The 72,089-nt window shown below is 38.5% G+C and overlaps 1 protein-coding gene across 1 annotated transcript; it reads right to left on the bottom strand.

Annotated features, from left to right (window-relative positions):
- Window positions 1–37,766: 37,766 nt before the first annotated feature.
- On the bottom strand, window positions 37,767–47,612 carry LOC149287550 (double-stranded RNA-specific editase 1-like). The gene is made up of 9 exons (XM_089492689.1): window positions 47,585–47,612; window positions 44,017–44,948; window positions 42,599–42,713; window positions 42,268–42,436; window positions 40,327–40,475; window positions 39,510–39,678; window positions 39,093–39,274; window positions 38,486–38,664; window positions 37,767–37,943 (listed from the first exon to the last, which is right to left on the bottom strand). The coding sequence occupies exons 1-9, from the start codon at window positions 47,610–47,612 to the stop codon at window positions 37,767–37,769; spliced, it is 2,100 nt and encodes a 699-aa protein (XP_089348815.1).
- Between the last annotated feature and the right edge of the window lie 24,477 nt (window positions 47,613–72,089).

Raw genomic sequence — 72,089 nt, 5'->3', positions numbered from 1 at the left:
TCATGCATAGAAAGGGTTAAAATACTAGCATTTGAAATACCTTGGTGTGTCCAATTTTCAAAAATATATGGGTTGAAGGAGTAAATTGAACTAGTTGGCTTCAAAAATGGCCGTATTAGGACATTGGGGCAGTAGGACCAGATGTAAGAGTTCCATGTTAAAGAATGCGCACTTCCTAAATGTGGCTTTTACCTCCCAAGCAAGCAGACAAACCCATGCATGTGGGGTATTGCTGTACTTGGGAGATGTTGCCAAACACATATTGTTTGAAAGTGACATACACCAGGAGCTGTAAATCCATAGCTGAAGCGCATTTTTTGTGATTAAAAAAAAAAACCCACAAAGCTCACACATTAACAAATATGTCATGACCTAAACTTGCCTTCTAGATGACCCTAACCTATCAATTGTCCAGCAATGGACAATTACAGCACAGCTTATTCAGCCTACGCTTTTCAATTCAGTAGCTATTTAAGATCTGTTTTTGCCTTTTATATTGACACACTGGTTTACTTTTTATGGAAGCCTCATTGAAGCTATGCAATTCTTACACAAAAGACACATACAGTTTAGGCATGCATTACATTTATTAATGGCACAATTTTTTTTTTAAATGCTTAATGCTTCCCTACATTAAAGAAGCACAATAGCAAGCATTAATAGATTGAAACAAAGCTGGCAAATTCTATATGTTTCCATTTGTGCCTTAATATCTGGAAATGTGAGTATACATTTTATGCAGATGTACGATTTGTTTAAAGAGTTGCAGGAAAAAAAACACTATACAATGTATTAAATCAGGCAGAAGTATCTTAATTAGCCACATTAAGTATCCTCCACTGCTGAATTTCAATTGGAAGCATTGAGCGTGGTAATACATTTATTACTGCCAGAGCTTCTCCGCTAATTCCAAATGTGTTTCATAATTACTTAAATGAAAGCATGACAAACACACTTATTAATGGAAAAAGATAGGACATTTTGTCACAGCACTCTACATAAACACAATAAGATTGCCAGATTACAGAACCGAGCATCTTAATATATAAATCCTTTTAATCTTTTAATAGGGCTCCATGCACTTCTTTGCTGGTACCTGTAAGTATTTTATATATTTGTACTATGTCCCGTAGAATAGACCATAACTTAGTCAGGGGACCTAAAGCAGTTTTTTGGTGTTAATCTACCTACAATGCTACAGTGTCAGTTTAGAATAATTGGTTCAGTATTCCTCTTCAGTAACATGATGTGTGGATTGTATGTGCATTATATTTTGATTATTAACCATGTACACCTTGCAATCACAGTTTTTGTTAATATATTAGATGACGCAGTAAAAAAAATCCATAATAATTGATCCAGTAGTTTATAGCATGAGGCATCCTTTGCTAAACAGAATATTCTTTGCACAAAGAACAGATATAGAAAGCATTCCTTCAGGAAACTCATTGGGGACAAGGTTGAAAATTTAAATTAGGGTGGTAAGTCCCAAACATAAATCAAAAATCATACCTTCTTCTCAAACTCTAAAAAAAAAAATACGGGCTAGCTGTTAGTTTCACTTGATCGGGACAAGTGTTGCAGCAAATCCTGGACCCGGAGTGTAGATATGTTTGATGTTCCAAAGGTATATGAATATACCCACTTGTCAGGGGCACTATATCAGATTTGTCAGCATGATATAGCAAATAAAATCATTTGCACTCTTTATATCTAGAACTAGTAGAATTGCAAAAAAAGATAAATGAGAAAAATATAGGGAAAATATGGCCAAAATATGGAGACACTAAAATTGAAGTATTATTGTAAAAGGCAATGGGGCAGACATGTTGCTTACTAATAAACTAATTACAGCCAACTATAAAATCAACATTAACAAAACATTGTTGGATCTTAATTTAGGTTAAAAAAGTTAAGAATTTTGCTTGAGCTAAGGGTGATTTGGATTATTTAGGTATAAAATTAACTAAAAACATTGCCATAATAACGGAGGTAAATGTCCTCTCTCTCTTCTGCGGCAAACCAACAAATGGTAAAAGAATGGAGGAAGCTAGATATTTTGTGGATAGGAAGAATTAATACCATCAATCCCGATATTGTCCTAAAATGGCTATACTTACTTCAGATGATCCATATGAAGAAAAATAAGTCTAACCAGCTTTATATGGAAAGACAGAAAACCCAGAATTAAGCAAAACCTGCCAGCTCAAAGGACTAATGAGGGGGATAAGCTTCCCAGTTATAGGAAATACTTACCAGTCAAGCACCATTTTTCATCTATATTGTAGGCAATTGGACCTGGTAAAGACGAGGGGTGGTATAACACACAGAGGGATGTCGGTGGCGATAGGGATTTGAGTTTAATACAGTGGTATCCAGGGAACTCAATAAAAGTCAGACAAGCTAGAGATTCCAACTTAGTCTCTGGCCATTTATTAATAAATAAGCTGAAAAGTAAACTGGGAAAGAGCAATAAGATTCCTGAGTATCTCTATCTGAATGCATTGGAAACATTTGTACAAGATTTAAATTTCACTAATTGTAAAAATAGTGAGATTCTATATATTAAACAACTGATTCAACAGGATAAAATAAAGAGATTTCTTCAAATTGTAGAGGCATTGTCATATGAAAGCTGACCAGTTATTTAGCCAGATTGGATATAAATAAAATTAACTAACTCACTTTTATGAGAATGGATCTTTTCTTATTTATTTTCAGCGGAGAAGCATATGAAACAGGCATTAAATATAATACAGTCTCTCAGAGAACACAGGGTCAGATTAATATGGCAAATGGTAAAGTTAATTGAATTCGAAGAAGAAATGTTGAATTGATAATCTCCAATTGATCCGAAAAGGCAGGGTAAGTTCAGAATCTCATTAAAGAGAAAACAGCAGACATTCCATAGAGATTGTGATAGGTACAGGTTGGTATTCAGGGTAGCAAAAACAGGGGTTGATCCAAAGTGAGTAGTTAAATTCACAGTCCAAATCCAGAACAGGCAGGAGGTTCAGATAAAGGTGTTACTACCTCCCAGAGGTCTTGGAACAGATGATTTTATTTCAGGTTTCTCATTAGCAGATTCAGGCGTTTGTCAGTCTCTCAACAGGTGAAGCAAGCTTTTATAATGCTGTGAGGTCAGGTCAGAGATTCTTAAAGGAACAGTATTATACATATATTTTACTGTGGAGGCTTTTCTAGCCATCAGATCATGTTGGAATATGACAGGCATTTAATGGTCAAAATACAGAGCTATTTTCGTGACTGAAAAAAAAAAGAATAATAGAAAGATTAGACTTGATAAATAGAATTCTGCTTATATTTCAATATGGTGAAGTAAAGAGAGCAATGGCTAAAGGTTTATACATGCTGTAAGGTTTAGACAAAACAGATAGCTTCCTAGCGTGTTAACTATGGGAGAAAGTCCAAAATAGATGTGAGCGAGTAGTACAGGCCCTTTCTGAAGTAAGAACAGCAATAGGTTGTTGATTGAGACTCAATGCAAAATCACAAACAGATGGTATTTGGTTCCAACAAGGTTATCAAAAAGTATCCTGCAATCAACAGGAAGGTACATATGTACACATTTGGTGGGGCTGTTGAATGTTAGAAGGTATATGGAGATCTTATTATAGAGAAGATGACAGAAAGTAGCATACTGTTAGCAGCTGCCTTGCATCTACAAAGGCCAATGTTGAGCAAAGAAAGGAAATCCTTGACTATCCAAGGATTAACTGGCAGCAAAAATAGTTATAGCTCATTGGTGGAAATACGCTTACGCCCCTTCATGGCAGATGGTGGTAAACATATTGTTTTTCCAACTGAGAATGGAGAAAGCTTTAAGCAGATCTTTGGGTTTTAGGTCAAAAAGTTTCATTACTGCTGAAAAATGGCTGAGCAAAGTTGAAAGTTTGTTTGCATGATTCTGGATCATGCTTTGGAGATCGTCTCGCTACAGCCTCTCATGGCAACATTAGTGTCTATGTATATCTGTGGAAAAAGATGTATAATTATGTATATTTACTCTCTAACACTATGTATATTTTTATCCTTATGTCTTTTTCTACCTGTTTTTAATATATATATATATGAGAAAAAATGAAATAAAATTTAGGGAATAAAAAAAAAGGAAATGTATGTAATGTTTTCCAGTGGAGTTTATGCAAACTAAATGTTTTGGGTTGTTTGATGTTTGGTGTTTTTGGAATATTGTAAGCTTAAGCCCAGACTGGCAATGACACGGTGGCCCCTGGCACTTTAAGGTCATTGGCTGCCTGATGGTGTATGTGCACCCGAAGGCTGGTTATGTGCGGCCACGCGCTACATTTTTTTGATCACGTAGCATGCAGACTTGGATATCCATCTACAGCAGAAGAATAGGTGAGTGTGTAGCACTGTTAGCCAGATGGCCAATCCGGGCCTGTACAAGGTCCCTTTAATTAGAGGCCACCAGCAATCTTTATCCACCCTGTGCAGTTTTTGTTGGGTCTAGTAAATTAATGCCCCTTTTTATAAATATCACTCTACCTCTCATTACCATTTTCCCTCTAATTTTTGTTTATTATTTAAGTTTGTTACTTTTTTGCTTTCTCTATACAATGTCAAAAAACACATTATTTACTTTTTTCAGCACTTTTCCCTCTTTTCCTCCTCTGTGTTTAGATGATTTTGACATGAAGTGACAAGAAGCTTGCTGGGCAGAATTTATGTGACATATTTCTTGTCTGTCTGACGCAGTCCTAGTGGTACAGGGACATTGCATATACATTGGTGTGATTTTTAGTGCTTTTAATGAGTAGGAAGACTCATTAAATAGTATGTATGTGTCACAGCTGGGGTGCTGGGTCAGGCTGGAATCTCTGTGCAGGTACCCTATGCTTTTTAGGATGTTGCACAGGACAACTGGACTCCTAAACTCCCAGCTCAGTCAGTCTCACGTTTTATTTATGGAGTACATATTGTACAAAAACATTTTCATCCCCCAGAGTAAACTGCTTATATTACTTTCACTTGCATGGTGCTACTTTGTGTGGCGAATATTGGTAGATTTTTATTGAGGAACATTGGCAACTATAAAGTAGTATTTTATGCCTGTAACATTTTATGCCATTAACCTGGAACCTCCAGATTTTTATATAACATCAATAGAAATCAAATGTATGCAGTCTGAAATTGTCATTCTGCCATCCACTTTTTGATTTTTTTAAATAATATTTATAGAAGGTCTGATACAAGATTGCACCTTCTGATCTCGGCCCTCACCTCACCCCACCCCACCCCACCCCATTTGCACACTTCCTCCAAAGCAACACATGCACACACATACTTCTACTAACACACTCAATCAAATATGTCCACTTCTCTTGTCTGGTGCCTGACTACGCATAAGGATACTAAGGTTACTGGTTTTCAAGGTTGCATACCATCACGTTAAGCTCCTGCCTCTTAGAGTGTGCTGGCCCAATTTTGGCCATCCCAGTTTGAAACATTGGGACCATCCCTGAGGGCAATTGCCCCCCTGAGGTATAGGCTAGAACACCTCTGTCTGTTAAAGGGTCAGTATAAGGCGCTTCAAAAGAAGAATGTCCCTTCCACTGTCCGCATTTGGCTTCAAGCAACCAATCATTAGCAACCAATTCATTCAAATGTATCCCTCTATGCATTTGCATGAAAAACAAAACGCTAACTAAACAATGACACTTAGCCTTAGTGCCTATTCAATGTTGTCAAACTCAATATTAAAGTACATATGATGATTGAAGGGTCTCTTTGATAAAAATGATGCATGATATCAATTTACCGTATAAAACAATTTTGCAATCCAAATGTTACCTGTGCTAATAAACAGTTTAGGAGAGATGACAGAAAAGTTGTTTTCATGTGCCTGCAAATGTTTCTCTGCAAACAGAATGGAATAATCACTGTGGGATTGAGTTTACAGATCACTGTTACATAAAAAAGAGTTTGTTCTCTATCTTTGTTACAACCCATAGAGCTGCGGTACTTTTTATCGGTTCAACAACCATTTTAGGACTGCCCAGTGTATTTCCATTCACCCCACACATCCTGGCCTCCTTCATTTCGAGCCGAGTGAGCAACTCTCCGTGAGACAATTGTTTACGGTAACAGCTGTGCGCCACACCTACATGTGAAGGGGCCAGATGGAAGTCCACATATGTGGCAATCCTTTAATGGGCCAATGGGCCTGCAAGAGCTGATAGTGTCCTCAATGGGTTTCATGCAAAAAATGCAAAAAAGCAACTCCTGCATATACACAGTTATACATAAGATGTGTTTTTGACAGCAATTTAGATGCAGCCTACAGCTTCCCTGCCCAGGATTAATGGGATCTCAAAAATCTCACTATAGGCCATCATTCCACCAAAAAGCATTCTAAAGTCTGATTCATATCAAATCAGAGCCAATAGGATGGATTAGATCAGGATTTTTATAGCACAGCAATCTATAATACAGTTATTTTGCTAATTTGGGATGATAACCCTTTGCCTACCAAATGACTGACTGGAGAAACCTACAGATTTTCTATTAAGTAAAAAATACAAGAATACAAAGGCAAAAACACACTAATGCCACCAATATGGACAAAAAAACCCAGAGCAAATGAAGACAAAAAGAAAAAAAAAATTTAGGTATTTGTCCTGCTTTTGGAAACACAACCAATATGCCCATTATCTACACACATTTTGGTAGTTACAAGGCTTAAATATATATAAGAAAAAACATGCATCACTGTTTCTCAATTTCTTTCTTTTTTTTTTTTTTTAAGTGTGTTTATATACTGGGAGTTGGGCCCCAATAACAACTAGAAAAATCCAAAAGTGCTGACCAAAAAGATATATTTATGAGAAATTGACCCAAAGTACTTTACTAGGGGTATTTTAACAATTTGTATTCAACGATTTTAGTGCCAATCTGTGCCAAACTTTGCAATACAATTTAGAGTTTTCTCCATTCTTAACACATTACAATATTTCAGTAGATTTTGTTTCCCAGGGTATGTGACTTGTATTCTGCCCCATAAAACTATATATTTGCAAAAACTAAGCACCAGGTATCATATATGTCCCTGGCTACCCCATAGCCCCCCTTGTGGGATGCAAGTAAGCGTTCCTGCTGATGTTGGTGGGCGGTCTGATGTCCCGCTAACCTCTTTTTTTGGAGGGGAAGTCGGCGGGGAGAGAGGAGTGCCACAACTCCACTCCTGTGACCCGGAGTTTCCCAGCAGTCACCCAGAGAAGCAACAGTTAACCCGGAGTCTCTGGATAAAGACGGAGTTCCCAGGTGTGGTGATGGTCCTATAGGAACATCTTCTCAAGATGTACCTGGTATGTTATTGGTCGCAAAGGGGTTAAATAAAAAAGTAAATACAATAGCAGCGTAACAAAAAAATTATTTGATTGCTTTATAGTTACAAATATCCTTGATTGTTGTTTTTCTTTTAAACTTATTACTTTACTGGACAATTTTCTAAATTGTCTAACTTTTTATCATATTGTGGTAAACAATGGCTCACCCAACTCAGCATTTCCATAAATATTCAGTGCGTGATGTCTGAGCAGGGAAAGTCACCTAAAATATCAGATGACTGACAATGGAAGCCTCCAGGTCTGCACATAAATGAAAAGATAAAACCAGGATTTTGTCAAGGCTATCCTATATTAGTGTATACTAATGAATAATATTTATTCTCATGGGGCTTCTCCTCTAACCCCTTCGTGACAGTGGGTGATTTTATTTTTTGTACCCTTCGTGCCAATGGTTCATTTTAGCTGTAATTTTCATCATCCTTTTTTACTGAACACAAGTCATTTGGTTTTTTTTTCAGGACAAGAAGGGCTTTCTTTAGATGTCATTATTTTTATTGTATGCTATAATTTTGTATAAAAAAGTATGCAATTTAGTGAAAATGTGAGAAAAAAATACTTTTTCTGACTTTTACTTGAAAAATCTTTTACCCATCTATAAAAGCTAATGAAAAACCTGCTAAATAGATTCTACTATTTGTCCTAAGACGTTTTTATTTATTTTTTTCTGCATGTTATAGGGTGTCATGTAGCTGGCTAGTCCGACTGACTACCTCCGCTGTCTTATGCTCCCTTAGCCCGGGACACACACACTTTCCCCGGTTTTACCCCATAAAACACTTCTTTGAACACCCCAGAGTATTTGAAATGTTAGTATTTTAGTCTTTCCATGCACTAATTCTACTATCAGTCTTTGTGGTAGTTATTTGCATTTTATTCACACACATTTTACTTCAGTTATAAATTTACAGCTCCAGTACAGTGATACCACCCATGCCTGGGTTTGTTGGTTTGTTTGGGGACTAAAAGGCCACATTTGGAAGTGTGCATTTACAATTTGGAATTTTGACAATTTTGCCCCATGTCCTATTCTGGACATCTTTGAAGCCGGCCAATTTAATATGTTTGAAAACTAGACACTCCAGGGTATTTCAAATACCGGTATTTCAATCCTTTTCGATACACTAATTCTGCTACCAGCCTTAGTCAAATTTTGTGGTAATCATTTTTTGTGTATTATTCTTTTGGTATGAATTTACCCCGTCAAACCATATATGTTTAAAATCTAGACACCCCAGGGTATCTCAAATGTCGGCATTTTAACCCTGCCCCTGTATTATTTTTGGGACTTCTTTGAACAAGGCCAATTCGATTTACCCCATCAAATCATACATTTTTTAAAGCTAGACACCCCATGGGCATCTCGATGTGAGATTTTTTTGTGAAGATATAACGCTAATTTTAGGACCTGCTCATAAAAATAAGTGTGTGTATATATATATATATATATATATATATATATATATATATAATATATATATATATATATATATATACACACGTATATATACATTTTTTTTTTTGGGTCCAGAATATTCATTTCGGTACATCCCTACTATATACTAAGCCCGACCCTGAAGTGGTAGGCCTACACCACATCAATGCTTGGCTTAGTATATAGTGATAGGGGTTATGCTGCATTATTTTCAATGTCTGGCATTGAGTATTGTGATAGGGATTACGCTGTACCACCGGCAATGTCTGCCTCAGTACATAATGATAACCGTTATGCTGTTCCACCATCAATGTTTGCCTCAGTATATAGTGATAGGGATTACGCTGTACCCCTGTCAATGTTTGGCTAACCATAGAAGTGTGGGGGGGGGGAGGTGCCACATACAGGATCCGCCCCAGGTGTCAAATACTCTAGGCATGCCCCTGAGTAGGATATATGCAAATCACAGATAAGTAGAATAAGTGGTTATGGCTGTGATTAGTGGGTCCAACAACCTGAGGGGGTTTTTTCTTTACTTTTTTCCCATTTACAAGTGTGCTGATGCCATTTTATCTTGTCAGCAATAGTTACAGACTAATGAGAGTTGGAGTGTGGGATAGTCATAGTCTGTTACGAGACGAGTGGTTAATTCTCATCGTTCATCTACCATACTGCACGTCAATTAACTAGTGCAGTGCAGAGAATGTCCTGGGGTAGGGTGGATTGGAGAAGCTGTAGTGTATGTATATTAGTTCATTATTGATATTTAGGATCTGCAGCACATATTATTTTACAGCTGGTTTTTTTTCAATTTAAAAATGAACAGGCAAAACATTTGTGGACAACACAAAACACTAAATCATTAAAATTATTGGTAATGAAATTAGGTCTTTTGTGGTTCAGTTGTTAAAATGCTGTTCCTGTGTAAAGTTTATTAATTCAGTTTTACACTACTAGCAAAACCTCTAGTTTGGGGGCAACACAAAATATTATATTATTTGATAAATAGTGGTAAAAAAATTATGCATTTGTCTGTGCTGAAATTAGTTTATTAAGACAGTTGCAGATTTATATTACCACCAAAGACAACTCAAAACAATTAAATTAATAAAAAAATACCAATGACAAATTTAGATATTGGACTGTGTGAAATTCCTGAGTATGGTTATACATTTTAATTGTTATTTCCATTTTTCCCAAGTAGGCTGGAGCCTTTTTGTCAGAGTCGGAACTCTAAGATTGCAACTGGTTCCCAGAGATGTGTGGGGCAGGGACATCCACTGCACAAGCCAACCCTAGAATGCTTTAAGGGTTTCCATTCAAGGGGCATGTCAAAGCCCAACTGCTTGGTCAGATTATCAGAAGTAGTTCCTTCTCCGTGGTTGAGAGGGAGCCCCTGGGGCAGGTGGTGTTGGTCCTAAAGCCAGAGCACTGCCACTTTGGGCCAGGTCATCCCTCTATTTACCTACCTTAAGACAAAAATATGCATGACATCCTGGAGCAAAATGAGATCTTCCTGGGCAACAGATTACATGTAGAGGTTGAAATTCTGATCAGAACACTGATAGAGGAGCTGACAGGTCACCACAGAGTACATACTGGACATCCTCTGTGACTCAAGAGCAGGTTGATCTTTAATTTAAGAACTTGGAGGGACATGCTTGTCCATAGGTGGGTGAGATGCAACACAAAAGGGGCATGCTAAGAAGAGGGATGCAGGAGATGGACATGGAAATTCCCAGCAACAGTGGCAGTAGCATGTACCCATGCAGAGCATCAGCCATTTGGGCAGAGACTTTGGTGGGTACCATCAGTCAATGTAGCTACCTGCTACGAGTGACCCTCTAGGTAATCGGGACCAGAAAAGATATCTGGCCAGGCCACTCATTATTGTCCCAGCAGCTGCTTTCATGCCCATCCACTAGTTTCTGAAATGAGAAGGTTTTCTCTGTGACAGGCAACATGCTCAAGCCCAACGAACACAGCCCCCCCCATACCATCTGAAGCAAATGTCTTTCTTAAAAGTCAATCTGCCCAAATTAGGTTACCCAGCACTCAATATTCAAAGTGAGTGAAGTTCAAGTACTTCTGATCTATCTCCTATTTTATGTATATTGTGCAAATTCAGGGGCTGCATGTGTCTATCTGCAAGTGCATGCCTAGGCCACATACCCTACTACTGCTGCTACTGCTCCTCAGTCTTCTTCCTTAAAATTAAGGACCTCATCCCTGTGCTCTAAATTTAATAGATTAAGTTGAATAATCTAGACTCTCTTCCTGAAACAAAGCCCATTTGAACCCAGCAGTTACCAGAGGAAGGAGTAGCTACAAATGAAGGGCCAAAATGTTTGCAAATAATGATATTATTGTTTAGGGGGAATGTTGCCCTGTATCTGCTACACAGAAGGGGATCGTTGACTGGCTTAGGTATGATCTTAATAGTGGCTTTTTTTTATAGTTGCTGGGGTAATCCATGGCCTTCCAATAGAAAGACCTGAAACAATAACTGTCTTGGGTCCAGTTCTCTTTAACTTATGTATTAATGATCTTGAAATAGATATTGGAAGTCAGGTGTCTGTGTTTGCTGATAACACAAAATTAGGTAAGGTTATAAAGTCTGATCAGGATGTAGCGTCTCTTCAGAGTGATTTGGATAAACTAGGGGACTGGGCAAATAAGTGGCAGATGAGATTCAATATAGATAAGTGTAAGGTAATGTATTTTGGTACCAAAAATAAGTATGAAACATACACTCTTAAAGGCATTGCATTGGGAAAAGCAGAAAATAAGAAGGACTTAGGTATAATTGTAGACCATAGACTTAGCAAAAAAGTGCAGTACCAGTCAGCAGTTGCAAAACCCAGTAAGGTATTGGCATGCATAAAGAGGAGTATTAAATCACGAGATGAAAATATAATTTTACCTCTTTATAAAGTAAAGGTGAGGCCTCACCTTGAATATGCAGTGCAATTTTGGGCACCAGTTTTAAAGAAGAATGTTATAGAGCTGGATAACAAAGTTAATTAGAAGAATGGATAATTTTAGTTATGAAGAAAGACTAGAAAAACTGAACTTGTTTTCACTTGAAAAGAGACGTCTAAGAAAAGAGACGTCTTAAGTACCTGGATGGGAGACCGCCTGGAAATACCAGGTGTTGTAAGTCTTGGTTTTTGTGCTGTATTTAATATTATTTAACTTGATTTTTGTTTATACTTTAATTACTTTATGCATTACTCCCTTATAAAACACTTGCAACAATTGTATTGATCTGTTTCATGACAATAGCATTTTGCTGTATAGCTGCTCTATAGTTTTTTGTCCTTTCAATGTTTCTCTTATCTTTGCATGGTTTAGGATATAAAGGGTGCCATTGTTTTGTGGGAGGAGATTTAAACTTAAATCTCTATATGCATTTTCAGTTTCCTCTACAAATGCACTTCTTGTTAATTAGGAGCTATCACTCCTGCCCCCATATCCAATTACACACCTGTTTTATCTTTACTACCCAAATGCTTTTATTTGTTTTTTGTATATAAAGGTTGTGTATTTGGTTATAGAGCAGGCTGCTTATGATTAAGCACTTCCTCTGGTGAAACACGTTAAGCGTCTAGCCTGTGTTTCTATCCGTGTGTCTGTCTATGTAGTTCTTCACAGGCAATTTTTGGATTAGAATCTTCAAAATAAACTCATTTAACAAGGAACATTTTGTTTTAATTTAAAATGTATCAACTTCAAATACAGAGCAATAATGTGTAACAGCCAAAACAACATATTTTGTGGCTTCAATTGGCTGACAAATTTGATAAAGATGCTCATATTAAAAATAAATATATCTAAATATTTCAGTACAAAATACCCACAAAGCTTTGTAAATCACATTGCAATGCAGGAGATGATGTATTGCATGGAACCCTTAGACGGGATGTTGTTAATAAATTGCAGAAAACCAAAAGAAAACTTGCACTCTTGTCATCTATCTATCTGTCTAAACCCAAACTTGCCACTCTGACTCCACAGATTAGAAGGAAACTGTCAGAGTCAATGTGGTCTTCCCTCCTTGTGACTGTAACCTGACATCCTCACCCCACACAAGCATGGCAGAGGAGGAGCGCAATACTATGCTCATCGTATAGCAAATGAATGATGCAGGTCCGACAAGCAGGGGTGGGCTGGCCAGGGGGGCAATTGCCTCCCAGGCCACCCAAAATATGAATAACGGCCGCCATGGTCATCTTTAAATGTGGGACAAAAGCCTGCATTAACCGTGATCACAGGGGTCAAAATCCCCGCGATCACTTCCACAGAGGCCCTGCCACTTACCTGTGCATTGCTCTCTGTGCAAGCAGTGTCTTGTGTTCCACCCAGGACAAGCAGGAAACCAGCAGTCACGTGACTTTACATCAAGTCACATGACTCCGCTCCGTTCCTGCTTTCCCAGGCAGTACAAGAGAAGAACACAGAGGGATGCAGCGGCTCCTGCAGAAGTCTGCGAGTGGCAAAGAGTGATCTCCAGTTCAGGTAAGAGGGTGGGGGAGGTTGTATGAATGAGTATGCATGATTGAGTGAATGAATGAGTATCTGTCAATGAGTGAATGAATGAGTATCTGTAAATGATTAGTATCTGTAAATGAGGAAATGAATATATGAATGAGTGAATGAATGTTTGTGAATAATAAATGAATTAATGAATACGTGTGTGATTGCATGGATGTATAAGTGGGGGGAAAGCATTGCACAGGGAGGCTGTTTGAGGACACCATAGGCAGGTTGTTTGGGGGCAAAGGTGGAAAGTCCTATGCTTCCATTCTGGGTGTTGGGCAGATCCTGTGAGTGAAATCTGGGTGCTAAGGGGGGGGCATTAATTCACGAGGGGGTGCTGGCTGGAGGCATCACATAAATCAGTACTAAAGGGGGGGCTGGGTGGTGGAATAAATATACAATGTGGGGCACAGCCTGTCCTGGTCTGTGTGTGTTTGGGTGCCGGTGTGGCAGAGCCTGTCCTGGTGTGTGTGTGTTTGGGTGTTGGTGTGGCAGAGCCTGTCCTGGTGTGTGTGTTTTTGGGTGTCACTGTGGCAGAGATATAGATATTTAATCTATTTCAATCTGCATATTTTATTAAAAAGGATTAGTCATGTTAAATTGTGGCTTCAGGCATCCCGTGTATGATGACCAATGAGGATGGCCCTTCATCAGGTATCTTGCAGCTCTTAATATGTTATATTCATATTGTAGTTGTTTGTAGCTATTGAGCTGTGTTTTGACAGGGGAAATATCTTCTGCCATTGCTAATTTGTAAAGGTTTAGGGAGTACGGTCTCCTGTTTTCCCATGTACCTAGTAGCAAAGAAGTTTAGATAATCAAGAGATACTATTAGAATGGCCTGTATGAGTTTAGTCACATAAAGGAGTGGGAAAGAAGGTACATATGGCTATCATTGCCAAGTTTTTGACCGAGAACATCTAATAGTCAATAGCAATGTAGAACTGTTAACTGGGTTGCAAGCAAGGCCCAAGCCTTCTCTTATGCTTTTTAAAAAAAATGTCTGGTGTTTCTGTGGTACCAGTTCATCTTTCGTCTTTAAGTTGACATCCCCAAGTGTCACATGCAGTGAATGGTTTCTTGTGCTCCAGTTTTATTACTATGGTAATTGCATTGCATGTAAGGTTCAATTACAAACCCGTAAGGGTAGTTCCATAACTGTTTTGGCCTCTTTGCCAAAATGGCTTATTGCATGAATATGCCTAAGCAAGTCAGTTGACAAGAAATGAATGGATTCTAATTATACACTTACAGACTACAGATTTTGCTGATACACGCAGAGACCTTACCAGTTGATTTCCTGAAGAAGCCTAAGGGCGAAACGCGTAGAAAAAGACTCAATTGGACTTTAACCTATGCCTGTATATGCATTTTATGCATGAAGAAATTGTGAGTGCATTTCTATTTGGTATATACTTTTTACCTAAGATACTGCACTATTTTAAATTTGTTTTTTAGATTTTCATTGAAGAATATTAAAGCCTTTTTACAGTCCATATTGAAGGGTTGGATTTGCCTCTTTTTCCTGTGAGTGCAATATATCACTTAATCATTAATATTGGAAGTACAATCTACACTATATTGTGTTGTTTTCCATTTTGTTTTTTCCTATATATGTTCCTGCGCCCCATACATTTTTTGGTTTGTTTGCATTTTACACTTTGAGGAGAGTGTTATTTGGGAGCTGCGGTCCAATTAGGGAAGTATTACTATTATTTAATTTTTTATTACACCCTACCTGAGTGACACGTGTTTTTTGTTTTTTTTCGGTTCACGATATTTTCTAATTATATACCACTGGTTACACATCAGTGAGCAAATGGTTTATCTGGTAAATTTAGTTTTATCAGTCTATAAGCTAGGAATTAGACCATTTGGTTAAAAATGATGCATATACATTTTAGGTACAGCACGTACTTTTATTCTGCCAAATGTCTGGCATACAAAATGCGGAAGCGAATATAAGTGTGAAAGTATGGTTTTGTCACCAATAACCTTTTCAATCAAAAGAGAACTGAGGTGTAAAAATTCCATTAGAATTGATAATTACTGCAAGAGATGTGAGGCTAGAAATCCCAGAGTAACCTATTTTAAGCTGGGTAGTGCAGCATGAAAAGAATATAAGGGAAACGGGATACATTTGGCAGATGATAAGTGTGTCTAGGCAAGTCTAGATATAGACAAAAGTCACATATACACGCATTTCCTAAAAAATAAAATATATAGTGGCATTACTTATTTATCTGCAAATATATTTATCACAGGCACACTGACCCTTCAAAATATTGCTTATAGTTTTAAACCCTTTGATTGCATTAAATGTGGGGATCTGAAGGGGGTCTAAGCATTTTTTTGCCCCTGCCTGGGTGACCTCCCAAGAATATGATTAAACTATGCATCACAAGAATGCTGAGAGCCACAGACTTTATTTCACAGAAGCTTTCCTCAGTAAAAAGTACATGCAAATTTACATGTATAAAATGATTGAAATTCTTTTTAAACCTTTTGGGGTTTTTGTTTAACATAGTAACATAGTAACATAGTTCATAAGGTTGAAAAAAGACCAAAGTCCATCAAGTTCAACCTATATACATATTGTGTCCCTACTGTGTTGATCCAGAGGAAGGCAAAAAACCCCTTATGAAGCAGATGCCAATTGCCCCATACCAGGGGGAAAATTCCTTCCCGACTCCAAATATGGCAATTAGAAGAAACACGTCCAGGCTCCTTTTGAACTCTTTTATTGAGTTTGCCATAACCACTTCCTCTGGCAGAGAGTTCCATAATCTCACCGCTCTTACTGTAAAGAACCCCCGTCTGTGCTGGTGTAGAAACCTTCTTTCCTCCAACCGTAGAGGATGTCCCCTTGTTATAGATACAGTCCTGGGTATAAATAGGTCCTGGGAGTGATCTCTGTACTGTCCCCTTATATATTTATACATAGTTATTAAATCCCCCCTAAGCCGTCTTTTTTCCAAACTAAATAACCCTAATTCTGATAATCTTTCTGGCAAGCAAGTCTTTTTATAAAATACAAGATAAACCATACTGGTTTATATTTTATTTTAGATATTTTTAATGAGATACCTAGAAAGAGGTATCTCCAAACCAATTTGATCAAAGTATTCAAATTATTTTTATTTGTATAAAACATATAAATATGTTAAATATAAATCAAGTGCATAATCATTTAATCATGTGTTTAAGATGATTTAACCTAAAACTTGCATTCACTGTTGTATTTCTTAGACTTAAGATTTTATTTCGTACCAATTATACCTTCTTTAACCCTTTCCTTACCAAAGGTTCCTTTTCTCTTATATCTGTTTTTACTCAGATTTCGGCATAACAGTAACAGTGCTAGATTAATGGCTTAAATGTATTTCAACAATGCACAAAGAAAAACAGAAGATTAACATAAATATCACAGGTAAGTGAACAGGTAATGCTGAGAGTCCATTTGGCACTGGTGAATCGAACATTTTAAGCATATGATTAAATAGTTGCAATGCTATCAGTGGTAAATCGTTAGGGTTCAATTAAAACTCAGAAATAGATGCTATGTCACCTTTAGTGGCATCAGATACTGTTTGGATCAATGGAGATATTTTCCACCAGCAAGTTCTCAAGAGAAGCATGGTAGATCTGCTTTTGAACTTCTCAACTTGCGGATCTAAAACTGGAAGGCACAGCAACTAATACTGTAGTAGAGAATCCAAGCAAGGGAGGGGGTATATCGACTAAGGCGCCCATACTGTACCTAAGTGTGACGTTTTTCACATCATAAGTCATGCGTTCCATAGCCTCAACAGAGATTAGAATCATGTCTAATATGGCCACCCTCAAGAACATTTGGATGGCTGTATCTGAAAGACAGAAAGTCAATACGGAGCTATAATAGAACATGGCCAACAACAAATTACTCAGAATCTACATCATTGTTGCACCTCCAGCAGATGTTAGAGCGAGTGTGGCCTATGTGCTAGTGCTAGTTTGGTAGGCACCAGGTACCACCGAAAAAGCACTTTGCGGTCCTTCTCAAAGTGATCACTACATCAGGAAACTCCAGTACAGTTTAAGCATGCTCTTTTTTTTTTTTTTTTTTTTTTTTTTTTTTTTTTTTAACTCTTGTTCCGAAAAGGAGAGGTTCCTTTTTCTCACTGGAGAATATATTGGAGCTCGGAAGGTAAATTATGGGTTAGCAAAGATTCATAGCAATAGGAAATGGCTTGTTTTGTGTTTGACCTACTCTTTAGAACATATTCAACTTTTCTAGTGGGTATAGTAGTGTCCAGAGAAAGGATTGTTAACTAAACTTTTTAGTCTGAGTTATAGTTAAAAATTCTTACTTGAAAGTTGATAATCACAAGTAATTAGGCCGTGGCAGTAGATTTGTAATACAGTATTACATACTATGACAAACCTTCTCGGTATCCAGGGAAAAAAAGTAAAGGTTGATGTTTTTCTATTGTTTGCGACTGAGGTAAGTTACTATTACTTTTCTAGTGTTGTCAGAGGCTTGTCTATTTAGAACAAACCCTACCTCTTACTAAAGTTTTCTGATGCCATAAGTAAGGTATGCTTTTTTTCTACCATATGTGGGATAAATCAAGATTCCCTTTTCCTGTGTTGTATGTACCCACACAACATATTTTTCTCCAAAAAAAGACATAGAACCCATAGAAACATATAACTCCTCCCTGATCTGTACCCAACCTGTTTAGAGAGTTCCTTGGTCTTGGTACCGCTTGCTTGGTGGTGCCCGATGTTCAGTGGTGTTGCAGACTCTGGGGCCTTGCAGTACAGGTGTATGTTTACTGAGATCATGTGACATACGGGTGGACTTTATTTAACTAATTATGTGACTTCTGAAGGTAATTGGTTGTACTAGATCTCATTTAGAGGCTCCATAGCAAAGTGGGCAAATGCATATGCAATCACCACTTGTCTGTTTTTAAAGTTATTTTCTTCATACTATTTTGTGTATGTCCCTTACATTAAATCCAGATAAAATGTTTAATACCAAGTTGTAATGCAATGAAATAAGAAAAATGCCAAGGGGGTGAATACTTTTGTAAGGCACTATATAAGGGAGTGTGTACTGTATAATATGCATGTTGTGACAGAATGACCTGCCATACAGGGCCCCAAGATAATCAGAGATGGCTCCAGCCTGGCTGTCAAACAAAGATAGCACAGGCAGGAACTCCATTGTTTAATTAATCTCATCAATAGGATTGCTTCCTGGGGATTTGTCAGGATTCCACCCTACTAGCCCGGACCATGGATGATTTATTTTGCTGTAGTCCTCCTGCTACCACTAGTGGCCACCTTCCCCCTCCCTCTGGAGTGCTCAGGATCAGATTACCAGGTCAGCTGAGTCTGATCACCTGAGTAGAACCTGCGTTTATTAACCTGCCCTGCCCTTTAGTCAGGGCCTTTGCATTGGAGTGTTTAGACTGCTCTGTTTTGGCCTGTGCCTGTGCCTGTGCCTGTGCCTGTGCCTGTGCCTGTGCCTGTGCCTGTGCCTGGGCCTGGGCCTGGGCCTGGGCCTGGACTACCTGCCTGTACCTGCATTCCTGCCGCCTGCCCTGCCAGTGCGCTACTTGCTGTCAGCCCTGTCAGTGGGCCTCCGTACCCGTCAGCCCTGCCAGTGGGCTTCCTGCCGTCAGCCCATCCCGTGGGCCTCCGTATCCGTCAGCCCTGCCAGTGGGCATCCTGCCTAGAGACTTACTGCCTTTACCTGCTGGTCCTATCACCTTCATCAACACAGTACCTTTCCAAGTATCCTGTTTGTGCTGTGTTTCATTGCGCCTGTCCGTACCATCCCACTTACCGTCATGCATCGTGGGGTACAAACTGAACCCCTTGTGTCCCCTGCTACTGGGCTCCTACCCGACCTGCTTACCTGGGTCCTGACAGGATTAAAGGTTGGGCAGATGTTATGAAAATGATTTTCCCATTTTATGATTTACGTCATAGACAGCAGAATGACAGCAGAATTAATTTAATTTAATATACTGGTCAATAGTTGTCCTAGGATCCCAACAACAACAACAACAACAACAAAGTTGCTATACAAGCTATCCTAGCCTGAGGCGATAACAGCCAGTTCTTGTGTGATTGGTGTTAACATAGTAACATAGTAACATAGTTCATAAGGTTGAAAAAAGACCAAAGTCCATCAAGTTCAACCTATATACATATTGTGTCCCTACTGTGTTGATCCAGAGGAAGGCAAAAAAAACCCTTATGAAGCAGATGCCAATTGCCCCATACCAGGGGGAAAATTCCTTCCCGACTCCTATCAGAATAAATCCCTGGATCAACGTTCTGTCCCTATTAATCTAATATCCATAACTTGTAATATTATTGCTTTCAAGAAACACGTCCAGGCTCCTTTTGAACTCTTTTATTGAGTTTACCATTACCACTTCCTCTGGCAGTTCCATAATCTCACCGTTCTTACTGTAAAGAACCCCCGTCTGTGCTGGTGTAGAAACCTTCTTTCCTCCAGCCGTAGAGGATGTCCCCTTGTTATAGATACAGTCCTGGGTATAAATAGGTCCTGGGAGTGATCTCTGTACTGTCCCCTTATATATTTATACATAGTTATTAAATCCCCCCTAAGCCTTCTTTTTTCCAAACTAAATAACCCTAATTCTGATAATCTTTCTGCGTACTGTAGTCCTCCCATTCCCCTTATTACTCTGGTTGCCCGTCTTTGAACCCTCTCCAGCTCCACTATATCTTTCTTGTACACTGGTGCCCAGTACTGTACACAGTATTCCATGTGTGGTCTGACTAGTGACTTGTACAGTGGTAGAATTATTTCCTTGTCGTGGGCATCTATGCCCCTTTTGATGCACCCCATGATTTTATTTGCCTTAGCAGCAGCTGCCTGACACTGGTCGCTACAGGTAAATTTACTGTTAACTAAAACTCCTAAGTCCTTTTCCATGTCAGTCGTCCCCAGTGTTTTCCCATTTAATACATATTCCCAGCCTGGATTTTTCTTCCCCATGTGCATAACCTTACATTTATCTGTGTTGAACCTCATCTGCCATATCCCAGCCCAAGCCTCCAACCTATGCAGATCCATTTGTAATCGTGCACTGTCCTCTATTGTGTTAACCACGTTACAGAGCTTAGTATCGTCTGCAAAGATTGATACTTTACTATACAATCCCTCTACAAGGTCATTAATAAATATATAAAAAAAAATAGGACCCAAAACTGACCCCTGTGGTACCCCACTAGCAACAGTAACCCACTCAGAGTATGTACCATTAATAACCACCCTCTGTTTCCTATCACTGAGCCAGTTACTTACCCACAAACACACATTCTCCCCCAGCCCAAGCATTCTCATTTTATGTACCAGCCTTTTATGTGGCACCGTATGAAATGCTTTGGAAAAATCAAGATATACGACATCCAGCGATTCACCCCGATCCAGTCTTGAGCTCACCTCCTCATAAAAGCTGATCAGGTTAGTTTGACAGGACCGATCCCTTGTAAACCCATGCTGATATGGAGTCATACACTTTTTTTCATTGAGATACTCCAAAATAGCATCTCTTAGGAAACCCTCAAACAGTTTACACACAACAGAAGTTAAACTAACAGGCCTATAATTCCCCGGGTCACTTTTTGTCCCCTTTTTGAATATTGGCACAACATTTGCTATGCGCCAGTCCTGGGGAACAGACCCTGTCACTATAGAGTCCTTGAATATTAGAAATAGGGGTCTGTCTATTACATTACTTAACTCCCTTAGAACGCGGGGGTGAATGCCATCTGGACCTGGTGATTTGTCTATTTTGATTTTTTTTAGGCGGCACTGCACTTCTTCCTGGGTTAGACAGGCGACATGTACTGGGGCAGTTATCTCATCCTGCTGTATATTACCTGGCATTTCATTTTATTACCTGGCATTTCATTTTGCTTAGTTACATATAGGCAGAGGCACATTTTGTTTTATTCGCATGTGTGTAGGTATAGGATGTGTTAGTGATTCCGGTGTGCATGGTTACAACCGAAATACTGTGCACCTTTCAACCGAAAAAAACTGTTACTAGTTTACAATTGATACGGTTGCTATTTACATATCAATACTATAGTAAAAAACACCTTAAAAAGAACCATACACCATGTGTTGGAGGAACTTCAATCCAGGGCTTGATGGTGCCTGGATTCAGCACAGTATTAAAGTATTTCTCACCATATGATCGACTGGAATACCTCATATTACTGTATTTGCTCGATTATAAGACGACCCCCCAAAATCTGAATATTAACGTAGGAAAAAAAAGAAAAAGCCTGAATATAAGACGACCCTAAAGGAAAAAAGTTTTAAATAAAAGCTATGATTGAGAAAAATATTTTTTTTGTTTTTATTTCCTTGTATTTTCCAACCTGTCCCCCAGTTACGCACATCTGCCCCCAGGCTTGCCACACCAATATGGCACTGTGGCCCATGATATGCCTTTTAACCCTCTATATGCCACTGTGCCCCATGGTATGCCTTTTGACCCCCTATGTACCACTCTGCCTCCAGAAATGCCTTATACCCCTATATCCCATTCTGGCATTTAGGGGGTTAAAATGCATATTATGGGGCAGAGTGGCATATAGGGAGGTATAAGGCATTCCAGGAGGCAGAGTGGCATTAAGGGTGTTAAAAGGCATTGTATAGAGCACTCTGCCTCCAGAAATACCTTATACCCCTATATGCCACTCTGGCATTTAGGGGGTTAAAAGGCATATTATGGGGCAGAGTGGCATATAGGGAGGTATAAGGCATTTCAGGAGGCAGAGTGGCGTTAAGGGGGCATTTAATAGAGCACTCTGCCTCCTGAAATGCCTTATACCTCCCTATATGCCACTCTGCCCCATAATATGCCTTTTAACCCCCTAAGTGCCAGAGTGGCATATAGGGGTATAAGGCATTCCAGAAATGCCCTATGCCCCCATTTAAAACACACACACACACACACACTTACTTACCGGTGCTTCCAATTTCCTGCTGTATTGCCGGGGCAGCGGGTTGACGTCTCCTTCCGCTGCAGCCGGAAGGAGGTGGAGTTGGCAGCGAGGGTCTGTCTGCGTCCGTCGCGCATACCTTCCCCGGCTGTCAGAGATCAGAGTTCCCCGCAGGGGTGCGGCACCGGTGCGGGGAACTCTGATCTCTGACAGTCGGGAAAGGTATGCGCGACGGACGCAGACAACCCCCGCTGCTAGCCACACCTCCTTCCGGCTGCAGCGGAGGTTTGCTCTGAAAAAAACCTCGTCTTATAATCGAGCAAATGCGGTATATACCATTTGTATATCAAGATACAGAGTGTATATAGATTAAATAAATTTTATTGTTGTTATTAAGGTTCCCTGATTACCTTAATTAAATAAATTAAAGTTAGAATCAGGCCACAACCACAACAATTGGCGTAGTCGGCAGGATTCACAACAGCAGAATACATGTATCTGTTAATTTATGTTAATGAAGTTCTGTGGCTATATGAGTCTATGTTTTACATCAATAAACTGTTCATTCCTGCTGTACTCAATTCAAGGTAGTTGTGTGTCTACTTATTGGGTACACATAGCAGGGTTCCAAGGTGCGCATGCTGGCTGGTGCTGGAAGTGATTCCAGGGACAACAGGAGGATACATGCGGGTGATCTCTGGGAGTTACTACAGCTCTCTTGGTGAACCCGTTACACATGTGTATAGCGTTGTGTGCCTGTGTACAGAGTGCATAACCAGAATAAGGAATCTGCACACTCCAAAGGTGCTTAACTGTGCCGGGAAGGGCCAGCTCCCCAGTAAATCAAAAAGATAAATAAGGGTCCAGGCACTCAAGGGTTCTAGCGTCAGGCAGGTTTATTAGAGGAAGAAAAAAAACAAAGTTTCAACCTCTCAATTAGGTCTTTTTCAAGTTGTGTACAGAGTGCGAGCAACACAGAGGGAAACATAAGCCCCTGCGGAAGTCTGCGAGCAGCAAAGACAGATCTGCAGTTCAGGTAAGGGGGTGGAGGAGGGTATGTGAATGAGAATGTGTGAATGAGATTTCTGTGGATGAGGGAATGACTGGGTATCTGTGTATGAGGGAATGAATATGTGTGTGATAGCATGGATGTGTAAGTGGGGGGAAAGCATGGCACAGGGAGGCTGTTTGAGGCAAAGATGCCACAGGGAGGCTGTTTGGGGGCAAAGATGGCAAGTCCTATGCGTCCAGTCTGGGTGCTAGGCATGTGGAGCTGGCTGGGGGCAATGGAGCATTAATTGACAAGGGGAGGGCTGGCTGGGGGCATCACATAAATCAATACTAAAGGGAGGGCTGTCGGGTGAGATAAATATAAATTTTGGGACTAATTTTAAAGTTGATTATTTTGTATGGCAAATTCTGTTATAAATATCCAAATGGCCCTTGGCAGAAAAAGGTTCCAAACCCTTGGTGTATAGGGTAGTAAGTATGTTTATACGTTAGGGTCACTGTGCATTGTGTAGTATGCTTGTGTCCAGGATAGTTTGACTGGCCTGTGTAGTAAACATGTGCATAGTGTAGGGTGATTGTATAGGGTGCAGGCATGTGGGGTTATGCAGTGAATGGTTTAATGTGCATTGAGAGGGAGAGAGAGAGATAGGGAGAGGCTATATTGGTGTGAATTTTGTGTGAACCAAAGTTTATTGGGCAAAAAGAAATGAAAAATTAGTGTGAATTGATTTCTCCCATGGAGGTCTGGATATGGAGTCACACTCAAAATCAAAATGGAAAACCACACTACAGGCTGATCCAACTTTGATGTAACACAAGTCACAATGAGGCTCAGTAGTGTGTGTGGCCTCCACGTGCCCGTATGACCTCCCTACAATGCCTGGGCATGCTCCTGATGAGGTTGCGGATGGTCTCCTGAGGGATGTCCTCCCAGACCTGGACTAAAGCATCTGCCAAATCCTGGAAAGTCTGTGGTGCAATGTGGCATTGGTGGATGGAGCGAGACATGATGTCCCAGATGTGCTCAATCGGATTCAGGTCTGGGGAACGGGCGGGCCAGTCCATAGCATCAATGCCTTCCTCTTGCAGGAACTGCTGACACACTCCAGCCGCATGAGGTCTAGCATTGTCTTGCATTAGGAGGAACCCAGGGCCAACCGCACCAGCATATGGTTTCACAAGGGGTCTGAGGATCTCATCTCGGTACCTAATGGCAGTCAGGCTACCTCTGGCAAGCACATGGAGGGCTGTGCGGCCCCCCAAAGAAATGCCACCCCACACCATGACCCACCGCCAAACCGGTCATGCTGAAGGATGTTGCAGGCAGCAGAACGTTCTCCACAACATTTCCAGACTCTGTCACGTCTGTCACATGTGCTCAGTGTGAACCTGCTTTTCATCTGTGAAGAGACTCACAATTTGAGAATATTATAAAACTATATCACATGTTAGTTCTGTATTGGGAGGATGGGTCCTCTTCCTGTTTGTCCTCTCGTTAGAAGCTCCAGTCCCCTTCCATTTCACATATTATTCCATCTTTCTGTCGGAAGATTTCCACTTTATCATGTTTCTGTCGCATATAGCTTTATTACTTCGCATCCGTTTCTCAATACCTCTAGAGAATCATCATCACCTCGTTATGTCTCTTCCCCTCTTCACCAGGGTACTACACGGGATCTCCTTACCTTTTTTTCACATGGTGATTCGTAAGAGATTTCTTTTTCTCTTCGTTTCCAAACGTCCTGCGGGATATGTTCACCATTTATACACATGGCATATCCTGATCTTAACATAATTATGGTGTCTAACAGTTCGGCTTCCCGTCTTTAATACTTTCTTTCGTCCTACACATTATATATCTACCTTGGAGTTCCGTGGTGAAGAAGAAGAGAACCGCGGACAATCGGGACAACGGACGACGACATCGGACACACTGACGTCAAACGCATGGACGTCGACGGATCAACAGAACCAAGATGGCGCCCTGCATAGATAAAAACATCACGAACAAGCACAGAAGACACTCCTGAAGAAGCCACTTTTTGGCGAAACACGTTGAGAAGATTTTTAAGAGCTCTTTTTATTTGTATGGACTTTTTTAATATACTTTTAGAATCCTTTATAGCGGAATAGTACTTCTGAACGAGGACTATTTATACACTTATTTTATTTAAACTTGTTTGGGCGTGTGCCCAGAATAAAGTTCTACTTTATCAATACACTACTTTGGTGTAATATTACTCACCCACTCACCTGTTATTTATCAACACCGGCTGAAGGCTGGGAAGGATCCAGAGAACCCGGAGGAAATAGAGGAGGAAGATCATTGAAAGGCAACCAGCATCTACAGGCATTATACATCTTCATTAACTGTAAGTGTACATCTATCCTGGCGTGCCCCAGCATATAACGGTACTATACCATCGTGTTTTTGTATGTTTATGCTTCCTCCCACATATGTCTCATTTACGGACCCTGAGGTGTTGACTTATACAGAGCAACATATACGCATTGTGAGTGCATAAGTAGACCTACTATAAGATCATTTGTGTTAACTATTACACTATCATATTTCTCTTTTGATTTATTTCATTCTGAACCGGTTTACACGAGCGCCCCCTAGTGGACTTTTTCATCTGCGAAGAGCACAGGGCGCCAGTGGCGAATATGCCAATCCTGGTGTTCTCTGGCTAATGCCAAACATCCTGCACGGTGTTGGGCTGTAAGCACAACCCCCACCTGTGGAGGTCGGGCCCTTATCCCACCCTCATGGAGTCTTTCTGACCGTTTGAGTGGACACATGCACATTTGTGGCCTGCTGGAGGTCATTTTGCAGGGCTCTGGCAGTGCTCCTCCTGCTCCTCCTTGCACAAAGGCGGAGGTAGCGGTCCTGCTGCTGGGTTGTTGCCCTCCTACGGCCTCCTCCACGTCTCCTGATGTACTGGCCTGTCTCCTGGTAGCGCCTCCATGCTCTGGACACTACGCTGACAGACACAGCAAACCTTCTTGCTACAGCTCGCATTGATGTGCCATCCTGGATGAGCTGCACTACCTGAGCCACTTGTGTGGGTTGTAGACTCCATCTCATGCTACCACTAGAGTGAAAGCACCGCCAGCATTCAAAAGTGACCAAAACATCAGCCAGGAAGCATAGGAACTGAGAAGTGGTCTGTGGTCACCACCTGCAGAAACACTCCTTTATTGGGGGTGGCTAATTGCCTATAATTTCCACCTGTTGTCTGTTCCATTTGCACAACAGCATGTGAAATTGATTGTCCATCAGTGTTGCTTCCTGAGTGGACAGTGTGATTTCACAGAAGTGTGATTGACTTCGAGTTACATTGTGTTGTTTAAGTGTTCCCTTTATTATTTTGAGCAGTGTATATACGGTATATACACGTTTCTATGCAGCCAGCAGCCATTTTATAATCCGCTGCCATCAAGAGTATATAAGATTATTTTTTTGCAGTCTGTTTGCGGGTCTCTGTTTTCTTGGAGTTCTTTTGGATGGCCCTTTTCCACGGGTAAAAGTAGATGGGCCCTTACAAGGTAAGAGAAGATATTTTATTGAGTTGAGAGGGTAGACAGTGATTTTTGCTGTCCATTCTCCTAGCTTCCAAAGGGTGCTTAGATGGACCTCATCCACCCTACCTGGAGAAGGAGGGTGTAAATAGTTATCTCTCTCTCTCTCTCTCTGTATAAATATACTGTGTGTTTGTGTGTGTGTGTATATATATATATATATATATATATATAATGTATGTGTATATATATATATATATACATATATATATATATATATATATATATATATATATATATATATATTAGTACTATCTAATGATAAATTATTCACCAATTTTAGATTTTTTCTGTAATGGAGAAGAAGAGTATTAAGCAACCTATAAGTCCATAAGCATTTTAGAGACTCTTTTACTGGACGAACAAAATGTCTTTACACAAAATGTACATTTTATACCATTTTCTAATTATGTTTCTTTTTTTTTTTTACTTCACTAAAGAAGCAGAGTACCATCTGTTTCAAGAGAGGCCAAACCATTGATTCTCACTGCTGCATTACCCAGCTAATGGAGGTTTGAATCCATAAGAAACTGTCTGTGACAAATTAAAGCCTCTGCTAAGAACCTATTTTGGGGCAACCAATGTCGATTTGCATAATGGCCCTCACGTGTGGAAGATATCCTAATGTTGTTCTGCTCTGTAAGCTTAGAGAGAGATTATCATGGGGAAAAAATAATATTAAAGGATTACACTATTTCCAATCACCACCATGTATAGTTTGCGACCTGATAGAGGTCATTTTCCATATCTAAAATAACATGAACTAAAGAGCCATACCATGGATCATTTCCCACAATAACCTGCAATATTAACAAATTTTCAACAAAATACTTTCCTAATACTGATACCCGTTATAATATATATTCTTTACACTCCACAACCTATATTCTGCAATGAGATTGATCATTTCCCCCCCAGCTCTGAGATCTCTAGGACACTTACTTTTCCACTTTGCTTTCTCTACAGTGAAATCAACCTTTTCCAAAAAGTCTTCTTAAATTCGGGTTGGTATCTCCTCAACTTCCTAACATGATTTAAAAAGCAGAGTCATGTTTTCTTTTCATATTTTCGTTTCACTGCAATTGTGTTAAGGGATTAACAGACAATGTAACAATATTAATTGTACACTGCATGCTTAGCAGTATGTTCTATTTGTAATATTCATATTGAAAAAAAAGTAATGCTGTAAAGACCAAATAAATGGTATTAAAAATAATCATTAGAAAAAAATGGGTTTGGGCTACAGATATATATATATATACACACACATATAGCAAAATCACTTTTGTTATGAAATCACATTTTATGCTGGCTATTATATTGCTTTTGGCTCCCTAGATAATAAGCATATGAACCACAGGCATAAGGGAAATACAGGCAGAGATTGCTTAACAATACTCTTTTAAACAATGCAATGAAAAATGGCCCCTGGAGAATCAGATGCCCCTCCAGTGGCCTCATAAAATGTAGTATAACCGCCCAGAGTGAGGTTTATACAAATAATTGGAGTGTGTCTGAATGTTCTTTTTAGGCCAGGACTCAGGGGTGTAGAGTTGCACAGTTTAGCACAATGACAGCTGGGTAAAAGGTAGAAGATGGGAGGCTAGGGATGCTTTCACTTCTAGTAAATCAAGATGTGGCAATTACTATGGTGGTGTTTTCTTCAAAGAAAATATACTACATTCATGAGGAAAGCAGCAAAATAAGGTCAGCAGTGAAAACAGACAATGTAGCAACTGATCATCATCGTGTATAATTATGTACTATTAACATTTCTTTTAGGTAATATATTGTATACGTTAATGTTTTTAACCCCCCCAAAATAGTTTGTAAGATATTCCTTGTAAGCTATCATATACCCTGTTGTCTGTAAATAATAAAAATAAATGAAAACCAATTAAAAGGTAGTTAAATGAGAAGACAATCAGAAATAGTCAATCCATTGTATGCTGGGATAAACATCTGCAGAGTCAGAATAGATATAATATTAAAATATTAAAAATCTCACGAAACGTTTAGAGAACATACAGGCAGTTTACATACTTTGTGGTGCTATGATATACATACACTGTATGACCAACAGTATGTGGAAATGCCTCCTAGCTATTGAGTTTAGGTGTTTTAGCATCACCCATTGTTTCAAACTTCCTCTGGAAGTAACATGGGTTTCCATAGCTGAGAAGCTGCACACAAGCTGAAGATCACTATGCACAATGCCAAGTGTCGGGTGGAGTGGTATAAAGCCCACTGACACTAGACTCAGGAGCAGTAAAAACATCTTCCCTGGAGTGATGAATCACGCTTCCCTATCTGTAAATCTGATAGATGTACCTAAGTTGGGTGGATGCCAGAAGAATACTACCTACTGTAAAGTTTGGTGGAGGCGGGATAGTGGTCTGTTGTTCATGGTTTGGGCTAGACACCTAGTTCCAACGAAGGGTAATGTTAATGGTACAGCATACAAAAACATTTTAGACTTTGTGGAATGAGTTTGAGAAGGCCCTTTCCTGTTCCAACATTACTGTGCCCTGGTGGAAAAAGTAAGGTTTATAAAGACACAAGTCTGGTGTGAAGGAGCTGGGGTGGCCTGCACAAAGCCCTGATCTTAACACCATTGAATAACTTTAGAATGAATTGGATGAGCAAGCTTGGCCTGCAATATGTGTTCCAACATCAGAGCCTGATCTCAAAAGTGCTCTTTTGGGTGAATGGACAACTAATTCCCATAGACAAATTCCAAAATCTTGCGCAAAGCCTTCCTAGAGGAGTCATGGATGTTGGAGCCACAAAGGGGTGGGGGGCAACTACATATTAATCCTATTTTGGAATAGGATGTCCAACAAGCTCATATAGGTGTGAAGAGTCAGGCGTCCAAATACTTCTGGTCATATAATGTATATCCTTCATATCATTAAGGTAACAACTCAGGTTTTTACTGTAATAAATAGAAAACAAATTAGCAAAATGTTAATTTTCAATATTTCTTTATATTGCATGTAAACCTACCTCTATCCTATCAATGACAGTCAAACCTATTTCTAATGCAGGGCAGTACTGAGTGACTGAATGTTGTAAGCGTTTAGGTGCAGACGTGGCACAGGCAGGCTCTTTTGGGGCAAACTTCACAGGCAGGGTGCTTCAGGGGCAGAGACCTACATTTAATGTCTGTCTCAGTATATAGTGATAGGAGTTATGCTGTACCATATCTGTTCTGTTAATGTTATTCATGCAAACGTATTTAATTTATTTATAAATTGTTTATTTTACCAGATTTCTAGTTTTTAGCAGATTAAACAGATGCAAGATTATGGAGTTCGGTGCCTTCAGAAAAGATTTCTTAAAATACGTTATATTACATTTTTTTGTACCAAGCATTTTTCCAATAAGCAGCACAGACAGGTAATCCAGAAGAGATTATTTTACTGCCTGCTTGACACAGCCCAGGTGCAAAGAGCTGATACCACAACATCACATTCCCTTCATATGCCAAGTGCAGAGCACACATGGATTGGATTGATAAGAATAAATAGCATGTCCAGACACACAACACTTCACAAAAAAGCTTCAAAACCACAATGTTCTGCCTGAAATCTTTACGGCTCATACCTGTAAACCTAACTATTGACACCAGAATATTTAGGCCACATTTATCTGGCATGTATCAGATCATTTAAATGCAAATTGTGTTTCAATATCTGATTATTCAGATGTTTTTACGCTATGAAACATTTAAATGTTTATAGTCAAACTAATATAAATAGGTTTATGAAAAACACTGCAGTGTTATTGCCTTTCTAGTTAGCTTTTCTTGGAGTAGGCTTTTTTTTAATGTCCAGAAAAGTGAAAATCAAGTAACCTGATTTCAATTGCTGTAGAAGCTATAAATTATATATATATATATATATATATATTTTTATATATATATATATTTTTTTTTTTCTTCTTCTAGACACGCGCACTGCAAAATCAATTTGGACACATTTTTGAGTGAATTTCATTTCGTAGCCTTTTAGCTTAGACGAAATTCAGAGACATTTTTTGAATTGGGAACAGGTGTTGCCAAAGGGGGACACCTGACACCTTCTGGACTTACCTTTCATCTAGAACAGAACCATCAAGGGTAAGGAAGAGATCCACAAGAGAAGCGCTGCACACATCCAGCAGCATGTACCAAAAATTGGACTGGTTTGACTAAATGTTCCCTCAGAGTAAGGATGATGATATTGCGGCAGCAGTAGTAGTAGTAGCAGGGCACTGTTAGCAGCATGACACTAGCATATATCCAGCCCCACCGTACAGGATACAGAATTTCCCCCAATATTAGAAAAATATTTATCCATCAGTGTGAGGAAATTGAGCTGCAGACTCAACAATCCCCTCATATTAAAACCGGAGTAAGGGCATTGAGGCACAGGACAGGAAAAATACTGGTAGACCCACCCACTGTCACATCACCCACAAGACCGACCCCCCCCTCCACATTACAAAAAAAAGTATTGATCCTCAGAGTTTGGAAGGGCATTGAGGGGCACGGCCCAGGCCAGGTACTGGCATATAGACACATTCAACTACAAGACTGACCCTCCACAGAAAAATAAGAATCGATTCCCCGGAGAAAGGAAGGGCAGGGCTGAATTGCCACAATGTTATATAATAACCCCCCCCCAAGTTAGAGGTTCAGCTAGTAGTGTACATAAGCAACTGACTTATGCATATAAACTCTACTCAGTAGCAGAACAGTATTCCCACAGGTTGTTGGACCCATCAATCGCAGCCATAACCATCAATGATACTGCCTCTTGTTTTCTTGGCTATGTCTATCAGTCATTGATACGTACCCTCCTATACACAGTCCATTCTCACCTTAATTCCCAGTTGTACAAAACTAGATAAGTAATGTAATTCTAAGCAAACAGTAGTTTACACTTTCCTGTTTGTAATTTGTGTTTCAAATTGGTGCATTGATTATTTCATGTCATGGTTGCACAATACGGTCACATCAGGTGGCCAACACATAGCAAGTCATGGTTGTAACTATAAAGCGATGGCGTGAGGACACACGTCGACGTCTCGGGAGGCGGAGAGACTGGAGCAAGAAACCTCAAACTTGTGAGGCAAAGCGATTAGGCTGAAAACGCTGAGGCGATGAAAGCATGTCCTGCTGCATCGTCCAGACAAACGCAGTAATATAAGAAAGCAAGAACGTAGACCTCTCCCTCCCATGAATACTCGGCCTGCCAGCTCTAAGGCCCACAAGACACTCAGAGTATGCATAATTCATGTATATCGTGGAATTGATGGTAGACCCAGGAACAACTAATAAACAGCATATAAACAGCAGTGAGAATCATAACGGGATTGCATCTTGGTGAAGAGTAAGTAGCCTAATAAGGCGATAGACTTTTACTCAAACATTTATGCTCAGATTGTATGTGCAATCCCTAAGGAGAAATTGGGGGGGGGGGCAATAAGTGACCGTGACTTGCAACTCAGGATAGTCTAATACTGAACGAAGGAGAGGAAGGAGGTGGAGGGGGGAAAAGGGGGAAAGAGGAAGGAATTTGACCAATAATCACTATAGATCTTGCTGTGGAACTAACAAGATAGTGCCAATAATGCGTTATTGGATGTTCATAAAAGATATACTTACCGCTATAAAGTGAATATCCCCTAGATTGTAACATGTCATACACTTTGACTATATGGTCGTGTGAAAAATAATGTGCATCCTCTTTGAATTATATGGTTTAACATTTCAGAACATAATTATCTGATCCTTATCATTTCTAAAAATTAGGTAAATACAACCTCAGATGAACAAAACATCACATATTACATTTATTAAACAAAAATAAAACCAAAATTGAAAAGCCCTTTGAGGAAAACTAAGTAAACTCACTGCTTCCATGGGAAATACGATGCTTAGTAGCAGACTGGTGCTGCTAATCAAATTCCCTTGAGCAATTGACCCTCCATCACCGGGGCCACCGGAGAGGCCTGACAGCCAGCCTCCTCCCTATTGACTATGGGCCCTGACTTTGGAAAGACTTCTGTGGCTACTCCCAGCAGTATATCATCCCATCACTCGCTGAGGGGATTATCTCTGGCAGACAGCCAGGATCCGCAACCAGGGAGTGACCACCATTGTCTTAGTTTAATGTTGTATAAGTCAGTCCCCCCCCCCCCCAGTTCCACCACTACAGACATTTACCCCGGCCAAACCTTGGAACCGATTTGGGCCAGTAATAGATAGTGGAGTGTTACAGGCCTCAGTAGAAGTTAAGGTTAAGGATTTAACTACGCAGAACTAGTAAGTTTTTTTATGTTTTAAGATTAGAATGTTTTTGCTATTCTGTAAAAATGATCAACAGCTTAGCCTTGGAAATTTTCCTCTCCTGATTCTCTCCTGATTTTTTGCTGACCGTTAGTACTATTTTTGAGGTAGCGAAACGCAGGTCTAGTTACAAAACCTTATATATATGTAGATCTTTGTTTATAATCTGGGGCAGGCTCATATCTCATATCAAGACTGACTGGTATGTTTATTTTTATTTTTGATGCATTTCAGCTTTAATAGGCATTCTGTGATATACTCTGTTTAATTTTGGATTTCTGTAATTTTTATTTTTTAATAAGCAATTACTATTTTGAATTCTTAGTCCTTTCTTATAATTGTGCTCACGAATTCATTTATTGAATGCGAGACCTATCCACATGTATAAAATTGAGATTTGGTAATTTATCACTTAGGGTGGAGAATAACCTCTTTTTAAGACATTACATGGAAGCCATGAAAGGAGGTTGGGACCCTATTGTACTGTTAATCCCTTTACTGCCCCTGTTGTCTCTGGGAGGCAGATTAAGAGGGTGGTTTGCTGGATATATCCAGCCCTGTGTGTGAAATAAGAAATAAATCATTCTGCGACTGAGTCTTGGCTAGTTACTGGGAGACCGGGGAAAGAGCGTGTTGTCCCAGGCTAAGGGAGCACAAGTCAGCGGAGGCAGTCGGTCGGACTATCCAGCTCTGTGACCATCTTTAGAAGAGTCGAAGTGTTAGCTGTTCATTGCTCTGGAGCATTCAGGTGGTGTTAATGCCAAGGAGGAAAATCATCAGCAATGATCTTAGAGAAGCAATTGTTGGTGATCATCAATTTGATAAGGGTTATAAGGCAATTTCCAAACAATTTAAAAGTCCATCGTACTAAAGTGAGAAAGATTATTCAGAAGTGGAAACATTCAAGACAGTTGCCAATCTTCCAGGGGTGGGCATCCCTGCAAATTCTCCCCATGGTGAACTTACCCTAGGAGAAATTTAAAAAAACCCAAGAGTTACATCTCAGACACTAAAGGCCTCAGTTAACATGTTAAATGTTACAGTTCATGACAGTACAATCAGAAAAAGACTAAACTAAGTATGGTTTGTTTGGAATGGTTGCCAGGAGAAGTTGAATCTGAACAAACCGCAAGACTTCTGAAACAATGTTTTTTGGACATACGAAACCAAAGTGAAGATGGTTGGCCATAATGTACAGTGTTATGTTTAGCAAAAACTAAACAGGACATGTCAGTACATATCTTTATCGTCTAGAACGGTGGTGGAGGGGTGAGGATTTGGTCTTTTTTTTCAGCCACAGGACCTTGGAACTTTGCAGTCATTGAGTCGACCATAAACCCCTTGTATACCAACGTATTCTAGAATCAAATGTGAGGCCATCTGTCCGACAGCTAAAGCTTGGCTGAAATTGGGTCATGCAACAAGACAATTATACCACGCACACCAAAAAATCTCGACCAGAATGGCTGAAAAAGAATCAAGGTGTTGCAATGGCCCAGTCTAATTCTGTGGTGCGGCACCGGTGCGGGGAACTCTGATCTCTGACAGTCGGGGAAGGTATCCGCGACGGACGCAGACAACCCCCGCTGCTAGCCACACCTCCTTCCGGCTGCAGCGGACGTTGTCTACGCGGATCACGTAGACGTCAACCTGCTGCCCCGGCAATACAGCAGGAAGCACCGGTAAGTAAGTGTGGGGGGGGGGGGGGACAGGAGGATCCAGGTCCCCTGCAGCGGTGCGGGGGATCTGGATCTCAGTCTCATAGTCAGACCTCTATTTGAGGTCTGATTAGAAGACGACCCCGATTAGAAGACGAGGGGTATTTTTCAGAGCATTTGCTCTGAAAAAAACCTCGTCTTATAATCGAGCAAATACGGTATATATATATATATATAAAAAATCTATATAGATATCTACCTATATATATATAGATATATATATATATATATACACACACACACATATATGCTACAAACAATGAACTGATACATTTGATAAAATGTATTTTAATAAGGAATACACTGAAAAGAATTTTGCATTACATAACGTTTACTTGGCATTATATTACTTACTGTCTAAATTTGTAAAATCAAGCTATTGAGTGTTGTAATGTTTTGTGCATGAGGAGTGTAAAGAACAGACATCAATGGCATTTATTCTCTATTAGTAGACTTCGGTCATTTCTGCCTTGTGTTAAGCAAAAAGGAACCAGCCATAGGTAGTTTCACTAAATATGTTTAGTTAATTCTAAAAGTTGTGACTGACGGGTTCCCTTTTTCATCATGCACCCTTTTGTCTATCATGCCACCCTAAATCATACCTAGACTGCTTATTGGAAAATTAAGCTCTAGTTATTGTCTCACATTATTATTCACGCTATTCTACTGATCAAAATAATTCCAAGGGGGAGTAGTCACTTCATAAATTAGAAATCGGATCTCCACTCCCTAACTGTTCAGACCTTCATTTCAATGTGGTAGAATTAAAGTACTGGTGCCACACGTGTCATGTTAAACAAAAGTCAGTGAACTGCTCTCAAGTGGTAACATGTACGGGCTCAAAATGCATTGTTTTCAAGGGGTTAAACACCTCTAACCTTTTTCTGGTTTTTGTTTTTTTTTTGTAAACCAAAATCTCTTTTCATGGAAATGATTTATAATCAGTAGTAGTGTAGAATCACATACAACCAATGTACTTTGAATAACATAAGACAAAATTCCAGTTTCTTTTACAATTCTCAAGTGTTTATTCTGCAATGTTTCAGGGACTCTGCTCAGCAGATGAGCACACATATTTCCAACATATACCTTTAAATTAATTTTATTGCATAATAAATGAAAATGACATGTAGCTATGACAATTTTGACCAGGAAAATTAAAACTATGTTTGCATAAAATTTTTAATGTGCCATCAGACAGACAGATACATAAGGGCTGTTGTTGCCCTTGGGTTGATAAGAGTTCAGACCATTATTGAAAAACACTTCTCTATTGCAGCAAAGAAATACCTAAAAGACCATAGAACCTCATTAGAACTAGGGAATTAAGTCTGACCTTCATATAGTGGTTAATTTTTGTGACACACCATTTCAGAGGCACTCAAGCCAACCGCTGTTTTGACTCAAGTAATTCGGCCGTTCAGATTTGCCAGTTCATAATGCCTTGGATTAAATGTTCTACCTGGAAGTGTGTAAATTGGTTGAGGGCTACTCATGTCTAAAATTAACTTGTCCATCAGTCAAAAGGCTGCAAGCCTCCCCTGAGTTTTACAAACAAAAACTTACATAAACACTCTAAAATTTCCCATCCTATGACTCATCATAATAGGACAGTTGAAACAATATTAGTCATTTATATCAACAAGTCTTAGGCTGTTCTGACAGGCTTACAGATTTATTTTATTTTCTTATTTCAAGGCCATGCTAATTAGTGCGACATTTCATTTCAACATTTATGCTTTTTACAGAATATACAATTTGTTAAAAGAATATTCCGCTGTAAGGACATTACCTCTTGAGAGGTTATCACAGAGAATGCTAACCTCTTGCCCTACAATCACAAATCACATTTTCATTTCTTGCATGTTATATTTAAATATCAAACCCGCACATCTTAAGCAAATACATAAGGGAGATTTTTCCCCTCCCAAAATAATATCCATAAAGCCCACTATACATATATTTGTACTTTCAGTTTGCAAGCTAAGATTAGTTTCTAATTCTAGAGATAACTGAGCATACAAATGCATTTTCCTCCAGTTTATCATGATAAAAATATGAATGCACTATTTGTATAAAGGAAAGGTAAATACAGAATAAAAGCTGTATATTAAAAACATATCCATTCATTAATAAATAGACAATGAAGACAATTGCTTAGCAGCTGGTTTGAAACATTTGCCCCGTAGGGGAATCCTACAGACACCCAAGGAAAACAGAAAACACAATAAAAAAAAGCTCCTTAGGGCAGGGCAGAAAACAACAATGCACCAATAAAACAGAGGTTTTGCTGGCTATGTTAGTGTCAAATGTAGGTTTCACAAACAAAGAGTAAAAAAATGTCAGCTCAAATACTTGCACTTCAAAAAATACAGTGTAAAACCAATAGTAAATATATACTTTCCATGTCTTCAACACAATTAAAATGAAAAATGGATTGCATTCCTGCTTCAACTCAGATGTTGGCTTACAGATAGTTTGTGTCAATATAATGTATCTACAATTTACAGTGGTGATTGATTCATTTTCACGTCAGTATAGATACAGGTCGGCACATAGTGCCTTTGGTCATTAAAATTGCAAAATTCCAGATCCAAGAAAATAATGTTGCTTGGCCAACAATAATCTAAAACATATTCATTAGCAGGGTTATGGTGCAAAAAGGCAGTGGCGGATGATTGGCACATAATGAGGAATATGTAACCCAGGTTTTTACCCAGTGTCCATATCCACCTGCCATTGAACACTTAGTGTAAAATATTATGTCACGTGGGTTAAATAGTGAGAGAAAACTGGTCCTGTTCTATAGGCTTTTGTACCCATGCTCCAAGGCCTGCCTTCTGAAATGCTTTGAAGATGCACTCCTTTGCTGTTTGATACTCTGTGGCTGACTGCTTGGTGTCATGGTATGAGTTAGGTTTCCCAATTTTGAACCTTAGGCTGGAAGAAAGCTGCACAAGGTAACAAAATTAAAAATAAATATTTGCATTTCTTCATAAGGAACTATATGTTCTTCAAATATACAAGATTGAAACAACATGCTTTGGGCTACCTGTATAATGTCACATAATGAATATAATATATACATATATATATAATGAATCCTAATATATACATAGCAGCAAGCAATAAACAACCCCTTAAACGACAACATTTTCATAACAAGCAACATCTTTGCTGTGATGGACAAGGAGTTGAGGAGTAGATGTTTTCATAAATTTAAGAAGGAAAAAGCTATTGGAATCTGGACAGTAAGTAGATCTGAAAACTGTGCAGTCGGTTGTAAGACAAGTATAAGAACACATGTAAGACACTTTTTACATTGATTTGTTTGAGACTATAGATACATTTCTATAAGTATCTTTTTGGTGGTGGTTTAATCTATGGTTTACTGATCTTTTTCTCATTTAAAAAAAGGAGTCTGTCCTAAGTCACCAATAATTAAGCACCCTTTCTCATGGAGTATATGAGGCCACTTAATAATTAAACATACCTTTGCATAAATACGCATCCATCGGCTGTACAATGCTTGCTTGCAAAGACGCGAGGCACGACCCATTTCATCTTTCCCAGTAGTGGCATTAATAACTTCAAGGCCTAAGTCTCCCATCGTCCAATTGACACTGAAACTTGGAGCCTTACCAGGCTGGCGTGCTTCTGCATTACTAATTCCTAAAAGAGTTAATATAAGAGACCAGTCATTTGGGGGCAATAATGGCACAGACTAGCTGTTGGGGGGGGGGGATTTTCACACCAGGGCCCTGTGGTTTCTAGTTCCATTAAAGGATATGGTAGCATATTCAATTTTTTTTTTATTTCCCCTTCTGCTCCCTATAGGCCTATTGAGAAAACCAGGACAAATAAGCTGCCACCAAAGACAGACACTTAATTACCAGAGTAATGAGGTACAATTATGCAAATACTAAGAAAAAAGAAGGCTACCCCAATGGTATACAGATAAAGTGGGTTTTCATAAACATATAATTTTCAAACATTGCAAATGTTTGATTACATTAGTGCCCTAATGTAATATCTGGAACAATGGCATATTAGTTTTAACACAAAGTGTACAAACTACTAACCAAAAAGACAAAACTCACCACTTAGAAGAGGCTTATTAAGGGAATACAGAGGTGGAAGGTCTTCTATATCTGCAATTCTCTGGTAGACTGCTCTCGAGAGGTGGTCACCATGGTACAGGCTGCCCAAGATAATACTTGAGAAGTAAACTGGTTCGATAAACAGACTAAAGAGAGATCCTTGAATGCCTACAATGTTCCACCTGTGTTGTTATAAGGGGGCATAGTCAGTAATATACAGTTGCACCTTTGAACTTTACCAGAACTTTAAAGACATTCTGTAGGCAAAACATGGAAAATCACCTTAAAGTTGCACCTTAAAACTTTACAAAGCTAGGCTAGGCCAGGATTATGAAAATTCAACACACTATATCGCCACCATCATCCAGAAGGGATTGTGGCAATACCATGCATTGTTACTCTCGTTTAATACATCACCTGGCAATCTTGTCACTGCAAGACATTGTAAGCAACCTTTCCCCTTGCAAAACACCATCCCATGTCTGAATAGTGACACTTGAACGGACTGGGATAGTTCCTTCTCCAGACTCAATCTTGGTCCGAAGCTGCCCTCTTGCCTTGCGGTTTGGGTGTCGATCCCCCTGGTCTGAGAAGAATAATGTTGAAAGGACAGCGTACGGTATTTTTTTCAATGTATTTAAAGCTTGTCGACAACAAAATAAAATTAAAAGGAAATTACAAATTTCAAGTTGATAATGTGCACACAAATCTTAAGAAACGTTCCAGATTAAGGTAGCAAATCCACACCACATATGTAAAATGTATTTGTTTGTCTAACTTTGCCTATGTGGCGCATACATAATAACAAGAATTAAATGAATAGGTTTTAAGGTGGGTTAGTGGGGAAGTAAGACTTATTGACTTGTCCTGTTTAGCATACTAAATAGATCAATGATTTAGTTTTGAGGATGGAAGGACTCTAGTATGTAAGAAATCTAAGGGCTCAACGAGCTGGGAGAAAAAAACATCTGATTTCTATCCTAAAACAGAGAGGGATGTACCCAAATTATTATTTTTTGCCCTCACATCACTTTCCTTTTTAACAATTCAGATATTTTAATTTATTTAGGTCTCTCTCAAACCAGAGTCATTTGTCTGCTACAGAACTACTACAGAAAAACTACAGAAATTTATACATTGTGCATGAATATTGGAGCAAAACCAGATTATAAATAAGTACATTGTAAAGGATCTGTGACAAATAAATGTATAAAACCCAAGCACATAAATATACCTTCCTGTGCAGCTTCATGTGGTGAGAAAATTCGAGCATCTCCGCATGGTGACGTACTAATGTACAGATGGAATTGCACATTCTCTTTTAATTTGAATCCACCCCTCTCTGACTTCATGAATATTGACTTTTGCTGATCTTCTTTAGTGCTGTGAAAAGAAATCAAGATCACTGGGTATTTGTAAAAAATATATATATATTTGAAGGAAGATAATTATCCCATAAATACATTTAAGTAACTGTCAACATACTACTACATAATAGTAAAACATAATAGTTTAACTGTCCTAGATCTGCATCCCACCGATTCTAAAACTCAAGGTGGCTGATATAGCATGGTAGCAATAATTTGCTCTATGGTCACAATCATATACAGTGGTATGGAGCCATAAATAGTGCATTGATGTATGTTTTCCTTTATGATTAGACATTGATTGGCTTTACTTGATATAGCATAAAGCCATAAAAAAACCCAAAAAAACAATATACCCCAGCAAGTGTAATCACACTTATTACCAATAGAGGGTAAAATACTGTCTCTTTCAGTACAAACATCAGGTACGTACACGTCGCACAACTTTGCATATGATAAACATTACATTACATTTGGATCTGTGGTAGACAATTCAATGATGTTCTATGGACCCTCATAAATCTTGCCACGGACACTGTTGTCCTTGTACGGACACTTTGCCTATCTCTAGTTTTATATCAGGAAGAAGCATCAACCTATTGCTCTTCCAACAACAACAACAACATAATGAGAGTTTATATAAATGCATTGAAATGCCAAAGGCTATTAGAGGGGGATCAGAAAAACAAAACTAAACCAAATCTTGACACGCATGCTTATGTTCTGTTGTCTATTCTCAAAACTGCCCTATTTATTTAGATTGATGGTAGCTTTATCATGCACGCGGCAGGAATAAGTTGTAAAAGACCTAAAAGAAAACTTGCGTAAAGCGCATTCAACAGTACATAAATATGTAATTATTATTATTTATTGTATTATATAGTGCCATCACATTCCTTAGCGCTGTACAATGGGTGGACAGGACACAACAAGTACTATGTAACATAATTTGACTAAGAGACAACAGGTGAGGAGGGCCCTGCTCAAACGAGTTTACAGTCTAACATCGCGCATCTGTTGGGTTTGCAAGGGCAAATCCTGTTATGAAATATACTTGTTGGATACTATATTAGGCTGTTCATACCTGGGAAAATGATTTTTAACTAGAGTCTTTAGGTAAAGCACTGCTTCGCTGGGGCTCCGGGTAGGCATCTTTAATCTCTGGTTAGGAGAGAGGCGTCTATGTCCACTCCCTGCTCCACCCACTCCCACCTCCTTTAAAGTCTGAATGTGGCTAGCTCCACCCCCTAATCATAGCCACAACGGAGGGCAGAGCTCTGGGCAGCAAACCCTGGGAAGCTCACAAGTATGCTGCTTGTTAACACTAATAGCCAAACACCAAATCATGTTGCCACAACTTAATATATAAAGAATGCACACATGGTCAAGAGGTTGACCATGTTGTTCAACCAAATGTCAGCGTGGGAAAGATCTGTTATCTAACAGACTTTGCATAGAGGTATTATTGCCACCACAGGTGATGATTATAGAGACTCAGAAAGAGCTGACCTCTAGAGGTTTTCATTTACTGTAGTTTCTAAAGTTTACAAAGAATGATGCAATAAACGATAAAAATCAAGGCAGTAGCATGTTTTGTGGACAAAGTCAGCGAGCAATGACTAGACTCTTTCAAAAATGTTCATAACAGTAGTGTGCAGAAGGGCATTGTTAAAATGCATAACACTTCAAAATTGTAAGTGGATGTGCTACAGAAGCAGAAGACCTTGGTACTAAAAAAGTGTGCCTGTATAAGTATATTTTTTTCTGAAACCTTAACAGGAAAAAATGTCAACGCATTTTCCTCTCACCTTAAAAATAACTCAAGTTGACTGTAGAGAAACCTAAGCAGGGACCTCCGGGCAACAATTTCTGCATGGCAGTCATTCAGAGCAAGACCACGGTCACTCATATATTCTCCATTGATGCATTTCGTACCAGTAGAAACACAAACAACCTGGGCATCTTTCACGTCCGTCCCTAGAATTTAAAAACAAACTGGCATCTTTTATCATGTCTTGCTTATAAAAAAAAAAATATATGACATAAATATAACATAAAAAAAGATATCCCACAAACATGTCCTGTTTGTAGTAATGAGAAAATGGAACCCTGCATACATTTCTTTTCATATACACATACCTGTTGTCATGACAATTCCTGCAAGAACTTTTCTCCTTGCATGAGGTGATGTGAAGTTGTCTGTCAATTCACTGAATTTATCTACAACCAAACGGGCTACAGCATCAGCTAGAACCTTCAAAAACAAAGCAGATTAGAGAATGTAACAAGCATAATTTATCAGTCTTCAGTATCTGCCACTTTGCATGAAGTAGGTTATTTAACACATTATACCATATTGGCCCGATTATAGGCCACACCCCCTACACTTTAAGTCTATAAAGTGGGGGGTAGCAGCCTGTAATCGGGGTTTAGCGCAGGGATGCGCAATTCTTACCACCCGACACATGCAGTTTCGGGGCTCCGAGCAGGTGTTTCTTTTCTTTTTAGCAACGCTGCAGGGGACTGGGATCCGCCTCTTTCGCAACCGGTGGACGTCTGCGCAATGCAGACAACCCCCACTGCTGCCGGCACTTCCGCTGGGGCTTCTATGGTGGAGCACTGGTAGGCATGTCATGCCGGCGCTCCACCAAAGAAGCCCCAACGGAAGTACCGGCCAGCAGCAGAGGAGGTTGTCTGAGCGCAAACAATTGGTATTATGTGAACAATGCGTCTGTGGCATTTTTAGTATTACTTTGTTTAGTAGACAACCAATTATTTGTGAGCTATGAACAGTTCATTTCACAGGAAAGAGACTAGTCTAGCTATAAACAGATGAAAGCTAAATACTGCTAGTGAAGATAAAATATCTACCATGCCTTTAATACAGATTTTACAGAATAACTGGAGTATTAAAAAATGATAGGTAAAATGTCAAAATAACGTAGAGACAAAAAAAAACAAAAAACCATACATTTTGGCATTATTCAAATCAAATCATTGCTGGTGAAGCCTTACCCTATAAAATAAAGAGCGGGGTTGCAAAAAGTCTGCAGTTTGCAAGCATCTACATTTTAGAGATACAGGTAGCTTATCGGGGGATAAAAAACAGATCCAACCGTATAAGGTTATATAATCTATGTTTTCTTCACATTCGAGTAAACAGGGCTTAATGCAAAAAGAAAAAAAACACCAATGTTTGAGATTTACCGTTTGTAGCATTAAACTACAATTATACTACTGGAAGATACCATGCAAAACAACAAAATCTCTATGTAGGCGATTAAAATTGTATACTTAATATACCTCAATGTTTGGTAAAGCTAATAAATGACTAAATATTTAGGGACAGGTTACAGCTATGTATGAACCACAATGACCATGAATACTGGCTGATGCTTCATGCAAAGTGGGCTAGTTTCTGTGGGCACATTTTAGGATGCATTTTTAAAACAGGGCCAGTTACATTGTCGTAAAAACTACAAAAACAAAGTCTATGGCAAGTGAACAAAAAAGGCCCGGAGTAAGTAAGAGTAATTAATGAGTATGTTTGCCCTTACCTGTGGTAAATGTAATTGTAGTCCTTCACTAGGAATAGGTTGTCGGGAGGGGGTCTGATCCAAATACATGTTGAAGAGAGAGGCAAGAGCCGACTGAGCTGCTCTTGCCTTTGCAAGCTTCTTATTCCTTCCAGATCCTTCAAACGTCTGATTGTCCACAGTTACTGACATTACAAAGTTCTTGGCGTGGCTTTCTCCACTCTCTGAGACAAAATCATATTTTAGGCCGGGGCGCAGCTCATTTAAAATCATTACAGGGTTCTTCCCACTTGTTGGTGGGAACAGAGAAGGAGTTGGAAGTGGAGACTGTATTAAGTTACTTGATCCTGACAGAGACATGCTGTAGTCACTAACAGAATTAAACGATTCATTACCATTGGATCCAAGAAAAAATGCATTTTCAGACTGTTCTTGCTTCTCAAAACCATTAAAAAGAGTTTCTGGAAAGTCTGCTTGGTCGGAGGTAAAATCAGTGTTTACAGAGAGGGTTCTACCCATTGCTAGGTGAGCTTCTGATGCATTTGGAAACTGGACAAACGACCTCAAGGCCTTTTCTGCAGCGTGAAGTTTGGCTTTCTTCTTTGTTGGTCCAGAACCTTCAAAAGCTTGACCATTGACTTCCACGGTCATAATGAATACTGGTGCATGTACTGGTCCAGTTTGAGAGAGAAGTTTATACTGTAAGCCAGGCTTAATTTCATTAAGCTGCATAAGAGCATTCTTTGGCAGCACAGGCCCTGGTGTTTTCTTCCTCTTCTTAGGGCGGAATTTGGAATGGCCATTATTGCCTTCTTCCAGTGGTCTTTTTCTACTTTTGCTTCCCTCACCCCCATTGGAAAGCTGAGTCCCCTCCCTTGTAGCTTGGCCATTGCCATCCTTTGGGGATACTCCTTCCATGTTACGGTTTTCTTTAACATCGGTGCTGCTCGAACCTGCGGTGCCCAGAAAGAGTAACTTACAATGCCTTCGTTGCAGGATCTTGTAAATGCAAAATTTATAGATTCCTTTATCTATCTTTGCTACTGGTTCAGTGATGTGTGGTCTCAGAGTACATTTACTGGTTTTAAGGCAACAAGAAATTTCTCGACTGATATTTCAAATATGACAAAGTAACCCAAATATCGACTTATTTTTTCCATTTCTTTAATATTTAGACTGGTATTTGAAAGCATTATATAACTATTTTTATGTTTACAGAAATTATATATTAAAAAAAAAAAAAAAGGCTTTCAACATATTCACCAACAGTAAATTAGCATAAAGACTCCTATATGTCTTAACTTAAACGGTACACAATAGGAGTTGGTGTTGGTATATATATTATTATTTTTGTTTTATTTGGTTTAAGATACATTAGAATTTTTGGACTAACTTGCAAAATGGATGTTAACAGCACATTGTTATAAATGTGAGAAAAATAATTTTAAAATTGATTTGTTGTTGGGCTAAGTGCCCTACGTCAGGAATTATTTTGGAGTCAAATGTGTTATTGCATTTGGTTTTTAATGAATACCGACAAAGCTTTATAATTTTCAAAGAAACCATTAAACACACACCACTTAACTCAGCTAACAAAGCTGATGGAACAGTTACTAAATTTTCATTTATAACATCCTCCAGCAAAAGCTCGATAGGTTACTCCTTTCGGCGCTCAACACATCAAACAAACTCAAGGTGGAGAATCTTTGATAGTTAATACTTGCAAAAAAACAAAATGAACATTAAAAAGCCACAATGATATATAGAAACACATTCATCATTAACTGAATTTTTTACAGTGGTAAAGAATGCTATATCGTCCTAATAGAGCAATGCACTTTTGGGGATCGGGATTGTACGGGTGAAGTAAAAGTCTTCTGATAAATGGATAAACGTATGCAGATTTTATGGGCCAGGAGAAAAATTAGACAGAATCTTTGTCCATAGGGACAATAAGGACGTGGAATTTTCCGTCTGCAGAGGTAGTTTTATCAGAGTCTGTACAGACGTTTAAACAGCAACTGGATGAATACTTACAAAAGCATAATGTTCAGGCACATATTTTTTTTTAATTGGGAAACAGCTTCTTAATCCAAGGAGAGATCTGTCTGCCATTCTGGAGTCAAGAAGGATTTTTCCCCTAGTTTTTTAGCAAAATTGGAAAGCTACAAACTGGATTTTTTTGCCTTCTTTTGGATCAACAGCAATTAACAGATATGGGAAAGGCTGAACTTGATGGACGCATGTCTTTTTTCAGCCTATGTAACTATAGGGATCAACGTAAAACACGCACAGAATTTCAAGCAAGCACAATATAGGCAGCTATTGCTATCTAAAGAGAAGTATTTCCTCCCACTGCTAGCTCACATTTTCACAAGACATCAAACCTTCAACAACACAATTAAAACATTTTTAAAGGTTGGTGTCTTCCTAACACCAACCTTTAAACCTAACACCAATTAAATGGGTTTCTAACCATTTAAGACATGACTTGGGTAACATGTTTTAAGTAGATGGAAAACCCTGTGAGTACTGTGAGCATTTCAGTTAAAATACATCGATCATGTTTGTTTCATTCGTTACATCCTTTAAGTAAATGCTGCATGAAATGCTGGCATGACACAGAAGAGAGCATTCAGGTGTAACTCCCACTGCATATTTTTAGTACATTTTTACAAATGTACTTTGTTTTCATTCTATTTTTCAAGTAAAAATATTTGTAAACATGTCTGTAAAAGGTCTTAAAAAGACCTGAAAGTCTATAGAGGAAATAATTATGTAATAGTATACATGTAAAATATGTGATATTATAAAAACAGAACCACTTTAGATACAGCTTAGTATGATTTTTTACCCAAAATATCAGGATAGCTTATGACAACCTACAGGTCTATAGATAGATCCCTAATAAAAAATAAGCTTTGCCTTAAAGCTGACCAGTGACCTAAAACTTTCTTTTGTGTTATAGGGACACTCCACCATGTCCAATATTAACTTTAATGCATATGATAGCTGCGTGCTTACTTTTTTTGTGGTTCAAAAGAATCAGACTATGGAGAAGGAGGGCAGCTTAAGCTTCTAGGTATAGATGTCCATTTTTAAAAATTGTGATAAAGGCCTGCATCTTCTACGTACCCTTTTTAACAGATGGAGAATAAAAGGAAATATAATGAGTACAGATAAAATCCATACTGCTATAAGCATTTTTGACTGAAATCCTTTAATGCCAGTATCTCAAAAATGCCCTTGTGGTATGTTAATGAAAAATTATGCACATTTTTGTTGCTTTTAACTGAGGAACGTCAAGGTAGTTTTTATATGACAGATATATTTTAATTAATAGCAACTGTTTTTTTTTTATAGAAATGAATAGCAGTCGGTATTCATTTTCGCCCAGGTTAACAGTAGCATTTTGACTTGATTGCGTGCTGATGCAGCAACCGTGCTAATCTTGCACTGTACTGGTAAAGCTGAGAAAAAAGGAAATGTTTCAATAGAAAAGTAAAGGATGCACACAGCACAATGATAGTTTAGTGTAATTCATAAAAGGGCAAAATAGAAAAAAATGCAACAATTGTCTACTTCTTACTCATATTCTCTTCATCATCCACATCCATTGTGAAATATTTTTGCATACTTCTCGATTGACGAAGACGGATTCGTTCTGGAAAGAGATAAAAAAAGTCAATAAATATCAAACAGGAAAGAATCTTCAATAATGGAGATTTCAGAAAGATTCATTTAAAAGATAAAATAAGTGTTTTACAAAGCCTAAGCACAAGTTAGAATAAAAGTTAAACATTCACTACAACTAGTTCTTACAATAACTATTTCTATATTAATGAGTTCCCAAATAAATGTATTCTTTTTACTGGTTCTTTTTCTATACTCATCGTATAGAATGTCTGCACAGGACCTACAGCACAGGTGTTAAGGGTATAAATCCATGACAGCCAATTGACTAGCACAAATGTGTAAAATGGACTTTTGTTTTATCCAAACAATATACTTTACCCACTGAGTAATTTTAAATGTGTTTTCTGAAATATGACATCACTTTACTAAAATATTTATATATATGTCCTGTAGCTGCCACGGCCTAACAAAACTTTTTTTTTAAATCATCGCCCTCCCATAAATTCATGTTAATTCCCATGGTGGCATATCTGGCTACAGCGAGAGCTGCAGAGACAAATGAACTACTAGACATGATGTCCACGGCTTAAAACAACCTGAAAGACCTTGACAAAACCCCAAAGTGTTAAATGCACAAAGCATCGTGGAAACGTAACCAAACCAAATCTTGCCCCAAATCTTTGTTTTGAAAACGATCAGGCAGTACTGAAGAAATGTGTATTAGCAAAATGCCACAAGAGGACAGACACTAGATACATAACATATGGTATAAAGCTGCCCAATTATTTCTTGCACAGATAAGAATAAACTGTAGGATTTAGAGAAAAAGCACAATGTATGGTGATGTGATCAAAACAATAGCCATAGAATGTGTCAGCCCCCCAAGACATGGGCAGTGAAAATTCTGCCCATGTATGGTGAACCAAATAAGAATCAATATCATGCTAATAAACATTTTCTGACAGACACCGACGTCAACAGAAATGTAATGTAACCAATTAAATAACTAAAAACGCTGATGTGGGTTCTCTCTCTCATTTTTCAACTTTTATCATCAAAAAGTAAATAGCTGAAACCGTCTCAACTAATGGTGGGTGACAGCAAATGTGTGTTGGTAATTAAAAATGTGAGAGGGATTAATCATGAAGAGTGTTTACTACTGAGTGGTTTTCAACCTGAAAAAAACGCAAGTTTAGATTATTTGTTATATAACCTATTAAGTTTGTGCCACTTCCTGTGTGAAGTCTGCTTATTAGTGAATATACCTTGTTTGTTGCAAAATATGTAGTATATAGCCAACAAGCTATAGCCCTGGAAAAGGTTGTATTGTCGAAGTATACCTCACTGGGCCCTTACAGTTTTCTTTCTGGACTGTTTGGTGATCATATCATCATTCTGTAATACAAGAGTTTATATGAAAAAAAAAAAGGTCCCTGGTCATAATTGTGGGGTCACCGCTGTTGCTGACCTCTTTATGACTTCTGTGCATGTGATCACTTCTACAGCCAATCACATGCACAGATACGGCCAGATGACAAATGCTGTGTTTGCAAGCACTGTCTTTATACTCTTTGCCTCTCTTCTTCAGATTGTGAGCTGTAGAGCTGACAGAAAGGACAGAACTGCCTAGTTTTAAAATACAAAAAAAAAATGTTATTCTCACCTCTGCAACAAGTTCATTCTTTGTGTTTTAATGTATATTATGTGTGGTGAGGAATTAGTAAACAGTGTTAGATTGGGATTGAAAAACCTAAATAAAATGTATATAGGAATATAGGGTGGGTTTTTTTCCCCCAAAGTAGTGCAACCTAACGAATATATTTTGGTATTTTTCCCCATTTATACTAGCTGTGGATAATTTGCACATTTTTAAAACTTTAAATAAACGTGGTTTTTTTTTTGTTTTGTTTTTTCTCCAAATCACACTTTTTACAATTTAATTCACAACAAATAATGACTTACAATATGGTTTAAAAAGGCCCTACTTGTCTAGAGATGGGAAGGTCTGGGGAAAAAATGTAAAAAATGGTGAAAAATGTAAACAAATTGGAGTGTGCAATATCTTCTTTTACAGCGATAAATAATATGTTTATGACATGACATTCAAACACCTTTATGAAAGATGCAGTGTGTCCACATCCGACTGGCACAAATAATGCCAGTTACTTAACTTTCATTTGCAATTGGTGCTAAGGTGCTTGGGCGACTGTGATTGCTCTCAGTCCAATTCATGTAGGAGTATTAGGGGAGATCTTTTGTTTTTTTGTGTTGATGGTTCCTTCATTTATTTTGTTGCATTAGAGGGAGATTACCTATTCTCGTGTATAGTTGAAATGTTCTTTACATATACAGACCTTTTTTTTCCAGTTGCAACAAAAAAGTTTTTAAAAGTACATTTAGTTTACTTTTATTTCAAGCATAATGCTATTATATACACTGCATTTTATGTTCCCAGTGTAACAAAATAATGAAAAAAAAATTCTGAAAATTTTCATTTTTTCCAGAAAAATACCGTTTTGTTCCATGGCTTAAACATTTCCAGACATTTTACATCTCTATACTTGTCCTGAAAAACCAACATATAATTTGCATAGCTAAAACCGAAAATCGCTCTGGTCCTGTAGTGTAAAAAGCCCTGGATTTAAAGGTGATACTACGCTATCATATGCATTAAATTGCATATGCTGGCTGGGTTGTTTCTTTAAGGTTTGAGGATTTACGCCAAACTGAAAAGTGGCCCAAAGAAATACTGCTCCGGGACGTGAGGTACCAAGGGGTTAAAATAATTCAAAGATCTTTCTTTTGCTGCCTCTTAATTTAGATGCAGTTTTATTTTTCAAAGAGAACGCATGGTTCCACAAACTGTGAAGCAGAAGTCTTTCTTGGCATAATTTCAGATACCTGCAGACATTTGAAAACAATAAGCGCATCCATCTGCTTATAGAATAAAATGTATGTGCCGAATTATTTCTAAGTTAGTTAATCACTGAACCAACAGCCTTCTTGTCAGTATACTACTTGTAAATGGACAAATAATGGGGTAACTGGCACAAATCTTAAATCAGAAGCGACATTTCCACATTAGAATTTATTATAGTTGTTAAAGGGACACTGCAGACGTCACATGCACTTTAATGAATATAGTTAATGTGTTCATATGGTAACTTTTAATTAATACACATGAAATATAGCGGCGTTGCAGAAGGCCCAGCATGAGCTTGATTTGGTGATAACTGTAGATATTAGACTTTTCATTGTGCAATAGCAATAGGTGGCTGCATGGTCAGTAACATATTATGCATACCAACTGAATTAATTCACAGAAAAAGTCATTTTGCAAGGACTCCAATGCATTTTACAGCATGCAAGAATAAGGCTATAAATGCAGGCAAGTATAGAGACTTTTTTCCTTGGAAAAATCAGAAGATTGGACGAACAGATGAAAACCAACTTTTTTAAAAAGATTTGCTCCCAGAGAAACGCGTTGAGGTTCTGAGGATTACCAACACTGGATGCTGGACTTTTAAACGTTCCTGATATTCTGGTGGTTTGCTTCTAATTTTGCGATTTGTAGATTAGTGTGCAATACAGTTTGTAAGTGTGTCTCTTCTTAACATTTATCATTTATACAGTAATGCTGTGCGCCATTGGCTTTTTATTATTTGTTTTAGAAGCTTGGAATTAAAGAAAGGTCTACTGATGAGCCTGTTTATCTTGGGAATTTTCCTAGTACTTGAATATCACTCCCACCTATACATTTCTTGCCGTTTCAGTCTCACACTATTGTTATTTGTTTTTCCCATATACCGTATTTGCCCGAATATAGGCCGCACTCCCCCGCCCACTTTAAGTCTTTAAATTGGGGGTGCAACCTATATTCGGGGTCTAGCGCAGGAATGCGCAATTCGTATCGCCCGACGCCCGGGACATGCAGTTCCAGGCGCCGGGCAAGCAACAGGGTTAGGATACAGATCCCCCGCAACGCTGTATCCCCCGCAACGTATACTACCTCCGCTGCCCGGCACGTCTGCACTTAGACAACCTTCCGTGCCGGGCAGCGGAGGTAGTATACGCTCGCATCGCCGCAGCCGGTGAACATCTGCACGATGCACTTTAACAGTCTCCTTTGCCTGTACTTTCCACGGCGGAAGTGCCGGCACCGGAAGTTGTCTACGCGTATTGCATAGATGTACCCTGCTGGCCCCGCAAGACGCCTGGGAGTCTGCTTTGGTAAGTCGGGGGGGGCACATCTTGGGGACAGAGTGGCAGCATTTATCGGGTGAGGGCAGAGTGGCAGTATATATCGGGGGAGGGCAGAGTGGCAGCATATCTATTCTATGTTTTTTTAACAAAAAAAAATAATTCTTTAGAAAAGCACATAACTTTTAGGGTGCGGCCTATATTCGGGTGCGGCCTATAAGCGAGCCAATACAGTATATTGACGTGCCAATATTTGAAGATTTATAAATGCAGACAACACAGATTGTTTGACATGTGCCTGGTACCCATCCAGTGCCAATCAAGCATGCAGTTGGCAAAGCAGATGCCAGCAATGTATCTCATATGTGATGGCACAGTAGGGTCACCTCTCACTTCTACAGCATAGCGGGAGTGCTGATCTACAGCCACGTCCCCTACCTGTCCCAATGCAAGACCCCTAACTCTTGCATGTTTAACTATTCACACTGGGTGAGGTAGAGAGAGGCATGCATTGGGTTTACTGTTAATACTTTCAGTGCCAAAAAAAAACAAAAAAATTGTTTCCAGTAAGTAATCCTCTCCCCTTCCTCTCTTAATTGGCATACCCCGCTGCTCAGTTCTAGGACCCCTGTTCTCACTTTATTCTGCCTCCCTTGACTAATTCATTTGTCACTTGTTTTCTTTTTTTTTCTCAGCAAGCTATAAACTAAAACAAAGCACACAAAACAAACAGGACGTACCTTCTGCCATATTTGTAAAGACAATGCCTAGAAGACAAAGAAAAATATATATTTAATAGACGACCTTCACATTTAATTGCAAACTATAAAATGAGACGCATACAAAAAATAGAACAAATACACTTCCCAAAGCTGTACATAAGCATGCCCCCCAACTGTCCCGATTTGGGACTCTGTCCAACTTATCCCTACCTCTGTCACATTTTTCCAGGGCTAGGAAGGGTAAAGCGAGAGAGGTACTGGCCTCGGGTGCAGCTGTGAGAGGGCGCAGAGCTGCCCAACCAGCAGCTGCAGCCTGCGGCACTGCTTGGGTGGATTACAATCCCCGTCACCGGCCCATCATTAGGAAGTGCGAGGTCTGTCACTTTAGACCTCGGCTTCTGTACACCCCAATCACTATGCACCGGCAATTGATGCCAAGCGCCGGGATATGATGTCGTACCCCCGCGCACAGCATCAATAGCCGGCGTATGGTGATGAGGGAACACTAAGGCAGAGATCTGAAGTGACAGACCTCACGCTCCCACGACAGGATGGAGGATGAGAAAGGTAAAATGGGGAGAAAGGGGTGTAAGAGCAGTGTATGTATGTATGTATGTGTGTGTATATGTATATATATATATATATATGTAATTGTGTGTGTGTGTAAGAGCAGTGTAGGTGTTTATAGGCAGGTGTGTGTAAATAGCTGCTCACACACCCGCTGCAAGTGGCAATGCTATTACTGATGGCAACGCCCTCTGTGTGCCCCCTCACACCTGGTTAAATGTACTGAGTACAGGTCAGAAAACCTGGAACCTACCCAGAGTTATAAGAAAGACTGGTCCATAACTGTAGCTGTTTTTCTCAGGTTCTGCATAACGCATTTACCAATTAAAAAAAAAAAAACATCCATCCAAAAATGCATTGTATTTCAATGCATAATGGATTTCTCCAAGAAACCCCGCTAAAATCAAAGTATTCACTGGTACCTTTCATCTGCATAGGCAAATACAGAATGTTTGCTATCTAGGAAAAGCTATGAAAAATGTATTGTAAGGTTGAAACTAAAAGGTCTGAAGAATAAAGGCTAATTAAAATACCTATGGAGAACCTAAAGATGTATGGATTAGACAGTTAAGATTAAACTCACGCCATGTGTATAGTGACAGTAAAATTATTAGTATAAGATACTTTTTTCAAAAAAGAAAAAAAAAAAAAGGCAAACAAGGAGACTACAGTGAAACGATGACCAAATAGGCCAGCTTAAAACAAATAAGGACTTTCCATAAAGTAGCAGCTTGATTGTCAGACAGTATTCATCATGTTATAATGTAGATGAGAATAATAGCTGTGCTTGATATCATGCCTGGCTGGGTCTTGCTGTAATGAATACATTTTTCAAGGTTCATTTTGGAATGTGTTCAAGGCTACTCTGCCCAGCAAAATGTGAAAGATTCATTATGCTTATCCTACAATACTGTCTACCTTTGCAAATTTTATTTCAGGCAGAAGCTGTGAGTATATATATATAAAAATCAAGAAAGTAGCATGTAGGCTGGATACACTATTACTCCCAACAACATCAAGCAAGATATGTAGATCAACACAGCCAACATAAAGAACATATTTTTTTTTTAAATTACCCCAAGAAAACCTGACATCTCCAAAATCTAGTACATGGTGAAGCCACTGAAGTGAATGAGTTAATTCAATAAATTGAATTTTCAGGTGAATGAAGAAGAGATAAATCACAGACAAAAGCAATGTGGTATAAAAAGGGGCAAATCTTTAATGGGTTTCAATTTACATTTTGTGTAAATCCAGACACATTTCTAGCATGGGTATATAACTACAAACTTTGAAAAGGACTCCTGAGTTTGTGAACAATCGTGAATAATGATTTTCACAAGCCCTGTCACACACTCTTGACTGAGTTACTGTCAATTTTGTGGCCCCGGATTCCCAATACCATAACTCCCTAATCAAATAAACACACGGACACAAACCGTACGGATAAAAATTTGCTCACAGAAAAAAAAATTATGTTAATAATTAGTGGTGCCATTGCCAGAATTGCCACCAAAAGTAATACAGTGCATGCATTCCCCCATTGTTTTCCAATCAATCACCCCCCCCTACATATAACACCACAATTAACGCCAACAACAAAACCGATCGGGAAAGAGCATCCCGAGCACACCTTTCCACACCAGGTTCTGAGCCACAGACCAGCTCGAAACCACCAACCAACCAAACCATAAACACACTATTTCCTATTAACCAACCATTATTCCAACCCCACCTTACACTGACCAGCCAGGTCACTGTGATATTGACGAGAAAAACCTTGGTCACCATACTAAAAACAGGGAGGAAGGGAGGTAAGATTCAGGTAAGAAAATCTGATTAGACGTGACAGCTACAAAGTGGAGGGACCTATTTATACAGGAGCTCCCAAAATCCTGTAACCCCATTATCCTACGCCCACCTCCCAGCCAGTCAAGGCCCCTTTAACTTAGCTGCGCTGTTCCATGGGCTACAGGTGTCTGCGTACGGAACTTTTACATGTCCTAGTCCATTCATTGTTTAATAAAATACTATTTTGTAAATGCATGTAGCTTGTGGTAAGACAATGCCTCTTATTTACAGTGTGATTACATTTGGCATTTACAAGTATCCAACAGTGAGGAAATATACCAAACGTACATGCAAGAGATATTTTAATCGCATGTACGATTTTTTCCCCCCTCAAAAAAGTGATACTTTTTTATTACATTGCCTGCATCATACTCACAAATAAATATACAAAAATGCTAATTTATCACTACCGGAATAGCGTTCATAGCCTGGGATATACTGGCATAGTGATTCAGTGAGATACCAATAATAAAATGAGGGAGGTACTTCTATGGTGCTGAGCGGGCTGCCCCATCTTATTTGCCGCAGCTTCAGTAAAATGTTTGTGACAGTTCTAATTTGTGACATGGTTCCCAAGTGCCTTTCTAACTACGTACCACATTATTTCAATTTCACTCACTAAATGGCAGAAAGAAATGGATCTAGGATTAGAAAATAGTGCCAAAACACATAGCTGCTGACAACATGGGAAATTACTTAACCCCTTTATCGCTCAGTTCGGCATTTTGTAAGAGAAAAAAATGGAACATAGCTGTAGTAAAACTATAATGATACTACCTGTGTTTATGTTTTGAAAAGTCTAATGCATCATAAGGTAAAAGGTTTTAAAAGTGTACATAAGGATTACATTTCTATGGCTCTAATAAAGGCATTGTCATGGATGAATTTGCACATCTAATTGTGCCTCAGTTACCCCTGTGAACGTCTCTCACTGGACCACAGCCTCTTCTCAGTGAACGTCTCTCACTGGACCTCAATACCTCCCCCACTCACTGGACCTCAATACCTCCCCCACTCACTGGACCTCAATACCTCCCCCACTCACTGGACCTCAATACCTCCCCCACTCACTGGACCTCACTCTCCCCCACTCACTGGACCTCACTCTCCCCAGTGCTTAACCATTCTATGCAAATATCTCTCAAGAACAGTGGATCAGAAATTGTATTCTTAGGGATCTTCAAAGATTCTTTGCACTAAGGCTTTAACAGACCAATGAGGTGTGTTACTGTAACAACTATTTCTAGCCGGTTGCCAATAGATCCCTTAAGCACATTCAGTAGACTTAGAGATTAGGTTGGGCAGAGCAAAAGTAGAACAAGTTACTGATTTAAAAAAGCATTCTATGCCTTCAGAATTACAGGAAAGAAAATGAGACAGGTGGGGTTTTTCCACCCATCATACGAGACAGTACAGTTATAAAGCCCTGTTAAACTGTGACATTGCTAAACTCACGGTAGGCCCTCCTGTTCAACTAGAAGGCATATGTCACATCTGTGCACAAACAATTTACTTACAGGAAAACCTTTGACGTTCATTATCATATAGAAATTGGGCAAGGAACAGTCTACTGTCAGAAACTCAGAACATGAAGCCCACTCTGCAAAAGCAAGTCTAGTGTGGCATGCATTCAATGCAATTAAACATGGTTCATGTTTCATAAACATCAGCAAAAATGTATGAATGATATCTCTTTTGTTCGTACTACTACAAAATTCCAAAAAGATTAGAACTTGCCTAAAAGAAAGTGTTTCAGTATTTATTTGCAATATCCCATATCCCATAAGTCGCCTGAAACCACACATATAGGCAAGCTGCCTCTAGCTACTGGATGTACACTACATCTACATAGAAACATGTTTTACCATTAAAAAGAAAAAAACACACACTTTACCGATAGTCAAAAGCATTTAAGCATTATCCTGATGTAATATGAAGAGGGTTCTGCATTATGATTTTAATATTATATTTTCCTTACAACAAGAACCTAAATATTGATACACATATCATTACACAAAGAATGAGACTAAATAAGGCCTACAGAGACTAATGGTGTCTTCTAACGCAAACAGTACAATACACACTATTACGACCAAAAGTATGTTGATACCCCCTTTGTTGTAGTTACAGCCTTCATTAGATTTTGAAGTGTGCTTGTGGAAATTTGCGCCCTTTCATCCAAAAGGGCCTTAAATTATGAAAAAGAATCCCTGGCTCACAATCGGCTTACCAATTCATCCCAAAAGTGTTCAGTGTGGTTGAGGTCTGGGCTCTGTGCAGGCCACTTGAGTTCCTCCACACCAAACACGTCAAACCATGTCTTTATCTTCCTTTACTGGCCTAGCCCAAGACTATTATCACTCCTCCACCAAACTATACAACAGGCACTATGCATTCCCGGTAAGCAGTATTCGCATGGAATTCATGCACATGGTTCCACTGTGACAAAACATTTAGTATGGTGTAATCCTGTCCAAAAACTCAGGTAGCCATGGTTCCTAAAATGCCTGGCTATAAAGAGCTTTCACTGCCGCAATTGACATGGTGACTGCTAGAAATCAAATTATAATAAACCGTTACAAATATTTTCTGAAAAAATTAAAGACAATGTTTTAAGAATTCAGAATTCATTGTACTGGGAGCCTGCCCATTGACAAAAGATCAATCATTGAACAATTGGTCAATGAATCAGTATTACCAGAATGCTGACATTTGGGGGTTCTGGTATGTTAGAGTTTCTAGGACTGTTTGCCAATGCACTGTGGAACCATTTCTACAGAAAACAAGTGAAGAGACAAATTAAATGCAGTGAAATGTGTCAGTTATGTGACGTCTGGGAACCCACTGATAAAAATCATAATACAAACTGAAGCAGCTTTAGGAAAGCTAGACTCAGAAGCGCTACCTGGATTTTATTTTCCCACAGGAGACTTCAGATTTGAGATAACTATTGGAATGACAGATAAGAAAGAGAGAAGCTCAATCCCTCAGCAAATCTGTTTGCTATAGCAGAAAGAGTCAATTGGAGATTTGCATTGGTTTTATCGTTCAAAATCTGTCATGCTAATGGTTCTTCAGAAGCCTTGAATTTTTAAATTAACTTGTCCACAGGCTGCTGTGATAATTTGATTGCTAAATCAACCATAGCTGCAATCCTATTAACTGATATTTAATAGAAAATATGCTTTTTATTCAAAAGACCATGTGTTAAAAGTACAAATGCTTGATCCTTTGTCCCTTGGGTCTAATTGACCAAAAGAGCAATAAATATACAATCAAACTTGGGCAGTCATCAAAATGTATTTAAAACATTTAAACTGTCTAAAGCAACAAGTGTGATTTCTTAATTACAAGGTGTGTGTATATATATATATATATACACACATATATACACACACACACACACATATGCATATACACACACACATAGACATACATATAAACACACACAAAAGTGACAAAAGTATTGGGACACCTGACCGTTGCATCAAATTTGATGACATTGCATTCTAAATACATTAATATGAAATAGGTCCCCCCTTTGCAGCTATAACAGCTTCCACTCTTCTGGGACCATAAAGGTTCATAAAGACATGGTTGGATGAGTTTGGTGTGGAAGAACTTGACCGGCCCACACAGAGCCCTGACCTCAACCTCATCGAACACCTTTGGGATAAACTGAAATGGAGACTGCAAACCAGCCCTTCTTGTCTAACACCAGTGCCTGGCCTCACAAATGCTCTTTTGGCTGAATAGAAAGCTGAAATCTCACAGAAACACTCCAAAATCCTGTGGAAAGCCTTCCCAAATGAGTTGAAGTTGTCGTAGCTGGAAAACAGGGAAGCAACTTAATATTAATGTCTATAAATTTAGAATATAAAATTCTGGTGTCCCAACACTTTTGTCCATATAGTGTGTGTGTGTGTATATAGAGTCGTATGAAAAAGTACACTCTTTAAATTCTATGGTTTTACATATCAGGACATAATAACAATCATCTGTTCCTTTGCAGGTCTAAAAATTAGGTGAATACAACCTCAGATGACATATTACACTGTGTCATGACTTACTCAACAAAAATAAATGGAGAAACCATGTGTGAAAAACTAAGTACACCCTTAGTGCTTTTATCAGAATGGAGATAGTAAGTAGCAGACTAGTGTGACCACCTCTACAGAAGCCAAAGTTTTAGCAGTTTGCTGGTCTGAGGCATTGCCAAGGAGCAAAAGACATTAGCAATGATTTTAGAGACACAATTGTTGCTGCCCATCAGTGGATGTCCCAGCAAATTCACTCCAAGGTCAGCCCGTAGAAATGGGTCTGATTGAAACACCTGAATGCAATACTTTTGTTCACAGTGTATACACACAATATTATATATATATATATATATATATATATATATATATATATATATATATATATATATATATATATATACACATATACATACACACACAATATTATATATATATATATATATATATATATATATATATATATATATATATATATATATATATATATATATATATACACACACACACAGTTTCAGTCACTACCAATAAAAATAACTAACGATTGTAATTCTCTGCCTAACCATAACTGACAAATGTATATGGGGGAAATGCAACTGCCGCAATTGCACGATGCTTATTGCCCCTCAATGAGTGCTTAGCATCCCGGAATTCGGAGCTTAAAGCCGTTAAAGTTGCAAAGGGAACTCACAATGAGAAATTAACGAAGAGGAAAGAGGGGCTATGGAAATTATGTTATTTAATGGAAAACAGCTGTCAGATAAGAGCTGTAATATAGTAGAAAATGTTTATTAGCAATTTTACAGTAACCAGACAACCAGCTTTTTATCTGCTGTTCCTATTTATTTGTTAAAATGATGTACAACAGGACAGGACACATCAATTATAATACAGCACATACTTCTTTATGGATACAGCTGTTACAAGGAGATGTTTAGTTTTTCTAGAAATAATATATAAGTATGGAACTTCATTATACACAAAGAACGTCGAGCTGAAAGTATTTACACAACGCAACAAATGCAATTCACATATTAAAAGGAATCCAAAACATCCATTGTGTCCATTGCTCCAGGTAAGGATATACTTACTTAATCAAAAATACTTTGTACAGTCTTAGTCAACGAAGCGAGATAGAGAAGGGAAATTTATCATGTAGTAGTTCACTGGTCATTGAAAATTTGAAATTCCTATAAATCCTTACAACAGAATTTTTCATGTGCACCTTGATCAACAACAGGTGGAGAAATATTCAAGGTCCACATCAATTGGGTTTAGCAGTTACAATATCACATTTTAATGGGTCTGAGCTTCAGCGTATATAGTACAATATATAGTATGATTTCAAGCTACTGTAGCGTTAACATGTATTCTTGAAACAGTATTCCATTAACTGCATTTTCAAAATACCACATTTTGACAAATAAAGGTGATTATTAATTAAAGTTGTAAAAACACACGCACCACAAATAAAAATCATATCGCAAAACTACAACCCATACCTCTTCTTTCAGAACGTTTCTTGCGTCTTCTTTTATAGCGACGTCGGACAAGACAAAAGAAGCTCCCAATATTAGAAGCACCTGCCAGCAGAGATGCCATGGTGGAGAGAAGCGAGTTATTTTGTGTATTACACGAGCATGCTGTGTTACACAGGATGTCAGTGTCTTAGCCTGCGCTCTTCATAATCAGCAGCAGTGCAGTGAAACCAGTTAACCCCATATTAACAAGAATCACATGACCTTCTCTGCAAGAGGTCTTACTCCTCCTCTTCAACTTACCTAACTGCAACATGCACGGGAAATATAAAGTAAATTCTAGCATGACCAGGCAGTTAACCCATCTTGCAATTACACAGGGATACAATATTTGCTTGTAATTTACAGTTTCCCAGTGTAATTTGTTTTACATAATAAACCAGACATGGTAATTCTTTCAAAATAGGTCACAGGTGACGATCAAGGAGTTAAATTTTGTGGTAACAATAAAGGTGTGTTGATCACCCATTCAAGTCTTCCTTCACTGACACTAAATGTTATGCTACAGAAATATACACATACCACAATAAAGAGCACGAGCATGTACATGCGTACTGATACTATTAATATCCGGTTGTACAAAAGGCAATACACATGAACTAACACTATTAAAATGGAAAACTGAACATACACAATTATGTAAAGTGTCAGCGTAATACGATCAAACTAAAGACCAATCTGATTTCTGTGGACAGAATGGTAATTTACTGTGAAAACGCTAAATACCTGTAATAGACATGGACATTAAATGCCAAACACCTGTAATGTTCGTGGACGTTTCAAGAAGATACAAAAGTTAAGGTTAAACACTGGAAGGTGCTATTAGAAAGTAAACTGAGTGGCAATGGGATAAGGAAGTTTCTAAGAGTTCCTATAAGGCATATAATAGTATTCATTTTAAGAATTGCTTTCAAATGCTTAACATTGAAATGTTCTTGAAAACTGTAAATTGAACTGAGAAATTATTTTTTGTTTAGTTAAATTAGTTCCCTCAAACTTATCTGAAGGCTTTCTTCAAAGTGCAACAAACTAAGCAACGGGGCCTTTTGTCTTCTAGATTTGGCGAGGTGGTCACTAAAATAAAACGTCTTTTAAAAGTTGCTAAAGGCAAACTCCAACAATAATTGTATATCTTAAGAAAAAGTTGCATATCTGCAAATCTTGAGGTTTTGTCAAATATTCAAGTAATGGACCATTTAAGGAATAGTAACTATAACATGGTGGCATTAGAGACTCATTCACAAAAGCAAATTAGTAGAAGCTGCACCTTAACAGTTTTTAGGAAGGCCAACTTCAGCACACTAAGAACATGCCTGGAGCTCATTGACTAGGATGAACTGTTCTCAAGAAAGAACTCAAACTAACATTATTAAAATATACTTAGAAGCTTGTACCTTTGATCGACAAATATACAAGAAGCAAAACCACTGGCTAGCTGAGGATCTTTGGATTTTGGTTCAACGGTAAGTGCTGTTGAACACAAATGCGTGACTACTGTTTATGGCCTGTTTATACACATCTTAAAAAATCTGTATTAGTGGAAGAACATCTCATTCTATGTGAGCATAGATAAGCTCCAAAATAGCATTTCTGAAGTGCCACTGTGTTCTGTAGTCCCTTCAAATGGTAGACAGACAATACATAGTTTGCGATATTACCAGAGTCAAGCTAAGTATTCTACTAATCTATATGCTGGGATACAGTTATACTGAGTTACATTACTAAAATACATACAATTTGTTATTTTGCTCACACTTTTAATATCACGATTCAGCATGAAGATCCTGGGCAGTACAGGAAGATTCAGCATTACTAATGGGCAATACACACAAATCATAGCTTGAAAGATGGTATTAGTTTCATTAAGGGCGTTGGAGTATATGTACACAGTACTTCACAAACTTCAGCAAACTGCTCCACCTAGTGTCTGGAAGAGGGATCCACCACAACACAGTTCCCTAAATAGATTTTAAAAAGGCTTGATAGGGGAACATAAAAAAAAATATGCTGTAAATTTCCATTAGTGATATTCCTAAAGTCACTAGACTAGTGTAATTGCTCCGTAATGATGAACAAAGCAGAAATAAAGAGTAGGTAAATGAAAAACAAACTTGGAGACCTTCATTATCAACTCGCCAAATTCTTTATGTATAACGGGAAGGTCATGTTTTCTCCTTCAACAAAGGGCTGAGGTAGTCTTGTAAAATGGCATAGTTAAATCACTTAGATGGCAATATGTAGTGCCAACTCAGGCATTTATGTAGGAGAAACACACTAGGGCTGGCCCTTCACAATACGTAGTGTCTGACTTCATTCAAATATAGTCCCTACAGAAAAGATTAAAATATAAAGTTGTGAAACGTGTATATTATCCAAATAAATATGGTTTAATTGGTGTCCTGTCTTTGTTACATAATTATATAGATAGATTACATATATAGAGCATATAGATTAGCACCCAGTTAAGCAAAAAAACAGACAGGTTTACTGGAATCTTTACAATCAATGGTTAAATTGTACTTTATTTTATCAGAATAAATTAATAATGACATTGATATACCTATTTATGTCACTAGACCTATTTCTTCCTTAAAACACTAAATATGAATGCTTTTAAAGAGGCAGAACAAAAAAGATTATTGCTCCCATTAATCTCACTTTCAAAGTAATTTAAAATCTGCACTCTTGTCAGTTGAAGTGAGACAACCAATAGATTTTCTGACAAATTCAGATAAACACTTAAGTTAGCAGGCTAACTCGATTCCACTAAAATCCACCACACTTGACACTATGTACACACTTTAATTATTGTAAATAATACTAATATTAGTAAGTAACAAGTTTCTATAAGGACTGACATACAGATCTCTGCCACACGATGGCAGTGTCCATTTAAATATTACAACACTGCCAAAATACAGTAAGTGAATATCGGCTCTAAATGTTACATAAAAGAGGAGATCCCATTGGAAAAAAATAGAATTCTATTAGCCAGACTGTCCACCTGGGATACTATTGTTTACCATATGCAGTATCATAAATGCGTAATAGAGCTGGGCCATTTAAAGATGGCCAATACGGAGCTCCTGTAAAAAAATACACTACACACTAGAACCGTTTTTACAAATCTAAAAAGGCGCAATATTTTTGGAAACATTTTAATCTAGCACTAGTAAAACATATCTTGGAAAACGCCTTTAAAGGAAGTTTGTGTTATAGCAACATAAATGCATGCATTAAAACCTACACATACAATAATCTATCACAAGTCTACTTTGTTGTTGCTTCTGAAAATAACGTTTAAGGAAATACAGAACTGTGTTTTTAATTTTTAATAATCCACACCTTTCCTTGAAGCATGGCAGGAAAGTTAAAAGTAACTGCAAAATGTGCTTATCTTACAGGCTTTCAAAAATGTTTTTTTTTTTTTGTTTTGTTTTGTTTTTTTAACATGCACAGAAAGATAAGCGACTTCCTTATTTAAAACAATGTTGTATTCTAACTACATACATTTTCGTTTAGTTACACTGAAGGAAGAGTCATTTAGGCATCGGTTCAAACACACAAAAACTTTTCCATGTACCACATGAACAATGGCGACTAAAACCATTTTTGCTTCATAACATTATAGACACATGGGCAAATATAGGACAAAAAAAGACGAAAAAACTGAGTAAAAAAGAAAGAGCTAAGAAAAGTGAAAAGTAGTTGGACAATCAGAAACCAGAAAACCACTAATGCCAGCCAAAACAGGCAATTCACAGGACTTTGGTAGAAACCTTGCCATAAATACCCCAACACCATCAACAAAAGATACTTGATATTTATAAGTATATCACAGCCTGGCAAATGTTTCATGGGCTTGGAGGCAAAAAAAAAAAAAGGAGCAAACAAGAGCCAAGATTCACATTCTTTAACCCCTTAAGGACCAGGCTGTTTTTTTATTTTTTGTAACCTTTGTGACCAAGGCTGTTTTAACACTTTTGCGGCGCTCGAGTGGATAGAGTTAGCTGCAATTTTCTCCTCTCCCATTTAGTGTACCCATACAAGTTCTATTTTTTCCCAGGACAAGAAGGTCTTTCTTCAGGTATCATTTTCTGATCATATCATTTGCTATAAAAAAAAATTGAAAAAAGCACTTTTGCTCACTTTCATTAGAAAAATCTTTTACGCATCTAAAAAAGCTAATAAAAAAAACTGCTTTTTCGGGTAAAGCCGGGCCAAAGCAATTTACCCCATGAAACCATATTATTTTTGAAAACAAGACACCAAGATATTTCAAATGCTGGTATTTTAACCCTTTCCATGCACTAATTATATTGCCACTCTTTGTCAAACTTTTTGGTACTGATATATTTCATGTTTTTTTTACCACACAAATTGTACTTCTGAAAATAACGTTTAAGGAAATACAGAACTGTGTTTTTAATTTTTAATAATCCACACCTTTCCTTGAAGCACTTATTGTTTTATATAGTGCCATCAAATTCTGTAGCGCTGTACAATGGGTAGATAGGACAATTTTACTTACAGAAACAAGAGGTGAGGAGGGCCCTGCTCAAACGAGTTTACAATCTAGAGGGATTTAGGGTAGATTACACAATAGGTAAAAGTGCCGTTGTTGGGAATGGAGCAGCCACACTACTATAAGTATTGCAGGAGAGGGACTAGGAAAGGTGAGCTAAAGGTAATGAAAAAAACCTGCTAAATAGATTCTACTATTTGTCCTGAGTTTAGAAATACCCAATGTTTTTATGTTTTTTTGCTTTTTTCTACACATTATGGGGCAAAAAGTACAGGTAGCGTTTTGCTATTTCAAAGCCATTTTTTCCAAATCTGGTAATTCTTCCCCCCATGTGCCATTTCGGGTATCTTTGAAGCCGGCCAATGCAATTTACCCCATCAAGTCATATATTTTTGTAAACTAGACAGCCCGGGGTATTCCCAATGCTAGTATTTTAACCCTTTCCAAGCACTAATTCTACCATCAGCCTTTGTCCAACTTTATGGTAGTAATTTTTTTTGCATTTGTTTTTTCACACACATTTTACTTTAGGTATGAATAAGCAGGTTCTGGTATATGTCATAAAACACCCCAATATGTGTTTAGCAACATCTCAGCGATACCTCACATGAATGATTTTGCCTGGCTGTTTGGGGGCAAAAGGGCCACATTTGGGGCATGCGCATTTTCAATGTTGAACTTTGGCATTTGGGGATCCACTGCCCATGCCCTATTTGGTACATCTTTGAGCCGGGCCATTTCAGTGTGCCCAACAAAACCATATATTTTTTAAAACTAGACACCATAGGGTATTTTAAATGCTGGTATTTTAACTCTTTGCATGCACACATTTTACCACCAGCATTTTTTCAAAGTTTGCAGTAGTATTCTTTTGTGTGTATTTTTCCCACACACACCTACTTTATGTATGAATTTACAGCTCCTGGTATATGCCGCTGTCACACGACACCCCAATATGTGTTCAGCAACATCTGAGTACAGTGATACCCCACATGCATGGGTTTGTCATTTTTTGGGGGAACTAAAAGGCCACATTTGGTACGTGTGCATTTTTCTAATTGGAAATTAGATGTGTGGCCATCCTTCCCCCCCGTGTTAATTGGGACATTGTTGAATCCGGCCAATTCAATTTACCCCATCAAATCATACATTTTTTAAAAGTAGACACCCCATGGGCATTTAATATGCTAATATTTTAACTCTTTCCATGCGAGAATTGTTTTAAGCTAATGTGCTAATTTTAGGACTTGCTCACAAAAATATATTTTTTATATATATATTTTAATTTTTTTTTGCCTTTAAAACATTTTTAACATTTTTTTTCAACTTGAAGGTTCCCCTGATAGTGACATCAGAGGGAAATTATTTTTACATTGTACTGTTTTTTTTACTATTTTTTTCTAATTATTATTAATTTTATTTTATTTTATTTTATTTTTACTAATCACACTGTGATTAGAAAGCTGGGCTCCATTGACTTGCATGGTTGCATGCAGTACCTGTATTCAACCTGCAAGTGGAGCCAGAGTTCTCTAGAGGGTCTGGAGACCCTCTAGCAAACTTTTTCGTCTTTATTGGTTTTTTCCCGGGCCACCGCCATCTTGCTGATGGCAAAGATCACCGGCAGCTGCGGCTGTCACCGCTCTCCGGAGCGGTCACAGTCCATCCTAAGGTAAGTGTTTGGTGTCACTGGATGCCTCCTGATCGAGGCATTCCAGCAACACCATTTAAGTTTAGGAGGTGATCGTTGATCGCCTCCTTAACGCTTTTAAAACGGGTGTCCGCCGCCATACATTGTATGGCGGATGTTGACGCCCCGGGGAGGGGCCAGACATGGCCCCTGATGCCGATCGTGGGGTTGCTGAATGCCTCGAGGTCGAGGCATTACAGCAACGCCGTTTGGGTAAAAAATAAATAAATAAATAAAAAAAATCGATCACGGATCGATTTTTTTTACCCCTTTTAACAAATGACGGTCCTGGCACGTCATTTGTCGTTAACGACATGTTTTTCCGTGGCGTGCCCAGACCGGCAATCGTCATCGAGGGGTTAAACAACATCTAAAATCATTGGTTCTCAGATAATTTTTCCTGTGGCCACGTGCATGTTTTAGTTAACACCACATATATACATTGAGCCAAAACTGTAAGCCATGTTTACATACATCTAAAATTAGATGAATATAAAAGAACTAGAGAGTCTGGGGTCTCCATTGCTGTGATACAGATTGCCTGCAGGTAGAAACAAAATAATTATAAAATATATGAACAGGCATCATAAGCCTTTTCTTCTTTAGTTTTATTTTGTTTTATGCAACGTATTTGACATACAAATACATTATACACACACATTATATCAAGGCTCGACAAATGCCTGGCCGCAATGGTGACATGAAATCACTTCCTAGATTTTAGATCTGAGAGAAGCAAGCAGTGTGAGGACTCCAACAGCGTGTGAGGGAGCAAACAGCAGAAAAGCTGTCCCAACCCAGCCAAAAATTGTATGTATTGTAAAAATAGGTATTTTACCGTTTGTGTGCGCCAGTGGGTATAAGTCAGTCACTGTGTTTGTAAATACCGGTGTATATATATCTTGACAGAGAGAGAGAGAGTTGTGGTCCTAAAGGGTGATTATTTACGACCCAGAGTGTAACCGTTCCTGCCATGTATACTGGGAAAGTACAGCCCCTGGGAGAGTATAGTATAATAAATATTTATGCATATGGTTTCTTCTGTGTATTTTGGGTCCCTGGAGTGGCATAACCAGAAGAGCAGGGTTCTCCATCCCATAAACAGGGTGTCTATGTACTGTAACGTTCAGTCCTTATTTTCCAAGGACTGCGACCCAGGTATCCGGTAAATTGATTGGGGCCACCTGTAGCCTATTAACCCATTCGTATCAATGGCTTTTTTTTTTTTACCCTTTGTGACAACGGCTGTTTTAACATTTCTGCGGTGCTCATGCTTAGCTTTAATTTTCTTCTTTGACGTTTACTGAAACCACGCAAGTTATATGTTGTTTTTTCAAAATACGAAGGGCTTTCTTTAGATAAGGGCTTGACAAATTTGTTTTCAATCTAGGAGCCAGCTAAAAAAGTTAGGAGCCAGGACTTTTCTTTTCCCTACACTCACCCAGCACTCACAGTCTCACACTTTACCCTGGCCCCCGCTTTGACCTGCACTCACACTTTGCCCCAGCACTTTGCCCTGCAACCACACTAAAAAGCACCAGTGCATACTTTTAATTATCATTAATTAACTCTGTCCCCAGTTTCCCATAGGCATCTTTGTCACTAAATAGCTTCCCATAGACCCATGTTTAGTGACAAAGATGCCGATAGCAAATTGGGGACAGAGTTTGCCTTTGCCCCCAGTCTCCCATAGCCATCTTTGTCCTAGCCTCCCACTGCCAAGCATGCCCCCAGTTACTTCAACTTACCTGACCGAAGACCCAAATGTGCACTCTGTTGGATTCCCGCTGTCAAACATCTGCGCGATGCAGACAACCCCGCTGCTGCTGCCGGCGGCTCCACCCACCCTCCTCACTGAACAGGGCTGGCACCGCCCACAAAGGTCATTGAGCAGTGCTGGTTCCACCCACGAAGTTATTGAGCATAGCCGGCTGATTCACTTCTATTTCGAATCGACAGGGGTGGAATTTTAAGAAGCCGTCCCCATTGATCCTAAATAGAATTGAATCAGCTGGCCAGCGCGACTCGGTAACCTTCGTGGGCAGTGACAGCCGGTTCAGTGAAGAGGGTGGGTGGAGCCGCTGGCAGCAGCGGGGTTGTCTGCATCGCACAGACGTCCCCTGCAGTGCCGCAGGGGATCTGGATCTGGACACAATTATATGGTTTGGCTCACAAACACCTAGGCGCCAGGACAAAATTATCAGTCGCCATGGCGATCCCATCAACTAGGGTGTCTGTTCCATTTTTGAGGAAGAGACACCCCAGGGTATTTCAAATGCTAGTATTTTAAACTTTTTCCATGCACTAATTATACCACCAGTCTTTGTCAAACTTTGTCATTTCTTTTTTTTTTTTCCCCACATACATTTTACTTCAGGTATGAATTTACAGGTCCTGGTATGTCACACGACACCCCAATATGTGGTCAGTAACATCCCCCGACTACAGTGATACCACCCATGCATTGGTTTTCCTGGCTGTTAGGGGGGATAAGAGACATTTGGGGCTTGCGCATTTTTCAATGTTGAACTTTGACATTTGGTGATCCTGTGCCCATGCCCTATTTGGTACATCTTTGAGCCTGGCCAATGTGCCCAATAAAGCCATATCTTTTTGAAAACCAGATACCCCAGGGTATTTCAAATGCTGGTATCTTAACTTATTCCATGCACACATTTTACCACCAGCCTTTGTATAGCCTGGACAGTAGAAATAAAAGCAATATAGTTTGTAAATACACTTGTCATCACAAAAATGTGATGGGACACTTATTTAACTTGACTACCAAAATTTTATTCTCTCTCATCATTTTAATGATGGGCATTTCAGCTAATTTGTACACCTTGGTGAAGCTTTATTTTACTTCCTCTGAAACTAAAATTAACAGCAAATTGGGTGTCTTTGGGACCCCTAAATTCTGTTGAAGTATGCTTGCACATGTTAGGAAGTCTCAGATGACCTATACGTCAGGTAGAAATTCATGTGTAACAAAGTTTGACGATGTAAATGCAAAAACAGACCTTTTTGGCTACGACAACGTGTACAGATTTATTCAGTCCTGGAGTATTCTGCACAGCATACAACTGCTTGCTTTACATATATATTATTTCATTGGCTTTTTAAGGTGCATACAAATTATCTTCCATTTCCAGCAAGAACTTTAACTTAGCAATATTAGTAAATGACATTCACGCATGCTAAGCACGTATTTATAAAGAGCAATCAGTGGGAATATTGCCTTAGCTGGCACACTAATTTGCACTTTATCTCAAAACTGCACTTTAATACAACATATGTGTAGGACAAACAAATAAATGGTGCTGATGCTGTGTACAACACAGCTGGCAGCTTTAACATAAAACACGCAGTCAGGAGAATCTTACAAATTTGACAGAAAACATTATTGCTATAGAGAGATGGAGTGATATCCAATTCTCCCAAGGGTAGTATCTTTTCAAGCCTTACAAAATTGCTGGTTTCACATATTCTATTTACAGATAACAAAAGCCTTCCTCCCTAATGGTGAATTAAATCAATCAAGCCTAAATGCAAGGATAGCAATGTAATGCATTGTCAAGAGCATTCTGGGCCCTGATTACAGCACTGATATGGGTTGAACACAAATCACTGAAATGCGAGATGTCATGAAGAAGAGTTATAGGCACTATTTAAAGAATGAAAGCCCAACACCAATTCTACTGACAAGTATATTAACTCTTCTGTGAACAAGAGTAGCCAGCCATTTTTTTGCAATATACATTTTTTTTTTTTTCCCGGTAACAACTGTTTTGCTCATTCTCGGGAGGAGGAACTTAATGTGTACTAGTGCTTGAAATGTGTGTGATCAGCCAGTAGCAGGGTCGTACCTAGAGTATTTGGCACCCAGGATCCTGGATGTGGCAAACCCCCACCAGCCTCCATACAAATAAAATTATTGTTGGGAATTTGTAAACTGTATGTCAACTGGAAAAATAGAAAATTGAGAAAATAAATTAACTTATGAATAAATTAGATAAGTCTAAGTAAATAACATTGACTGAACAGATATGGTACAGTGTAACTCTCATCACTATACACTAAGCTAGACATTGACATGGTAGGCCTCTGTCCTCAAAGCAGCCTGCCGGCACCACCTCTGCCCCTTAAGCAAATGTATAGTGGTGTAAGCTTTCAGGAACTCAGAGGTCTCCTCTTTAGATGGAATAATAACCAAATGCCAGTTATCAGCAAGCTGAAAAATACACATCCTATTAACAGCATTAGTTTGAGGAGGGCAGTGCACAATTACAAACCAAAAAAGCAGAAGTTTGATGCTTTCCACAAAATGTTGATTTCTGAACAAATACTTTCACCTTGAAGGTTTTTCGAAATCAATTGATTATTTTAATACAATGATTAAGTGTAATATAATTTAACAAAGAATGCTTGGCATTTAGCTTAACATGCTTTTAATACATAGCCATATAAGGATTTATCTGAACTAGACTTTTTCCCACATAGTTACAAGTTAAGAAACCTGATGAAAGGTTATTTAAGCTTATGTTTTAGAATCCTATAGGTTAAAAAAGTCACACACATAAGGGATGCCAACACTTTTAATAAGCATCCACAACATTACAAAAATTTGAACAAAATAAGGTTTTGTTTCCTAGCCAATCATAAAAACTATAATCACTATCATTGATGATATTTTACACTCTGGTATGTTCCTTTCAGATATTTTTCATGGCAATTTAAAGGGTAAATTCTTATCACTATATATATATATAGCGCCAACAATTTACGCAGCACCTTATACAATATAGAAAGGGGAAAATGTGTGCTAAAAATGATCAAATAATGTCCAACAGTAAAAATGTTCTGTGTAAAATAGAATGTAGACTCTCCAAACATATCTCAGCGTGTGTAGCAGGATCAGAACCTTACAAGGAGAAAAACGGAATAAAATGAATAGTGCAGTATTGTCTTTATCAGGAATAAGCATATATAGATGATAGATGTATCACTCTCACTCTTTCATGAGTATACCGCTCACTATTTTCTGCATTTTTAATCTCAGGTTTATATACACAGGCGCAGTGTGTACACCTTTGTTTTACTTCATACAATACATATTTTCAAAGGGTGTGCCAAAACTAGAACTGACAGTCTAAGACAAACCAATATATTATGTAGAGGGGGTCCTACTCGGAAGATTAAAATCTAAATTAAAAGGATTTCATTTTTATTTTGCCAGTGGTTGCCACCTAGTATAGCCTTAGCAGCAGAGTTGGATCTCTGTATACATGCATCTACAGCACAGATATATAGGGGTTAAAGTCATGTGTT

Source organism: Sceloporus occidentalis, unplaced genomic scaffold, assembly GCF_023333645.1.
Source record: "Sceloporus occidentalis isolate IW3139 unplaced genomic scaffold, rSceOcc1.0.p SCAF_59, whole genome shotgun sequence".
Lineage (NCBI taxonomy): Eukaryota > Metazoa > Chordata > Lepidosauria > Squamata > Phrynosomatidae > Sceloporus > Sceloporus occidentalis.
This window is presented reverse-complemented; position numbering and strand designations above follow the sequence as displayed.

Bases quoted from the DNA above. Each gene is read 5' to 3' on its own strand.
- LOC149287550 (XM_089492689.1), bottom strand. From the start codon at position 47,612: ATGGATGTGGATGATGAAGAGAATATGA. The intron at 42,437-42,598 runs GTATGTGTATAT...TTTAAATTCTAG, and splicing joins AGGAATTGTCATGACAACAG to GGACGGACGTGAAAGATGCC. The intron at 37,944-38,485 runs GTATGTTTAATT...TACCTTGTGCAG, and splicing joins GGATGCGTATTTATGCAAAG to CTTTCTTCCAGCCTAAGGTT.